General features: G+C 50.0%; 2 protein-coding genes and 2 pseudogenes across 6 annotated transcripts in view; 2 read left to right on the top strand and 2 right to left on the bottom strand.

Annotated features, from left to right (window-relative positions):
* LOC311621769 (histone H3.3A-like) overlaps nt 1-291 on the top strand; it is a 398-nt pseudogene extending 107 nt beyond the window's left edge. The window contains exon 1 of the transcript in view: nt 1-291. This exon is cut by the window's left edge and continues 107 nt beyond it. The product of the transcript in view is annotated as a histone H3.3A-like (transcript).
* A 32,214-nt stretch (nt 292-32,505) lies between these two features.
* Nucleotides 32,506-45,111, bottom strand: FBRS (fibrosin). The gene is made up of 18 exons (XM_084883016.1): nt 43,558-45,111; nt 43,075-43,254; nt 42,353-42,388; nt 42,204-42,233; nt 40,620-40,668; nt 40,239-40,530; nt 38,617-38,918; nt 38,226-38,413; nt 38,068-38,112; nt 37,773-37,868; nt 37,479-37,547; nt 36,673-36,702; nt 36,217-36,288; nt 35,833-35,953; nt 35,652-35,732; nt 34,688-34,771; nt 34,356-34,563; nt 32,506-34,259 (listed from the first exon to the last, which is right to left on the bottom strand). The coding sequence occupies exons 1-18, from the start codon at nt 44,002-44,004 to the stop codon at nt 33,674-33,676; spliced, it is 2,916 nt and encodes a 971-aa protein (XP_084739142.1). The 5' UTR covers nt 44,005-45,111; the 3' UTR covers nt 32,506-33,673.
* A 1,156-nt stretch (nt 45,112-46,267) lies between these two features.
* On the bottom strand, nt 46,268-51,731 carry PRR14 (proline rich 14). 3 transcript variants are annotated; one of them, XM_084883031.1, is made up of 12 exons: nt 51,498-51,729; nt 50,649-50,720; nt 50,356-50,524; nt 49,208-49,329; nt 48,949-49,135; nt 48,641-48,684; nt 48,333-48,442; nt 47,481-48,069; nt 47,283-47,352; nt 47,111-47,202; nt 46,789-46,860; nt 46,268-46,699 (listed from the first exon to the last, which is right to left on the bottom strand). In XM_084883031.1, the coding sequence occupies exons 2-12, from the start codon at nt 50,669-50,671 to the stop codon at nt 46,441-46,443; spliced, it is 1,737 nt and encodes a 578-aa protein (XP_084739157.1). In that variant the 5' UTR covers nt 50,672-50,720; nt 51,498-51,729; the 3' UTR covers nt 46,268-46,440. The 3 variants fall into 3 exon arrangements, with proteins under 3 accessions (XP_084739157.1, XP_084739158.1, XP_084739159.1); XM_084883032.1 differs by lacking the exon at nt 49,208-49,329 and having other exon boundaries at nt 51,498-51,731; XM_084883033.1 differs by lacking the exons at nt 49,208-49,329; nt 50,649-50,720 and having other exon boundaries at nt 51,498-51,731.
* A 4,007-nt stretch (nt 51,732-55,738) lies between these two features.
* LOC311621717 (TM2 domain-containing protein 3-like) lies at nt 55,739-57,626 on the top strand (annotated as a pseudogene). The gene has a single exon. The product of its transcript is annotated as a TM2 domain-containing protein 3-like (transcript).
* Nucleotides 57,627-62,456: the final 4,830 nt, after the last annotated feature.

Raw genomic sequence — 62,456 nt, 5'->3', positions numbered from 1 at the left:
GAAGAAACCTCATTGTCACAGGCCTGGTGCAGGCCACTTCGTGACATTAGGTGTTCTCAGAAGTCCACCGAACTGATTCGCAAACTTCCCTTCCAGCGTCTGGTGGGAGAAGTTGCTCTGGAGTTCAAAACGGATCTGCGCTTCCAGTGTGCAGCTATCAGTGCTTTGCAGGAGGCCAGTGAGGCATATCTGGGTGGCCTTTTTGAAGACACCAACCTGTGAGCTATCCATGCCAAACATGTAACAATTATGCCAAAAGACATCCAGCTAGCACGCCAACTGAGCCATTAGCCAGGGCTCAGGTCTTTAAGACTTTAATCCATTTTGAGTTTATTCTTGTACTAGAGGCCTGATGCATGAATTCATGCACCAGTGGGGTCCCTCAGCTGGCCTGCAGGATCAGGCCAAACCAGCTCTCCGACATCCCTTGAGGGGTCCCAGATTGCAAAAGGGTGCAAACCAGGCCGAGAGACCCCACCCGTGCATAAATGGAGAACATGCTTAAGAATACACTATGATGGAAAACATTTCATTCTTTAAAAAAAATTTTTTTCTCTTCTTACCATTATTAGTAGTTCTGAACATTAGGTTCCCCCCCACCCCCAATGGGGTCAAAAGGCACCTAATTATATGATTGGAAGTTGAAAATAGGGGACAGCCGAAACTGGTTTGGCTCAGTGGATAGAGCATCAGACTGAAAGGTCCCAAGTTCGATTCCAGTCAAGGGCATGTACCTAGGTTGTGGGCACATCCCCAGTAGGGGGTGTGCAGGAGGCAGCTGATCGATGATTCTCTATCATCGATGTTTCTAACTCTCTATCTCTCTTCCTCTCTGTAAAAAATGAATAAAATATATTTTTTTAAAAAGAAAATAGGGGACAGAAATTAGATATCGGCAGTTTTTCCATTTTCATTTGTGTGTGAATTTTTAAAATTTAAATGCAGGGACATAAAGCATTAATGTAAGTCAAATGTTTAAGTGAAGAAGTTTCAGCAGTTTCAACTTTATAACAATATAAATAAACCTGTTAAATTTTTCTGGACAATGCCAGCATTTGGATTTTCTTAAAACAAGTAAATTTCTTATTGATGGCAACTAAATGGTGTTTGTAGCATTTTCATCACACAGTGCATTCCATCCATTCACTATACTTTTCTAACTTAGTTATCCTACATGCAAGTACATGAGTTTTTAAAAAATATTTTTTATTGATTTTTTTTGTAGAGAGGAAGGGAGAAGAATAGAGAGTCAGAAATATTGACGAGAGAGAAATTTCAATCAGCCGCCTCCTGCACACCTCCTACTGGGGATGTGCAAGCAACCAAGGTACATGTCCTTGACAGGAATCGAACCTGGGACCTTTCAGTCCACAGGCCGACACTCTATCCACTGAGCCAAACCAGTTAGGGCCAAGTACATGTTTTTAATGTTGTCTATCTTCTGTGCTGTTCCTGTAAGTTTGGTATTAAAATACATTAAACTATTTTTTAAAAGAAAAAATTGAAGATACAATAAATGGAAAGTTATGCTGTGATCACGAATAGGAAGAATTAACATTGTTAAAATGTTTATACTACCCAAAGCAACCTACAGATTCACTATAATTCCAAACTATACTACAAGGTTATTGTAATCAAAACGGCATGGTACTGCCTGGCCACTGTTTTTCAATGGTTGAGCATTGATCTATAAACAAGGAGTACATGGTTTCATTCCTAGTCAGGGCACATACCCCAGTTGTGGGTAAATCTCCAGAAGGGGGCATGCAGGAGGCAACTGATCCCATGTTTTTCTCTCATTCTCTCATGGATGTTTCTATCTCTCTATCCCTTTCCTTTCCTCTCTCTAAAAATCAATAAAATATATATATTTTTTAAAAAAACAGCATGGTACTGGCATAAAAACATACATAGGTTATGGAACAAAACAGAGAGCCCAGAAATAAATTCACACCTATATGATCAATTAATCTCTTCAAATGAGGCAAGAATATATAATGGAGCAAAGACAGTCTCTTCAATAAATGGTGTTGGGGAAATTGGACAGATATATGAAAAAAAAAACTAAACTAGAGCACTTTCTTACACCATATCCTATATAATAAAAGGCTAATATGCAAAGTGTACAGTCCAATGGTCAACCATCCAACCAATCAAAGCATAATATGCTAATGACATGCTAAGGCCTCTCAACCGCTCACTATGATGTGCACTGACCACCAGAGGGCAGATGCTCCAACTGGTAGGTTAGCTTGCTGCTGGGGTCCGGCCCATCAGGACTGAGTGAGACAGGCCAGACACACCCTGGAGCCCTCCCTCAGTCCCTCCCTGGCTTGCCAACCTCCTGCATCTCTCCCTGGCCCCGATCATCCACTGGCTTATGGCCTTTTGCAATCTGGGACTCCTCAGGAGATGTCAGAGAGCAGGTTTGGCCTGATCCTGCAGGCCAGGCTAAAGGACCCCACTGGTGCACAAATTCATGCACCAGGCCTTTAGTATAAGTATAAACTTAAAATGGATTAAAGTCTTAAAGACCTGAGCCCTGGCCAGTGACTCAGTTGGCTGGAGCATTATCCCATACACCAAAAGGTTGTGGGTTTGGTCCCCAGTCGGGGTGCATATGGAAGGCAACCTCTCTCTAAAATTAATTTTAAAATATCCTCAGGTGAGGATTATAGAAAAATAAAAAAAATACTTAAAGACCTGAAACCATAAAACCCCGAGAAGAAAATATATGCAGTAAACTCTGTGAAATTGCTCTGAACAATATATATTTTTTTGATATGTCTCCTCAGGTATGGGTTACAAATGAAAAAATAAATATATAGGACTACACTAAACTAAAAGATTTTTGCACAACAAAGCAAGCCATCAACAAAATGAAAAGAACTGAAACCGGTTTGGTTCAGTGGATAGAGCGTCAGCTGTGGACTGAAAGGTCCCGGGTTCAATTCCGGTCAAGGGCATGTACTTTGGTTGAGGACACATCCCCAGTAGGGGGTGTGCAGGAGGCAGCTGATCGATGATTCTCTCTCATTGATGTTTCTAACTCTATTCCTCTCTCTTCCTCTCTGTGAAAAAAATCAATAAAATGTACATAAAAAAAAAAAAAAAAAAAAAAAAAAAACAAGATGAAAAGACAACCTACTGAATGGGAGAACATATTTGCCATTGATACATTGGCTAAGGGGTTAATATCCAAAATATGTAAAAAACAAACAAACAAACAAACAAAAAAACCCTCTACAATTTAACATAAAAGAACGCCCCCAATCTGATTTAAAAACAGGGAGAGGACCTGAATAGATCTTTCTCTAAAGAGTATATGCAAATGGCTAACATGTATGAAAAGATGCTCATTAATCATCAGAGAAATACAAATTAAAACCACAATGAGGCCCTCCCGGTTTGGCTCAGTAGATAGAGTGTCTGCCTGTGGACCAAAGAGTCCCAGGTTCAATTCTGGTCAAGGGCACTTACTTCAGTTGCAGGCTCCTCCCTGGCCTGGTACCTGGTTAGGGAGCGTGCAGGAGGCAACAAATCGATTTGTTTCTCTCACATTGATGTTTCTCTCTGTCTTTCCCTCTCTGTTTCACTCTCTCTAAAATCAATGGAAAAATATCCTCAGGTGGGGATTAAACAAAACAAAACAAACACAATAAGCCCTGGCCAGTGCGGCTCAGTAGATAGAGCATTAGCTTGTGCACTGAAGGGTCTCAGGTTTGATTCCTGGTCAATGGCACATACTTGGGTTGCAGGTTTGACCCCAGTTGGGGCACGTGAGGGAGGCAACCAATCGATATGTCTTTCTCACATGGATGTTTATCTATCAGGGGTCTTCAAACTACGGCCCGCGGGCCACATGCGGCCCGCAGAGGAGTCTGATCCCGCCCGCCAGGTTTTTTGGGCAGTGAGCGCAGCCGAGGTGTTACAGTAGGAATTAGTAGTTCATATAGTCCAGCCCTCCAGCTCTCTGAGGGACCGTGATCTGGCCCCCACTTTAAAAAGTTTGAGGACCCCTGAATCTATTTCTTTTTTTTTTTCTTTCTTTCTTTTTTTTTTTTTTTTTTCATGTTTGGGGCTTAATGTCACAGGAAAGTCATGGTATCCTGCCACCTGTAAAGAATAGGCCCAAGTTGCTATTGGTGTGTTATTCACAGAGGAGCCATTCTTCAGGCGCTCTGCTCTCTTCACACCCATATCTATCTATTTCTATCTCACCCTCTCCCTTTCTTTCTTCCACCCTCTCTAAAAGTCAATGGGGAAAAAATATCCTCAGGTGAGGATTAACCAAAAAAACAAAACAAACCAAAAGACCCCACAATCCACAATGAGATATGACTTCACACCAGTCAGGATGCCTATCTTCAATAAATCAACAAAAAGCGAGTGTTGTCGAGGATGTGGAGAAAAGGGAATTCTTGTGCACAGTTGATATGATTGCAAATTGGTGCAGCCACTATGGAAAACAGTGTGGATTTTTCTCAAAAAATTTTTTTAAAAAACCAGAACTACAATATGACCCAGCAATTCTACTTCTGGGTATTTATCCAAAGAAATCCAAACCTATGCATCTCTGTATTTATTGCAGCATTATTTACAATAGCCAAGATATGAAGCAACCAAAGTGTCCATTGATAGATAAATGGTTAAAGAGATGTGGTACATATATAATAGAATATTGTTCAGCCATAAAAAAAAGAATGAAATTTTATCATTATTACCAAAAATATTTTTAGCCCAATAGGTGTGCCACAGTGGTTGAGCATTGACCTATGAACTAGGAGGTCAGGGTTCGATTCCCAGTCAGGGCACAGGCTTGGTGCAGGCTCAATCCCTAGCAGGAGGAGTGTAGGCAGCAACTGATCAATGCTGCTCTCTCATCATTGATGTTTCTATCTCTCTCTCCCTCTCCCTTCCTCTCTGAAATCAATAAAAATAAAATAAAAAATACTAGAATGTATCAATACTATAGAGCAACCAAAAGCTGTATGTGGAAAAGGCTTCACCATGAAGTTTGATCACACTGTACATCAGCAAACTCACTCTAGAGAAATAGTATAGGTGCAATGAATGTGGGAAAGCCTTCTCCAGAAAGTTCATGTTCACTGAACACCAGAGAACACACACAAAGGAGAAATCTTATGAATGCTCTGAATGTGATAAAGCCTTTTTCAAGAAATCATGGTTCAATATACATCAGGAAACACACACAGAAGTAAAAACCCTTTATATGCATTGACAGTGGGAAGGCTCCATCCAAAGGGGTAGTCTCATTGTACATTGGCAGATTCACACAGTCAAGAAACCTTATACATGCAAAGAATGTGGAAAAGGCTTAGTCTGAAAGACCTATCTTATAGCACTTCTGATAGTTCACACATGGAAGACACCTTTTGTGTGCAGCAAGTGTGGAAAATCCCGTTCCCAGAATCCAGGTCTCATTAAACATCAGAGAATTCACACAGGAGAGAGACCCTGTACCTGCAATGAGTGTGGGAAAGCTTTTGCCCATATGGTTTGCCTTGTGAAATGTTAAGAGTATTCACACAAGAGTGAAATGTGATGCGACCAAGGTGGAAAATCCTGTCACAGAGTCCCAGATTATCACAAAACAGTGCTGTTCTGCAGGAGAAAAGCCTTGTTAACATGGTGATTGTGCAAGTGCCTTCTGTGGCCATTCAGAAAACATTAAGACATTAAACATAACAAATTTCTGAGGAAAAATTTCCAGCTCAGGTTATGGTTTAAAAGTGTATTTTGCCTGGCTGGCATGGCTCAGTGGTTGAGCATTGACATATGAACCAGGAGGTCACAGTTCTATTCCTGGTCAGGGCACTTGCCCAGATTTCAGGCTGGTTCCCCAATAGGGGGTATACAGGAAGCAGCCGATCAATGATTCTCTCTCATCATTGATGTTTCTCTCTCTCTCCCTCTCCGTTCCTCTCTGAAATCAATAAAATAATAAATAAATAAATAAATAAATAAATAAATAAATAAAACATCATAGCTATAGAGAGCACTGGTGATTTCCAGAGTGGAGGGTTGGGAAGGGGGAATTGGAGGAAGGGGATCAAAAGTCACAAACTCCCAACTATAAGATAAATAAGTGCTAGGAATGTAATATACAACATAACTATATTTAGCACTGCTGTATGGTATATAGGAGAGTTGTTAGGAGAGTAAATCCATGAGTTCTCTTCACAAGGAGAACAATGTTTTCTTTTTATTGTATCTATATGAAATGGTGGATGTCAGCTGACTGATTGTAATCAATGCATAATATACGTAAATCAGACCATCATGCTGTAGCTTAAACTTATACAGTGCTGTGTGTCCATTTTTTCTCAACAAACCTGCAAAACATAAGCTGAGGTACATCTGGACAACAGAATATTATTCAGCGCTAAAAAAATAATCTATAGCCGAAACTGGTTTGGCTCAGTGGTAGAGCGTCGGTCTGTGGACTGAAGGGTCCCGGGTTCGATTCCCACAAGGGCATGTACATTGATTGCGGGCACATCCCCGGTAGGGGGTGTGCAAGAGGCAGCTGGTCGATATTTCTCTCTCATCAATGTTTCTAGCTCTCTATCTCTTTCTCCCTTCCTCTCTGTAAAAAATCAATAAAATATATCAAAAAAATAATAATCTATAAAACCATGAAAAGACACGAAGGAACCTTAAATGCATTTTACTAAGTGAAAGAAGCCAATCTGAAAAGGCTATGTCAGTATAATTCTAAACTATATGACATTCTGAAAGAGGCAAAAGTATGGAGAAAATAAAAAGGTCAGTGGTTTCCAGGGAGGTTGGGGAGGGGATGAATAGGTGAAGCACAGGGTGTTTTTAGGGCAGAAAACACTTTTTTTTAAACATTTTTTTTCTAAAAATATATTTTATTGATATTTAGAGAGGAAAAGAGAGGGATAGAGAGTCAGAAACATCGATGAGAGAGAAACATCGATCAGCTGCCTCCTGCACATTCCCCACCGGGGATGTGCCCGACACCAAGGTACATGCCCTTGCTTGGAATCAAACCTGGGACCTTTCAGTCCACAGACCGACGCTCTATCCACTGAGCCAAACCAGTTTCAACAGAAAACACTTTGTTTGATACTAAAATGCCTATATTTTGTCCAAACCCAACATACACCATCAAGAGTGAACTCGAGCCGAAACTAGTTTGGCTCAGTGGTAGAGCGTCGGTCTGCAGACAGAAAGGTCCCATGTTCGATTCCGGTCAGGGGCATGTACATTGGTTGCCGGCACATCCCCAATAGGGGGTGTGCAAGAGGCAGCTGGTCGATGTTTCTCTCTCATTGACGTTTCTATTGTAGCTCTCTATCTCTCTCCCTTCCTCCTCTCTGTAAAAAATCAATAAAAAATATATATTTTTTTAAAAAGAGTGAACTCGAATGAAAACTGGACTGTGGGTGATTAAGATGTGTCAATGGAGGCTCACCAATGCACAAATGTCCCACTCACTCTCGTGGGGGATAAGGATAATGGGGAGACTGTTGCATGTGTGGGGGCAGGGGCTATACAGGAAACCTCTGCACTGCCTTTCCTTCAATGCTGTGAGCTTCAAACTGTTCTAAACATGTCTTCATTTTAATAAAACTTAAAAATCCTCATTGAAAGATATGTTGTTTTTTTAGAGATAGGAAGGAAAGGAGAGAGAGAGAGAGAGACACCCGGATGTGACAGAGAAACATGGATTGGCTACCTCTCATACTGGCCCCAACCTAGGCATGTGCCCTGACCAGAAGCTGAGCCTGCTCCCTTTCAGTGAATGGGACATTGCTCCAGCTCCAAACAGCTGAGCCACCAGCCAGGGTAAATCTTCAATCTTCATTTTTTTTAAAATGAGTGCTGCTCATCCCTTGGACTCTCCGCCCATCGCCCTCGGAAGGCAGGCCAGACCGGACTCTGAATACTATTTCCTTGCTGTGACGATGAGCCAGCCATTCACGTCACTTTTCTGAGCGCTGTTTCCTTTATTTTTTATTTTATTTTATTTTATTTTATTTTATTTTATTTTATTTTATTTTAAATAAGTTTTTATTTATCATTATATTACAAATGTTCCTTTTTTCCCCCCACCATTGCTCTCCTCCACCAGGTTCCCACCCCACCCTCTGCCCTTTCCCCTCTCCCCATTGTCCTCATCCATAGGTGCACAGTTTATGTTCAGTCTCTTCCCACGCCCCCCTCTCCCCTTTTCCCCAAGAATCGTCAGTTCACTCCCCTTCCATACCTCTGATTCTATTATATTCAACAGTTAATATTGTTCAACAGATTTTTTTAATTTCCTTGGTTTTTAGATTCACTTGTTGATAGTTACGTATTTGTTGTTCATAATTTTTATCTTTGTTTACTTTCTCTTCTGAAAGAACCCCCTTCAGCAATTCATATAATTCTGGTTTGGTGGTGATGAACTCCTTTAGCTTTTTTTTATTAGTGAAGCTCTTTATCTGGCCTTCGATTCTTAGTGATAGCTTTGCTGGGTAGATTATTTTTGGCTGTAGGTTCTTGCTATTCATCACCTTGAATATTTCTTGCCATTCCCATCTGGCCTTCATGGGTTCTGTTGAGAAGTCAGCTGACAATCGTATAGGTGCTCCTTTATAAGTCACTGCCTTCTTTGCTCTTGCTTCTTTTAATATTCTCTCTTTGTTTTTTGCTCTTGGAATTTTAATAATGATGTGTCTCGGTGTGGTCCTCTTTGGATTCCTTTTGTTTGGAGTTCTGTGCGCTTCCTGGACTTGTAAGTCTAATTCTTTCACCAGGTGGGGGAAGTTTTCTGTCACTATTTCTTTCAGTATGTTTTCGATATCTTGCTCTCTCTCATCTTCTGGGACCCCCATAATTCTGATGTTGGTTCGCTTGAAGTTGTCCCAGAGGTTTCTTACATTATCTTCAATTTTCTGGATTCTCTTGCCTTCTAGCTTCTGTGGAGGAGTGTCTTCTGGCTCTTTATGTTCCAAATCTTTGACTTGATTCTTGCGATCTTCCCTTCTGTTTTTAGGACTCTGTAAAATATTTTTTATTTCAGACAATGTATTCTTTATTTCTTGTTGATCCCTTATCATTTCTTGTTGACTCCTTATTAATTCTAGTTGATCTCTTTTCATATCCTCATAGGCCTTATCCATCTTTTCTAGGAAATTCTTGAAAAACCTTATAAGCGTAGATTTGAACTCTATATCCAGACGCTTTTTGTCCTCCATTTCTTTCGTTTGTGATCTATTTTGTTGTCGCATTTCGCCGCTGTTTCCTTTAAAGCGGTGATAGAGTTGCTGATGTAAACTTGCTTTGAAAGCTCGAAGGAACCACCTAAGCCCAAAGGAGTATTGCACTTGGCAATGTCACACATCTGTCTTGGCCGTGTGGGCCCTGAAGCCAGTTGGTTTGTGGCCTATTATTCCTACACTACTGGTAGTGGGTACGCTCTCCTGACCGCTCTCCGGAGTGGCAGCCCCTGTGCTGGGTGAAGTGGGAGATACAGGGGGGGGGTGGGAAATGACATAGTCTCTGCTCTCAAGAAGATAGTCTCTTTGGGGTGAACCATAAGATTGGTAAAAATAATGGCAGTGTTTTGATGCCATGAGAGAAGGTGGTGAAGGGTGAGGTCAGATCAGGGAGGGCTTTCTTGAGGAGGTGTCATTGGAGACTGGCCTTGAAAAATGTATGCATGAGGGCAGACACCTCAGCAAGAGGACCCAGCCTGGGCAAGGACAGGGATAGAGCAGTTCATCTCTTCTGCGAAGGAGGCGATTGAAATAGGTCCCTTGGAGGCAAATGTGCAGAGGCCCAGGGTGCCGGGCTAGGTAGAGGAGCATTCATTCGGATGTGACAGGGAGCTATTGAACGTTTCTGAGCAGGATTAGCATGGTCCAGGCCCCACTTTCCAAAGAATGATCTGGCAGGATGCATGGGATGGCTGCAAGGAGGGCAGTAAGGAAGCAGATAGGACAGTAGTAAAGGGGGCTACTGCAATGACCCCATTGTAATGGGGGCTCCTGGACAGGAGGTGGCAGTGGAGATTGAGGGAGAGACTGTAGGGGAAGAAGTAGCTGAAGTTGGCAATTGATGGCTAGACAGCCTACTTCTTGCTTTCTCTGAAGGGCCTGTCTCCCTGAAGGGCCTGTCTGTCTCCCTGAAGGGCCTGTCTCCCTGAAGGGCCTGTCTGTCTCCCTGAAGGGCCTGTCTCCCTGAAGGGCCTGTCTCCCTGAAGGGCCTGTCTGTCTCCCTGAAGGGCCTGTCTGTCTCCCTGAAGGGCCTGTCTGTCTCCCTGAAGGGCCTGTCTCCCTGAAGGGCCTGTCTCCCTGAAGGGCCTGTCTGTCTCCCTGAAGGGCCTGTCTCCCTGAAGGGCCTGTCTGTCTCCCTGAAGGGCCTGTCTCCCTGAAGGGCCTGTCTGTCTCCCTGAAGGGCCTGTCTCCCTGAAGGGCCTGTCTGTCTCCCTGAAGGGCCTGTCTCCCTGAAGGGCCTGTCTGTCTCCCTGAAGGGCCTGTCTCCCTGAAGGGCCTGTCTGTCTCCCTGAAGGGCCTGTCTCCCTGAAGGGCCTGTCTCCCTGAAGGGCCTGTCTGTCTCCCTGAAGGGCCTGTCTCCCTGAAGGGCCTGTCTGTCTCCCTGAAGGGCCTGTCTCCCTGAAGGGCCTGTCTCCCTGAAGGGCCTGTCTCCCTGAAGGGCCTGTCTCCCTGAAGGGCCTGTCTGTCTCCCTGAAGGGCCTGTCTCCCTGAAGGGCCTGTCTCCCTGAAGGGCCTGTCTCCCTGAAGGGCCTGTCTGTCTCCCTGAAGGGCCTGTCTCCCTGAAGGGCCTGTCTGTCTCCCTGAAGGGCCTGTCTGTCTCCCTGAAGGGCCTGTCTCCCTGAAGGGCCTGTCTGTCTCCCTGAAGGGCCTGTCTCCCTGAAGGGCCTGTCTCCCTGAAGGGCCTGTCTCCCTGAAGGGCCTGTCTGTCTCCCTGAAGGGCCTGTCTCCCTGAAGGGCCTGTCTCCCTGAAGGGCCTGTCTCCCTGAAGGGCCTGTCTGTCTCCCTGAAGGGCCTGTCTCCCTGAAGGGCCTGTCTGTCTCCCTGAAGGGCCTGTCTGTCTCCCTGAAGGGCCTGTCTGTCTCCCTGAAGGGCCTGTCTGTCTCCCTGAAGGGCCTGTCTCCCTGAAGGGCCTGTCTCCCTGAAGGGCCTGTCTCCCTGAAGGGCCTGTCTCCCTGAAGGGCCTGTCTGTCTCCCTGAAGGGCCTGTCTCCCTGAAGGGCCTGTCTCCCTGAAGGGCCTGTCTCCCTGAAGGGCCTGTCTGTCTCCCTGAAGGGCCTGTCTCCCTGAAGGGCCTGTCTGTCTCCCTGAAGGGCCTGTCTGTCTCCCTGAAGGGCCTGTCTCCCTGAAGGGCCTGTCTGTCTCCCTGAAGGGCCTGTCTCCCTGAAGGGCCTGTCTCCCTGAAGGGCCTGTCTGTCTCCCTGAAGGGCCTGTCTCCCTGAAGGGCCTGTCTCCCTGAAGGGCCTGTCTCCCTGAAGGGCCTGTCTCCCTGAAGGGCCTGTCGTCTCCCTGAAGGGCCTGTCTCCCTGAAGGGCCTGTCTGTCTCCCTGAAGGGCCTGTCTGTCTCCCTGAAGGGCCTGTCTCCCTGAAGGGCCTGTCTGTCTCCCTGAAGGGCCTGTCTCCCTGAAGGGCCTGTCTCCCTGAAGGGCCTGTCTCCCTGAAGGGCCTGTCTCCCTGAAGGGCCTGTCGTCTCCCTGAAGGGCCTGTCTCCCTGAAGGGCCTGTCTGTCTCCCTGAAGGGCCTGTCTCCCTGAAGGGCCTGTCTCCCTGGGCCCCTCAGTTGTAGGGTTTCCTCAGCATCCTCCCTGAGTCACCTTGTCTCATCCAACATCTTGCCAAGGGCAGAGGCAGATCCTGAAGTCAATGAAGCTTAAATTTCAGGACACCTCCAGTACAGGGGCCCGTCATGGCTAGAAGTATCTGGGGTTAAGGAACAGCCTAGCTGAGGAAGGGAAGCCAGGTTGCAACCAGAGAGCGTTTGCACTAAGCTATCTCCGGTAATTTGCCTAAAGAGATTTCAGGAAGAAAAGACATTAACCCCCATAATTTGTCACGATTTCATTGTGCATTCTGTCAACACAAGAAATGTCTGAACCTGCAGAGAGTCTGTATGAGTTTATTTGAGCCTAACTGATGACATTGCTGAGAAGCAGGATCTCAGATGCTTCGGAGAACACACCGTTTTGCAGTTTCTCTTCCATGTGTGGAATGAAGGAGAACGTTAAGGACGGAGGTGGGGAAAAGCAAGGGTAGTTAGCAGAGTAGTTGCTCCCTGGAGGTTGGTTACAGCTTTGGGGGATTGGAAAAGAGGACTGTGCTTGGCATTTCAAAATAAGCCAGATGCACAATAACACAGGGTTCCATTGCAGTGGGGGTCAGCAGGGAACAAGCATGAGAAGGTGCAATATGTCAGGCACTGAGGAGGCCCAGGCCTCTCACCAAGGCGGAGCGGGGCAGAGGCGAGGGGCAGGGAAGATGCCATTTTAGACGAGGTCTTTGATGAGGTGGCAGGTGAACAGAGACAAGGTTTTTCCTCACAGCAGCCAGGAAAACCTTTTCCGATGTATGGCTAACTGATGGGGTCACTCTGCAAGTCCTTCATGGTGCCCTGCGCGGGGGCACCCGCCAAGTTCTCCAGCCCCATGGCTCCCTCAGACACTGGCCTTCCCACTGGTGGCTCCTCATCCGTGCTGGGCCGTCTCAGATATGGTGTCTCTCTTTTTTCTTTTTCTTCTTCTTTTTTTTTTTTAAATATATTTTATTGATTTTTTTACAGGGAGGAAGAGAGAAGGATAGAGAGCTAGAAACATCGATGAGAGAGAAACATTGATCAGCTACCTCCTGCACACACACACACACACACACACACACACACACACACACACACTCACACACACACACACACACCGGGGATGTGCCGGCAACCAAGGAACATGCCCTTGACCAAAATCGAACCTGGGACCTTTCAGTCTGCAGACCGACGCTCTATCCACTGAGCGAAACCGGCTTCGGCTCCTCTCAGCACTAAAACACTAGGAACAACTTCCTGGAATTCCTGGAGGCTCCTGGGAGGAGAGGGGTCACATCTGTCTTGTGCATGTGTCTGTACCCTTGTGTGGGGCAGTGCCTGGCACATACTAAACATTAATCCACAGGATTGGTTGATGTCTGCATGCATTCACGATAGAAATTACTCATGTGTTAAATTCACTCAAAAATTATAGTAAGGCCCGGCCAGTGTGGCCCGGTGGTTGAGTGTCAACCTTTGAACCATGAGCTCACAGTTCAATTCCCAGCCAGGGCACATGCAGGCTCAGTCCTTGTAGGGGGTGTACAGGAGGCAGCCGATCAATGATTCTCTCTCATCATTGATGTTTCTCTCTCTCCCTCTCCCTTCCTCTCTCTCTAAAAAAAGTCAATAAAAACATTTAAAAAAAATTATAATAGGGCCCTAACTGATTTGGCTCAGTGGATAGAGCATCAGCCTGCAGACTGAAGGGTCCCAGGTTCGATTCTAGTCTAAGGCATGTACCTTGGTTGCCCAGGGATGTGCAGGAGGCAGCTGATCAATGTTTCTATCTCATTGATGTTTCTAACTCTTCATCCCTCACCCTTCCTCTTTGTATAAATAAAATATATTTTAAAAATATATTTTAAAATCAATAAAATGTATTTTAAAAATATAACAGGGACAAACACCAAGTACCAAACTATGTTTTTACATTAATTAATTGACTTAATTTTCAAAGTAACCCTATTAAATAGGCTGTCAATGCTGAAACCAGTTTGGCTCAGTGGATAGAGCATCGGCCTTCGGATTGAAAGGTCCCAGGTTCAATTCTGGTCAAGGGCATGTACCTTGCTTGCGGGCACTTTCCCAGTGGGGGGTGTGCAGGAGGCAGCTCATCGATGATTCTCTCTCATGGATGTTTCTAGCTCTCTATCCCTCTACCTTCCTCTCTGTAAAAAATCAATAAAATATATTAAAAATAAACAAATAGGCTGTTAATCCCATCTTAAAGGCAATAAAGAGATGGTTGATACAATGAGAAAGCAGCAGAGCAGGGACTTGAACCCAGAAGTTGACTCGTGTGTACGCCCTTAATGTTGTGCGGGACAGTCTATCAAATCCAAGTGTACGAAGTGCCAGGCATCATTCTTGGTACCAGGGGGATAATATTGGAAAACCAAAGAAGTAAAACAAGCTAACAAACTTCCAGTTTTTATCAAGCTTCCACTCCTGGTAGAGGAAAACAAAGAAAAAACATAAAAACAAGTAAGAGGCAGTTCCTGGCAGGGGGGTATAAAAAAATATAGAAGAATAATGAGTAATGTGATATGAAAAAAACAAAATGGGGCTGGGGAGAGGGAATGAGGGGCACAGTGGTACTGCTTTATTTATTTTATTTTTAATGCTCACCCAAGGATATTTTTTCCTTTTTGTTTTTACAGAGAGAGTGAAAAGAGAGAGAGAGAGAGAGAGAGAGAGAGAGAGAGAGAGAGAGAGAGAGGTGAGAGAGACACCTCGATTGGTTGCCTTTTGCACATGTCCTAATGGAGGCTGGGAATGGAATCTGCAACCCAGGTATGTGCCTTTGACTGGGAATTGAACCCTCGACCCTAACCTCTAACCACTTAGCTGCACTGGCCAGAGAAGGGAGGTATAATTTTATTTTTATTTAAAAAAATTTTTCTTATGTCACTTATTCTCTAAAGTTTAAGGGTAACTTTGTTATATATATTTTCTCTCATCATTGACGTTTCTATCTATCTCTCCCTCTCTGAAATCAATACAAATGTATTTTAAAAATAACAAAAAAACAAAAAACAAAAATAGGTTTAAAAAAACTGAGCAAGACCAAGGGATTGCTTGATTAAATAATTGTGTAGCTGTATAATGGCATATTGTGCAATTATTAGGAGAATGTACTAACATGGAGTATATTGAAAAGAGCAGGGTACACAGCAGTGATGATTCTAATAATAAATCGAGAGGATGTTTGGATAGGCAGAGAGAAATATGAACGAGTGTTCACCAGGCCCTGGCTGGGGGCTCAGGTGGTTGGAGTGTTGTCCCATGCACCAAAACATGGCAGATTCAAGGCCAGGCCAGGGTACATACCTAGGTTGCAGGTTTGATCCCCAGATGGGGCATGTGCAGGAGGCCTCTATCTCTCTCCTCCTCCTCTCTCTCTTTAAAAAAAAAAAAAAAATCAATAAAATCACCTGGCTAGTGTGGCTCGGTGGTTGAACACGACCTATGAAGCAGAAGGTCAATTCCTCCCAGTGTACCAACAGCAATCAAGGCTTAGCTACACCAAGACTTTGCACTCAGCCCACAAAGGGGTGCACCAAGAGTGTCCCCCTCAGGTGATTTGGAAGGCTGAGTTACCACACAAAGCCACTCTGTCAACACAGGGAGGCAACCAAAATGTGGAGACACAGAAGCATGTCACAAATGGGAGAGATGGAAGAAAGTAAACTACTGGGGGGGGTAGGGATTGGTAAGATATGTACACATATAATACCGTAATAAAAAATTAAAAGAAAGAAAGAAAGACAACACAGAGTTCAGAATCACATTTATAAGGTTACTCAAGAATCTTCTAAAAACCACTGAGAAACTTGAAGAGACCTTCAAGGACCTTAATGAGAATGCCAAAAAAAAAAAAAAAAAAAAAAAAAAAAAAAAAAAAAAAGGAAAAGGACCAGTCAGAAATTAAGCATACACTGTCTGAAATAAAGAATATACAGAAACTCAACTGTAGATCAACATACCCCAAGAGTCAAACCAAAGATCTGGAATATGAGGATACAAAAAACACCCAACCAGAGAGGCAGAAAGAAAGAAGAATCCAAAAGTGTGAGGATAGTGTAAGGAGCCTCTGGGACGGCTTTAGGTGTACCAACATCCGGATTTTTGGGGTGCCAGAAGAAGAGAGAGTAGGATATTGAAGGCCTATTGAAAGAAATAATGACAGAAAACTTTCCCTACCCGGTGAAAGAAATAGGCTTAGAAATTCAGGAAGCACACAGAACCCCAAAGAGGACCACACCAAGACACATCATAATTAAAATGCCAAGGGCAAAAGACAGAGAGAGAATCTTACAAGCAGCAAGAGAAAAACAGTTAGTTACCTACAAGGGAGTACTCATACGACTATCAGCTGATTTCTCAACAGAAACTATGCAGACCAGAAGGGAGTGGCAAAAAATATTCAAAGTGATGAATAGCAAGAACCTACAGCCAAGATTACTCTACTCAGCAAAGCTATCATTCAGAATTGAAGGCCGGATAAAGTGCTTCACAGACAAGAAAAAGCTAAAGAAGGTCATCACCACCAAACTAGGATTTACATGAAATGCTGAAGGGTGTTTTTTAAGAAGAGTAAGGGGAAAAAAGAGAGAGAGAGAGAAAGAAGAAGAAGAAGGAGGAGGAGGAGGAAGAGGAGGAGGAGAAGAAGGAGGAGGAGGGGGAGGAGGAGGAGGAGGAGGAGGGGGAGGTAAAGGTAAAAACTATGAAGAAAAAGACATCAAATACTACCAACAAATGAATCTAAAAATCAAGTGAATAAAAAAATCTGAAGAACATAATGAACTGGTGAATATAATAGAATCAGGGACATAGAAAGGGAATGGACTGACAATTCTCAGGGGGAGGGGGTCTGAGGGATGTGGGAAGAGATTGGACAAAAATCTTATATCTGTGGATGAAGACAGTGGCAGGGGGTAAGGGCATGGGGTGGGATGGGAAATCAGGTGGAAGGAAGCTATGGAGCGGGGAAAAGAGGAACACCTGTAATAATCTGAACAATAAAGATTTATTATAATAATAATAATAAATTTTAAAGATCTGAACATTGGGATCTACCTCATATTTTTAAAAATATTTTAATTTATTTGACATATAGGTAATTTAGAACTGTTTTTTTGTTTTGTTTTTGTTTTTTTTTTACAAAGAGAAAGGGAGAAAAATAGAGAGTCAGAAATACTGATGAAAGAGAAACATCGACCAGCTGCCTCCTGCACACCTCCGACTGGGTATGTGCTCGCAACCAAGGTATATGCCCTTGACTGGAATCGAACCTGGGACCCTTCAGTCCGTAGGCCGAAGCTCTATCCACTGAGCCAAACCAGTTAGGGTTACCTCGTATTTTTATTTATTTATTTATTTTACCTCATATTTTTAAAGGCCCCGGTATTCCACTGTGTGAATGTCAAATCCCTATTTTGGACACTTGAATTGTTCCTGTTCTCTAGCTCAAAAACAATACTTCGGTGGCTACACACAGTGTATATGAAAAATAGTGGGTTTTTTAAAAATATTTTTTATTGATTTTTTTTACAGAAAGGAAGAGAGAGGGATAGAAAGCCAGAAACATCGATGAGAGAGAAACATCAACCAGCTGCCTCCTTCATATCCCCCTCTGGGGATGTGTCCGCAACCAAGATACATGCCCCGGACAGGAACTTTCAGTCTGCAGGCTGATGCTCTATTCCACTGAGCCAAACCGGTTTTGGCTAGTTGGGTGTTTTTTTGTTTGTTTGTTTGTTTGTTTGTTTGTTTGTGTTCTTTTTTGGGGGTGTGTGTGTGTGTGTGTGTTTTAAGATTTTTCTTAATTTTATTGATCTTGAGAGAGAGAAACATCAATTTGTTGTTCCACTTATTTATGCATTCATTGCTTGATTCTTGTATGTGCCCTAACCAGGGATCGAACCCACAACATTAGCTTATCAGCATATTGGTACAACACTCTAACCAACTGAGCTCCTGGGCCAGGGCCAGCTTTATTGTTTTGTTCTTGTTGTTTTTCCAAACAATCTCTCTAAGGCTCACTTACCTAGCGGGTTCCACACCCAGTACCTCGGCCTCAGGCCTGGGCCTCTGTGTTCCTCGTCCTCCCCACTGGTCTCCCCAGGAGCGGCCGGAGCCCTGTGACACCCACGGCGGGGTCAGGAGCTCCTAGGGCGTCTACAGCAGCTTCTCTTGAAGTCGGAGTGGAGAGAGGTTTGCACTAGAATAAACGGATTGCCTTAGATAAGAAAAAAATGGCTTTGTTTCTAAGGGAGCCAAGCTCTTTATAAACATTTCCTCAAAGCCGCCCCCAGCCCTCAGGGGTGAGTTAGCATCTTTACTGACCACCATCCCCACTTCAGCTGGAGACCGCGAGGCCCCAGCTCACACAGCCTCTTAGAGACCTCGCCTGGATTCCAAGCCGGGTTGCCCCGGCGGCTAGAGGCAATGTTTATTGTTAAGGAGAGTGGGGTGTGAAGATCAACAAACACTTGTTAACCGATTTTTCTCCTTTCAAAGTTCTAAACGGGCTCATTGTTTTGTTAACGAAAGTCAACATTCATTTGCATCGCGAGGGCCGCCTCTCCTCTGCCCCGGCGGCGAGGGCAGAGGCTGGGACTGGGGAGCGAGGGAGGTGGCCAGGCGACTGGAAAACCTGCCGCTGGTCCTCGGCTCTCCGTGCCTAACGAAGGGTCTGACACCTCGTTCTGTAAATGTTATTGTCTTCACTGCAATGACCCTCACCGGTGCTGTTTCCTGGTCATCTACCGAGGCCTTCTTCCTTTGCAGCGGCTTTTCATCCCCGAAGCCCAGGGAAGTCCACGGCCTGTCGGAGGTGTGACCAATGCTCAGCCTCACACAGGCAACGCGCCCCAAATCACAACGCAGCTCGCTGGCAACGCAGGATTCAAGCCCCTATTTGTCTGACCCTTCACTCTGCCCATCTTGAACTTTTCACTAAGTTCGAATGAGCCCTGCTATCTTTGTGCCTGGGTTTGCTTATGGAGAAGATGGAGACGGTCCTACCAGTTTCTCCTGTATCGCAGTATAATTTTGAGTGTTATGTTTTCCTTAGTAGTGCTGAAGGCAAACTAATATTAATAATAATTCTAACCATTTTTAGAACACTAATAATTCTCATAATAACTCCATTGAGATAAGTTTTGTTTTTATGCTCATTTTGCAGATGAGGAAAGTGAGGTTCAGAAAAGCGAAGTCACTGCCCAAGGTTCACTGCCTGCTCTGGATTTGGTAGGTCCACGTACTCAGCCGGGAGTGGGCGAAGGGCCGGAGAGGACTCCCTGCAAGACTCAGGGCGGGGCCTCCCGCCTCCAGGAGGAGTTGAAGGCACTTAGCGCTTTGGGTCAGCCTTACCCACCCGTGTCCACCAGCCCCCACCCCCCGAGCCTACAAAACGCCTGTAGGCTCTCTTCATAGCGATTCCCCACGCAGCAGCCAGCAACAGCCACACGGATCTCCGGTCCTGGCTGGTCCCCAGCTCGCCCAGCGCTGCTGCTCTTCTGCCTAAAGCATCCCTTCTCCGATTTTTTTTTTTTGGCATTTTTAATTTTCGTTGTGATAATTTATTTTTTTAAATATATTTTGTTGATTTTTTACAGACAGGAAGGGAGAGGGATAGAAAGTCAGAAACATCGATGAGAGAGAAACATCGGTCAGCTGCCTCCTGCACACCCTCCACTGGGGATGTGCCCGCAACCAAGGTACATGCCCTTGACCAGAATTGAACCTGGGACCCTTCAGTCCGCAGGCCGACACTCTATCCACTGAGCCAAACCGGTTTCGGCTGTTGTGATCATTTAAAATTATGTTTTAATAAAAATTATGCATATATTTGTATTTTAAATCTATGTCCACTCCATAGAAGTTCCTGTTAAGAAAATTTCAGATATATTTCTAGACATATTCTCTGTGCATGTATATATCCCTTCAGTACCATGGTGGCACACTGTACACACAGCATCGCAGAGCTTCTGTCCCCACATCTGCAAATGCAGGCGGACCTCCTTCTTAATGCTGCGTGTGTTAGGCATTGATGATTGTACAAAGTTTATTTAATAGATCCCTGTGGGTTTTCCCCTGTTTTGTGCTATGACAAACAGGGTTTCTGGAGACATTATTAATGTTACTGTTATTATTAATTTGTTTTAAAAAATATATTTATTGATTTCAGAGAGGAAGAGAGAAGGAAAGAGAGAGAAACATCAATAATGACAGAGAATCATTGATCGGCTGCCTCCTGCACACCCCCTACTGGGGATGAAGCCCGCAACCCAGGCATGTGCCCTTGGCCAGAATCGAACCCGGGACCCTTCAGTCTACAGGCCGATGCTCTATCCACTGAGCCAAACTGGCTTCAGCTATTATTGATTTATGATTAATGTTCCATAAATTCACACTTCTAAAGGATATAATTCAGGGCGTTGAAGTGTATTCACAAAGTTGTACAACTATTTACCACTATCTAATTCTGGGAACATTCTTTTTAAATATATGTGTGTGTGTGTATATATATATACACACACACACACACACACACACACACACACACACACATATATATTTAATTGATTTTAGAGAGGAAGGGAGAGGGAGAGATAGAAACATCAATGCATCAGTGATGAGAATCATTGTTTGGTTGCCTCCTGCATGCCTCCCACTGGGGATTGAGTCCACAATCTGGCATGGGCCCCCAACCGAAATTAAACCCAGGACCTTCAGTCTGCAGGCTGACGCTCTACCCATTGAACCAACCGGCTAGGGCCTGGGAACATTCTTGAACACCCATTTTCTGGCCTCGTATGACTTTGGCAAGAGGTGGCACTTCCAGAGGTGTGATGGATAAGCTTTGGGAGATGATTCTTTCCGTCACCCACAGTCAAAAGCCCTGGGCCTAGGGGCTTGGAGTCACCACATTTCTCATGGTCACAAGCACATGCCCTGGCAATGACTGTCCATCAGAGGAAATCAGATCCATCTGTATTTTCACACATTTAGATTTGCTTAAGTCGGGCCAGGCCCCTAAATATTCCAATTAGAACATGCTAACAGTGGGAAATGCCCCAACAACATGTGTACTGTATGTCTCCATTCACAGAGGGTGCTGCTGTATGGTCCTTGAAGAAACCAAATCAAGGAATGTCATTCCTCTGCTCCAAAACGCTCCAAAATAAATAAAGTCCACAATGGCCAGCATCTCGCTCACAGTAGAAGCCAAAGTCCTTCCAAAGGCCCGCAGGGCCCTGTCTGAGCTGGTCCCTGCTCACCTCTCCTCCCCATCTCCCATCCCTCTCCCTCGCCCTCTATGCCAGCCACGTGGCCCCTGGCTGGTCCTCCAGCCCCCAGCGAGCTCCCACCTCAGCACTGCACACTGCTCTCCCTCTGCCTGAAGCGTTCCCTTTCCGCTCCTCATCCCATTCCCATCTCTGCTCCCTCTCATCCATCGGAGAACCTTCTTTAATGCCCCTATATAAAATAGCACCTGGAACTCTCTAGCCCACACCCTATTTCTTCAAACGATGTATATTTATTTCTTCACTTTCCGTCTGAATTTTAATCTCTAGAGAAAAATACCATTGTCCTTTCTGTTCACTGACATGTTGTTAAACAGTCTGGTACACAGGTGATCAATAATATTTGTGAATGGAATAAACAAATAAATAACTTTCATTGAGGTATAAAAGTTATTAATAAATCCAAAGACTGGGGGAAGGGTGAGTGGACAAAGGGTCTGAATAGACAATTCACAGAAAATGAAACACGCACAAATGATTTGTAAGATCAGGCAAGATGTCCAGCATCACTCATTGTAATAGAAGACGTACGAATGAGAACTCCTATGAGTAACCGTCTCTCACCCATCGCACTGGCAAACATCCCGAAACATCTCCATGTTCGCAAGGCCGTGGAGAAACAGGTCCTCCCCTGCAATGCTGGTGGGAGTGAACATGGGGAAAGGTTTGCCGAAGACAATTAAACAGCACCTAAATTTTATTTTATTTTTTTAAAGAATAGTTTATTGATTTATTGGAGAGTGAGAAGATATAAACATTGATGTGAGAGCGCAACATCAACCAGCTGCCTCCTGCATGCCCCCCACCGGAGATGGAGCCCAAAACCCTAGCAAGTGCCCTGAAGTCAAATCGAACCAACCGAGCCACATTCAAGGGCTAGCACCTAAATTTTAAAAGTATACTCTTTGGCTCAGCAATTCCGTGTGTATAAATTTATCCTGCAGGTGTATTTGCTCAGGCATACAAATATGTGGGTACTCACTGCACACTCCTTGTTCTAGTGAAAGACAGGAAAGGCTGTGAATACCCCCGAGGAAGGTTGGCTAAATATATGATAGTATAACATTACAGTGGAACAGTATGCAGAGGCTAGGAAGGAAGTATATCTCTCCTACTAAAATGGAATTACCCACGCCCTTGCCGGTTTGGCTCAGGGGACACACAGTCAGCCTGCAGACTGAAAGGGGCACAGGCCTGGGTTGCAGGTTCCATCCCCAGTAGGAGGCGTGCAGGAGGCAGCCCATCAATGATTCTCTGTCATCATTGATGTTTCTGTCTCTCCCTCACCCTTCCTCTCTGCAATCAATAAAAATATATTAAAAAATAAAATGCTATTGCCCACAAGAGATAGTGACATGAAAAAGCAATACACAGAACAGTGTGCATCATATGTAAACATTTGTTTAAAAGAAGGAAAAGAGAGGGACATCCAAGATGGCTGCTCGGGTAGGCAACTAGCCGCACCTGCACACAACAATTTCAATAAAATACAACTAAAATATAAAATGGACATTACCCAGAACTACAGGAAAGTCGACTGACTGGAAATCCTACAACAAGAAGCAAGGAGAAAACCAGAAGGAAGCGCGGAGGAGCTGTAAAAGCCCAAGGTACGGAGACACGCGGTGCTCGCGGAGAGGACAGAGCCGGAGAGGACTGAGGCCGAGTGCCTGGCTGGCGTTCCCAAGCGGGAAGCAGAGAAAAGCTCTGATTGTGCTGGGCCCAGCTCCAACTGCTCTGAACCCCAATTCTAGGCCAGACCCTGGGGACCCAGGCTCACCCATAGGGAGCTGGGCTGTAAGGCGGAACTCAAGGGAACGGCGAGAGGAGGTCCCGGAGGCGGAGGAGCGCACAGTGCGCGCAGAGAAGGGCCGGCCGGCTGTGCCGCGGGATTGCCCTGATGGGAAGGAGACAGGGGCTCCAGACTGCTCTGAATGCCACCTCCAACTCCACTTCCAACTGAACTGAACCCCAATACCGGACTCATTGGGGGAGAGCATAGACAGCTTGGCAGCAGGCGAAAATCGAGGGCACCTTTCTCTCAGAGGCGCTTGCAACAAGTACTGAAGGACCCTGAGTCTCAGGAGTCGCATAGGGCGGGGCTGACGGAAGCCAAGGCTGTAGGCTCCACCCTGAAACTCCGCCCCATCAGGAAAGCTGCCTGCGAAAATGCCTAAACCAAATATATAGATCACAAACGAAAGAAATGGAGGACAAAAAGCGACTGGATATAGAGTTCAAAACCACACTTATAAGGTTTTTCAAGAGTCTCCTAGAAAAGGCCGATAAAATAAATGAGACCTATGAGGATATGAAAAGGGATCAACAAGAAATGATAAGGGATCAACAAGAAATAAAGAATACATTGTCTGAAATAAAAAATATTTTACAGAGTCCTAAAAACAGAATAGAAGATCGCAAGAATCAAGTCAAAGATTTGGAACATAAAGAGCCAGAAGACACTCCTCTGCAGAAGCTAGAAGGCAAGAGAATCCAGAAAATTGAAGATGATTTAAGAAACCTCTGGGACAACTTCAAACGATCCAACATCAGAATTATGGGGGTCCCAGAAGATGAAAGAGAGCAAGATATCAAAAACATACTGAAAGAAATAGTGACAGAAAACTTCCCCCACCTGGTGAAAGAATTGGACTTACAAGTCCAGGAAGCACACAGAACTCCAAATAAAAGGAATCCAAAGAGGACCACACCAAGACAAATCATAATTAAGATTCCAAGAGCAAAAGACAAAGAGAGAATATTAAAAGCAGCAAGAGCTAAGCAGGTAGTTACCTATAAAGGAGCACCTATACGATTGTCAGCTGATTTCTCAACAGAAACCATGCATGCCGGACGGGAATGGCAAGAAATATTCAAGGTGATGAATAGTAAGAACTTACAGCCAAAGATAATCTACCCAGCAAAGCTATCACTCAGATTCGAAGGTCAGATAAAGAGCTTCACTAATAAAAAAAAGCTAAAGGAGTTCATCACCACCAAACCAGAATTATATGAATTGCTGAAGGGGGTTCTTTCAGAAGAGAAAGTAAACAAAGATAAAAATTATGAACAACAAATACGTAACTATCAACAAGTGAATCTAAAAACCAAGGAAACTAAAAAAAAAAAAATCTGAGGAACAATATTAACTGTTGAATATAATAGAATCAGAGGTATGGAAGGGGAATGAACTGATGATTTTTGGGGAAAAGGGGAGAGGGAGATGTGGGAAGAGACTGAACATAAATTGTGCACCTATGGATGAGGACAATGGGGGGTGGGGAAAGGACAGAGGGTGGGGTGAGAAGGGGGGGAAAGGAACATTTGTAATAATATGAACAATAAAAATTTATTAAAAATAAATAAATAAATAAATAAATAAATAAAAGAAGAAAAAGAGGGAATTTCTCTGGAGAAACAAACAAGAAATGAGTATGGTCTCTGGGAAGGGGGAATGCAACAGGGGAGGCGTGATCCGAGAAAAGAAGGAGACTTTACCTTTCTTACAAGCTGGGAGCTTTTATATTTTCATTGATTTCAGAGAGGAGGGGAGAGGGAGAGACAAAAACATCAATGATGACAGAGAACCAGAGAAACATTCATCAGTTGCCTCCTTCACACCCCACACTGGGGATTGTGTCCACCACTCAGGCATGTGCCCTCATGGGGAATCGAACTGTGACCTATTGGTTCCATAGGCTGACACTCAACCACTAAGCCACACCAGCCAGACAAACTAGGAACTTTTACTGTTACTAGTAATTACATTAGCTGCTGCTTTTAACTTTTAAAAACAGCACATAAGAAAAAACCCCCAGGAAGGAGAATCCAAGATGGCTGCTCGGGTAGACACCTAACCGCAGCAGCACACAACAATTTCAATGGAATACAACTAAAATGTAGAGTGGACATCGCCCAGAGCTACAGGTAGTTGACTGACTGAAAATTCTACAAGAAGGAAAGAGAAAACCAGAAGGAAAATCAGAGGAGCTGAAAAAAGCCTAAGGTACGGAGACATGCTGCGCGCTTGCACACACGAGCGCGGAGAGGTCGCAGCCGGAGAGGAGAAGAGGGCTGGGTGCTGCCCGGCGTTCCCTAGCAGGAAGGAAATAAAACCCCCAGCCTGGGCTGAACCCCCGAACCAGCAACGCTGAGCCCCAAGTTATGGGCCAGACCCTGGGGACCCAGGCTCCGGCAGGGGGAGACGGGGCTGTGAGACGGAATCCCAGGCGAGCAGTGAAAAGCAGGGCCCCCGGAGTCGCGCGCACATTGCGCGCAGAGGACTGAATGTTGACTCGGATGCTGGATTACCCTAGCCGGAAGGAACAGGGCCTCCGGCGGCACTGAGCCTCAGCCCGGACTGCTCTGAACCCCAGTTCTGGGCCAATCCCTGGGGACCCAGGCTCAAGTAGAGGGAGACGGGGCTGTGAGGTGGAGTCCTGGGAGAGCGGCGAAAGGACGAGCCCCTGGAGTCGAGCACATTGCTTGCAAGGGAAGGAATGTTGACTCTGATGCGGGATTGCCCTGGAGGGAAGGAAATGGGAGCCCCGGCCATGTTGGGCCCCAGTTTCGACTGCTCTGAACCCCAGTCCTGGACCAGACCCTGGGGTCCCAGGCTCGAGCAGGGGGAGACGGGGCTGTGAGGTGGAATCCCAGGGGAGTGGCGAAAAGCGAAGCCCCCAGAGTCGCACGCACTGCGTGCAGAGGACAGTCTGTTGACTCTGATCCTAGACTCCCCTAGTGGGAAAGAGAAAAAAAAAAGCTCCAGACTGGAGGAATGCGACAGGGAGCAGGAGCCCCTGCAGGACACCGGCCAGGCGGGCGCCGGCAGGGAGCTGGGCGACGGGGCCCCCGGGGGGGGGGTGCCCCTGAGCCTTCGACCACTGAGCGCGGGCAACAGAGCCAAGGCCGTGGGCTGCTTCCTGGGTGGCGCCGACCCTGGCAACAGGCTGGAGCAGCGCGGGAGCCCGCGGAGAACATAGGGGTGCCACAGGCCAACCTGCTGAGCTCCCAGGACAAGGAGGAAGAAACCAAAGAAGTTCTCAATGTGAAGAAATCAAGTGAGAGCAAAAGATAGTAAAATTACTTAAGAAAGAATACAAAGAAGATCTTGAAAAATCAAAGACTAAGTCAGAACTCAACTCACCAGCCAACATTGCAACATATATGCGTTTAAAAAAAAAGAAAAAAAGAAAAGGACGGAATGTTGGAACAGCGGCGGCCAGGCCTAGAGTGCCCAGGCACAAGGCAGTGGCAGCCGGGCCCAGAGCAGCAACGGCCAGGCCCCAGAGCAGCAGCAGCCAGAACCAGAGCAACAACAGCCAGCACTGGATCAGCCAGACCTGGGGCGGTGGCAGCCAGGCCTGAGGCGGAGGCGACCAAGCCCAGGGTGGCCAGTCCAGGAACACCCAGACCCGGAGTGGCCGGGCCCGGAGAAGCCGCGTCCAGAGCAGCCAGGTTGGGAGCAGCCAGGCCCAGAACAGCAGTAGCCAAGCCCGGAGCATCCAGGCTGGGAGCGGCCAGACTCGGAGCGGCCGGGCCCGGGGCAGCCGGGCCCAGAACAGCCAGGTTGGGTGCGGCCAGGCCCGGAGCAGCAGCTGCCAGGCTGGGAGTGGCCAGGCCCGGAGCAGCGGCTGCCAGGCTGGGAGCGGCCAGGCCCGGAGCAGCCGGGTCTGGTGCGGCCAGGCCCGGAGCAGCGGCTGCCAGGCTGGGAGCGGCCAGGCCCGGAGCGGCCGGGTCTGGTGTGGCTAGGCCCGGAGCAGCGGCTGCCAGGCTGGGAGCGGCCAGGCCCGGAGCAGCGGCTGTCAGGCTGGGAGCGACAAGGCCCGGAGCGGCCGGGCCCGGAGCAGCCGGGCCCAGAGCAGCCGGGTCGGGTGCGGCCAAGCCCGGAGCAGCAGCAGCCAAGTCCAGAGCAACTAGGTCGAGAGCGGCAGTGACCAGACCCGGAGCAGCTGGTTGTGGAATGAACCAGAGCAACAGAGGCCAGGCCCGGAGCAGCCAGGCCCAGAACGGCTCGCTCCTCGCCTGCCCCTGCCCCACGGCTGCCTCTCAGACATGGCTGGAAACTTTTGTGGGAACTTGAGGGTCTGCTGAATCAAGTGATGAAGGCTTAGATCTGGATGTGTTGAGTTAGTATAGCGCTGGGGTGTTGATCTGTGAGTGCCTTGGGTGGGGCCTGGATGAGGCTGGTTGACCTATTTGAAAATGTCTTTTGTGTGAAGTGTATCATTGGGCATGTGGAGGTATTATTGATATGAGAAAATGCTAAGTAACTGATTTACTATCTGAAAAGGGATTTACTATCGGGGAAAGGGAGGGAGGAAGAGACTGAACATAAACTGTGCACCTATGGATGAGGATAATGGGGGATGGGGATGGGGCGGAGGGTGGGGTGGGAACCTGGTGGAGGGGGGAAGAAATGAGGAACCTTTGTAATAATATGAACAATAAAGATTTATTAAAAATAAAAAAAATTAAAAAAAAGAAATGAGGAACCTTTGTTCCTTGAATAAAGATTGATTTAAAAAAAAAAAAAAAAAGAACCCCCCCCCCCAGAGATATCCTATATAATAAAAGCCTAATATGCAAATTGTCCCCCTCCACTGGGAGTTCAACCATTTGCTATGATGTGTGCTGACCACCAGAGGGCAGTGCATAACATTTCGGGCATCAGCTACACGGCACTGGCAGCAAGCGGCAGTGGAGGTGCTGCCAGCCCAGATGGGGCCAATGAGAGTGGGACCATGGCAGGATGGTGGAGCAGGTGATCAGGCAGTGCCAGGCCAAGGCGGGTACGAGTGGAGCCCAATTGCCCCACTGATTGCCCAGTGGTGGCAGTGGGGGACAGGGCTGCCACCCGGCTCCCAGGGGCTGAGGGAGCCGGGGGAAGCCCGATGACTCAGGTGGAGGGGGGTGCTCAGGGGCCTGGGCCCAGGTGCTGCCCAGCTGGGACCTGCCCTTCCACACCAGACTCTGAAGCTTTGATCACCAGCCAGGCCGAGGGACCCACCCATGCACGAATTTCATACGCTGGGCCTCTAGTAAAAGGATAAGCAGCAAAAAGTCTCTGCTAAAAAAAAGAAAAAAACCCTAATCCACAATGATGGGGTATGTCAAAGGGACACAGGAGCTACCTGAAAACCAGAGAGTAATAAAGTAGTACTAAAGGTTAACCTAAAGTGTAAAATAAGTATCCATGAATAGTCATAACATAAAAAAGTGACTGAATAGCCGAAACCGGTTTGGCTCAGTGGACAGAGCGTCGCTCTGCGGACTGAAAGGTCCAGGGTTCGATTCCAGTCAAGGTCATATACATTGGTTGCGGTGTGCAAGAAGCAGCTGGTCGATGTTTCTCATCAATGTTTCTAGCTCTCTATCCCTCTCCCTTCCTCTCTGTAAAAAATCAATAAAATATATTTTTTAAAAAGTGACTGAATAAATAAACAAATGGAGAAGAGACAGATTTCTCATGCAGAAGAATTCCAAATAATGTATGCAGATACTCCACTCTCAACGAGGTGGAGCATAATTTCCCAGCTCCTGTAGAGTGGGCTGTGCATGGAGACTGCCTTCCCCAGCACAGGGTGTGGAAAGAGGGGGGAGGAGTAATTCTGCGGTGGAATCTGACAAGCACCACCTCAGCCAGGTGACTGAGGTCAACGCCAACAGTGACAAACCGTCTTGAAGGACGTACCCTTGACTTGATGGAATGAAAATGGCACTTCCCCTTTGCTTCCTCCCCAAACCCATAATTTGTCTAACCCTAAGGAAAACATACAAATCCTAATTAAAGGACATTTTATAAAATATTTGACCAGAAAACAGAAAGAGATTTTGCTTGGGGTGATGGCACACAGTGCAGTGACAGATGATGTCTTATTGAGCTGTACACTTGAAACCTGTATAGTTTTGTGAACCAATGTCACCCCCAATAAATTCAATAAAAAAATATTTGACCAGTACTCCTCCAAACTGGCAAGATAATAAGGAACAAAGGAGTCTGGAAGTTAAAAGGAGCCTAAAGAGACAGGATGAGGAAATGTAAGGTGGTGTCCTTGCAGGTCCTGGAACAAAGGACATTAGGTAAGAACTATAGGAAATTAAGATGAAGTATGGACTTCAATGAATAACAATGCATCGATACTGACTCACTAATTGTAACGTGTGCAAGATGTTGATAGAAAAAAGCCGAGTGTGGGGCATATAGGAAATCTTATCATATCCTTGTAATTTCTCTGGAAATCTAAAACTGTTCTAAATAATAAAAGCTTATTTTTAACTTCCTCCCCAACTGTCTCCTTTATTCTCCTGATTCTGTCAGTCACTTAACTTCTCTGAATTCCAATGTGCCTATTTTGGAAAAATAGGGGGATTATTTCTAATCTTTGCAACCACAATCAATAACAACACTCCAAGTTAGTGAACTTTCACTGGGTCCTGAATTCTGTGCTGAGCACCCTTTGCATGCATCACCCCATGAAACCACCACAATGACCCTATGGGCTGGGACTGTCCTCTTCCCTGTTTGCCCACCATGGAAACGGGCTGCCACAAGTCACAGAGCTGGTTAGTGAAGGTAAAATCCGAACTCTGGCCTGTCTGATGCAAAAGGCTCTAAACCTCTGTCTTTCACCGGCTCCTCCTTCCTTCTTCTCTGCCCATGGGCAGATGCTGCCCACCTCAAAGTCTGTTTTGAAAGATCCCCACCGCCACCCCCCGCAACTGCTTGTAAGCAAGCATTCTCCCTAATCGAGCTCTTAAGATCTGCTTGTTCGGCTTTCTGAGGAGGAAGGCATCACCAGTAATGACAGCAATAATTCCATGAGCACTTAGTCTGGGCAAGGCAATGTTCTAAGAACTGGGTGCTTATTAACTTAGTGAATTCATACAGTAATACTAGGAGAAATCATTAAAACTCCATCTTCATACATTTTGGAGGGAAAGCAGCCACTTTGGAAATAAGTTTGGCAGCTCCTCAAAATGTTAAACATATGACCCAGCAATTCCATTCCAAGGTACATACCTAAGAGAATTAAGAACATGCATTTGTACAAAAAATTAGTCACAGTAGTATTATTCTTTTTTTTAATTTTAAAAACACACATATCTTATTGATTCTTCACAGAGAGGAAGAGAGATGGATAGAGTGTCAGAAACATCGATCAGCTGCCTTCTGCACACCCCCCACTGGGGATGTGCCTGCAACCAAGGCACATGCCCCTGACCGGAATCGAGCCCAGGACCTTTCAGTCCGCAGGCCGACGCTCTATCCAGTGAGCCAAACCGGTTTCGGGAGTAGTATTATTTTTAATAGTTGAAACAACTCAGTGTCCATCAACTGAAGAATGGGTAAACACAATGTGGTCTTATCCATACAATGGAATATTTAGCAATAAAAATAAATTAAGTACCACCCCGGCGGGTGCTGCTAAGTGGTTAGAGCATTGGCCCTCACACTAAGGGTCGAGGGCTCGATTTCTGATCAAGGACATGTACCTGGGTTGCAGGTTCAATCCCTGGCCCCGGTCATGGAGAGTGCCAGAGGCAACTCATGTGTCTCTCACATCAATGTTTTGGTCTCTCACACCCTCCCACTCTCTAAAAATCAATGCAAAAATATCCTCAGGTGAGGATTAACGAACAAAAATAAAACAAATAAACAACAAAAAAACTAAGTGATACAAGCTACAAATGGATGAACCCTGAAACAAATAAATGTAAGTGAAAGAAGCCAGTCAGAAAAGATTGGATGAATTGTATGATATATGAATGATCTCAATAAAGTTGTTCTTTAAAAACCCATTTTACAAATAAACCATGGTGCAGAAATAAGCACATTGCTTAGGATTACATAGCTACTCTGCCGAGCTCATTCAAAGCAAAGACACATTTCCAAATGGCAGCCTCTCGACGGTGAATGATTTGGGTTTGGGTTTGTTTTCCCCAGGATGGAAGTCATTTCCAGACTTTTCTTTGACCTCTGCCTGAGGAGCTGCCTGCATTAAGACCAGAACACGTGGAGAAGAACCAATGGAACATACTGGCTACAAGGACAGGCCCTCGGAAGGCAGCCCCTGGAATTATTTCCTTCTCCCTCTCTCTTTTACTTCTCACAATATGTCTTTGTTGCTCTCCTCACAGTAGCTTGTAGGCTCCAGGAAAGCTGGAATTTTGTTTACCTCTGTATCCCAGCCACTAGTTTAGTTCCTGGCGCGATGAAGTGAACAATGGTTGAAATAATAAAGGGCAGTTCAGCCAGTGAATCGGGTGAGTTAATAGGGAGGTTTCTGACTTGGGTGCTGGTAACACTTGCAGCGATGAAGGGGGGTGGGGGGCACAGTACCAGGTCTAGGGGATATCTGAGGACACGGGAGATCTAGGAGGGTGGGTACACACAGGCAGATGTTTCTCCGAGTGCTTGTAGGGACCAGGGTAGCGCCCTGAATAGGGACAATGGCCCATTCCTAAACAATAGAGTGGATGGGACAGTGGCAGGCAATCTGGAGAGACCATCCCCCATTTCAAGGGACAGAGGGGAAGCAGGCAAACTGATTTTTCAAAAACTGAACACAGGGTTGCCATGTGAAACCTTGTCTGAAGGCCAAGGTTCTCCTGGCCACCTGTTTCTGGTTTCTGTTGGAACAATCAAGGCTCGAGTCGGCCCTAGGAGGCCTGGGTATGTGCGGTGGATCAGAAAATGTTGCACAGATTCATCTTTTCCAGGAGAGGAGCTCACGTGGGGACTGTGCTGGGTGGCCGGAATGGAGCCAGCTTCTCAGCTCAGTTTAGAGTCACTTGTTTTAATGATTACATCAAAGAATGATGTTAAGAAGGCAGCTGCAGGATTCCATTTTAAGCAAATATTAGAGAACTATGTTGGAGGGATATGCCCAATTAACAGAGGTATCTGAGGGTGGGGCTATGAGGCCCTTTCCCTCAGTACTATGTATTTCTGGGTTTGAATTAATAATGATCATATATACATTTTTTTAATATAGGTATTTTCTAACATAACCATGTACCCATATGTATGTGCAGGTAAACACATAGTATAGGTACCTAAAGAACATACACCATACGGTTGACAGTGGTTACCGCTGGATGTGTGGGGCTTGTGCAGGTTGGAAGATACACAGGAAATTGTTTTCTCTCTTTCTGTAGTGTTTAAATCTTATTTAACATGCACTCATGGGTTGCAAAAAAACACAAATAAAATGAAAAACTCCAGTGCCCAACGCCCCAATCCATCCACCCAACAGAACTCTCCCAGATGGGAGGGAGGGGAAAACCGGTCAGGACACAGTATTACCTTCACACGCACGCACCCCACCCCAAACCCAGGTGACACACACACCGAAAGAGGAGCCACGGGGCCTCATTGTAACACTCATTTTTATATAAATATCCGCAAGTCATGTTACAGAATAAGCCCCACCTGGGAAAAAAGTCAACATTATGTTTTTGTTAAACGGACCCCTGCCTTCCAGGCCGGCCCCAGCTGCTTTGGGAAGGCCGAGCTGCTGCCCAGAGGCCGCTCAAGCTGCCTGTGGCCACCCCGCGGACCCCCTTCTTTGGTGTGTGGTACACGGTGACCTCCTCCGGCCTCCGCAGCCTGGGCAGGGCTCTGGGAACGGGCTCCAGAGAGCAGGGCCCAGGAGTCCTGGGGGCACTTGGAAACGGAGTAGGGGGCTGAGCCACTAAGAGAGAAGTAGACTCTGAAGCTTACAGGTTGAGCCTTTGGGGCTGGGCACAGAGGTAACAGGAACAAGTGGGGGAACCGGGGCTGTCAGCCACGCAGGAAGCATTTGCACTTCTTTCCAGCCCAGGTATCCGGGTCCCTTCCCCCATTGGTCCACTTCCTGCTGGATCCCAGATTCCTAGGATAAACCTTGGGCCTGCCTGTGGCCTTCCAGCTCTTCCCCTGCAGTCCCCTCCCCCCAGAGAGGCCAGAGGCTAGGAACACAGCACCAGTCTGAGGATTTAATTAACCAGGAGGGGGTTATGGGAGGGGCACCCCTGTAAAAATGTACAAAAGGTCGGGGGCTATGTGGAAGGGGAGATAAATATGTACATGGAACTCCCCTTCCTGCAGCCCCTCCTCCCCCAACCCTGAGAGGGCATGAGGACTTGGGTGGTAGGTGAAGGGGAGGGGGGCACTTTGGCCTCTGGCTTAGTGAGCCCTTGGGGAGGCAGGCCAAGGGCCTAAGGGCCCTCGGGGGGCGATGGTGCACCTCAGGAGATCTATAAGCTATGACCTCTGAAATGACCCCCACTCTCTGTATGTGTACAGACACACACACACACACACACACACACACACACCCTTCTCTAGAGGTTTGTGACCTCTGCCCTCCCAATGACCCCAAGGTTCATCTGATGCTTGATCTCATGGGGGTTGGGGCTCTGTTCTCAGGTTCCATGACCTCAGAGATGGCTGGTGAGGTCACGACCTTTGCCCTCCAGCCCTGGCTTAAAACCTCAGCTCTAGGATCTTATCAAAAGGAAAGGGGAATGGAGCTTTGCCCCTGCCCCTCCCCTCCCCTCACCTGTCAGCCCGGGCTGGGCCAGGGGCTCTGGGTGGGGAACTAGGCCGGGGGGCGGGCACAAGTGGAGGTGGTGCCCCCAAAAGTGCTCCCGGTGGGGTCTTGCTGAGAAGGTGAGGGGTTCCTGGGGCCGCAGTGGGCGGTGGCGGAGGAGCCAAGCGGCTGTATAGCAGGGGATGGGCAGGCTCTAGACCATACAGGCGGGCAGCAGCCACTGCCCCTGGTCCAGTCAGCTCCTCTCCCGCCTCATAGAAGCGGGGTGGTCTTGCAAGGCGAGGGGGCCCTGCCAACCAGGCTGGCTCCAGAAAGCCAGCACAGCGCTCTGGAGGAGCAGGGCCCAGAAAGGGGGGTGGCCGGGGCCTCTCAAACAGCAGGTGAAGGCCCTGAGGGCCGGTGGCGGTGGCCGCGGCAGCGGCGGCGGCAGCAGCAGCAGCGGCAGCAGCAGCAGCGGCAGCAGCGGCCTCCTCTTTCCGCTCCTCCTTTACCCGCACCGACTCCTTGGCTGGCCTGGCCCCTTCCTCACCAGCCCGGGCCTTGGGAGTAGCAGGAGACACTCGGGGCTGGGGCCGTGAGAAGGGGCGGTCCCTGGGGGCAGGTGTGGGGAGAGAGTAGAGGTTCTCCAGAGGTCAGGTGCAGGCTGAGGGGGAGGCGGGGGCGGGGGGCAGTTCGCGGAAAGCATACCTGTCTTTCTCCTCCTTGGTGATGGAAGTCTCCCTCCGCTCCACAGGCCGCTCCTTGTCTGAGCCTGGTGTCCGGGCGGCCTCAGGGGGCCGGACCCAGGCAGGAAAGGCCAGAGGACTGCGATGCAGGCGCCCCCACGGGTCTGGGGGGGAGACGAAGGCTGGTGGGGCCCCTGGGCTTTCTTTCTGGGCAAAGACGGCGCCGGAGTCTAGACAGAGGGCAAAGTAGAGAGTGGCAGGAGCCAGGCGCGGGAGGCCCAATCAGCACCCCCCTCCTGCTTGAGCACATTAATCCGCTGCCACAGCCTCTTACCCACCCCGCCCAGGACTCACTGAATGTGGGGCTGCCCAGGCCTCCAAAGGCCCCGTTGGAGAGGGCAGCCAAGGAGGCGAAGCTTGTGGGACGCCCAAAGGGATCTGTGGGAGAAAAGGGAAGGTCAGAGCATTGGGCCGCTCTCCGAGAAGTCACCAAGAACTAACAGGGAAGAGGCAGATGGGCAAGCAGGCCCCAAAGCCCTCGGCTGCTTTGTCTTAGCCCCAACCACCGGGTGCTCAGCGCTTCCTTGGGCCAGGCTGGGCGATGCGCTCTGACTTGCATGGCGCTGTTCACCCTCACGAGCCCATTAGGCACACAGGATCATTCCCACCCACAGATGGCGGGACCAGCTCTGAGAGGTGAAGTGACTGACTCCAGAGGTCAAGCGTTTACCCCGCACTCCCCCCACCGCCACCCATACGAGCTCTGCAGCTGGCCAGCTGCTGAAAACCTCTGCTGGCTTCCTCCCCCTGACATGCAGAGCCCTTCCCAGCGTGACCCTAATTCCCTGCGCATGTCCCACGGCCAATCAGAACCACTAACCTATCCACTCTGGACCTCACCATTTCCTGCCAGGAGCACCTTGCCCTTTGCCAGCGGGCTCAATCCTCCTTGCCCACCCAAGTCCAGGTTAATCTCCCCCAACAGCCGGCCCGAGACGCTAGGAACCAGTGACCATGCGCTGTGCAGCCTTCCCCCGCCTTCCTCTCCCACGTAGCACAATACCCTTCCACCGGCTGTTCTTTCAGAGACTATCTGGGCTGGCAGAGATTAGCAATCACTATGCCCTTTCCTATCCCATTTTACAGGCAATGAAATCAAGGCTCAGAGAGGGTAGAGTAATTTGCCCAAGGTCACAGAGCAAGTGGAACCAGATCTACCCCCATTTCAGCTGCCTTTAGGTCTAACTTCCATCCCAGCTTGAGAACTCCTGGCAGTCACAGACAAGGCCTGAGTGCCCACCATGCCCTCGGCTCTTACCAATGTGGGTGCCTGGGCTCAGAAAGGGTCCATGGGCCCCGGGGGCTGCCGTGAAGGGGTTGGCTGCAGCGTGGACGGCACCTGGGGCAGAGAGGTGGGAGATTCTGATGAGGCTGAGTGGGCGTGAGGTGGGTCTTGGGGATATATGGGAACCTTAGGCCCAGAGGCTGGCCAGACTCACCGGTTGCAGTGAAGAGGGAGGCAGCCGGGTGGGAGAGCTCCTGGCCAGTGGGCAGGGCCCCATAGGGCCCCGGAAGGCAGGGCAGGAGGTCGTTCCGAAAGTCAAGCTTGTGGGAGTCGCCCTGCGTGGGACAGGGAGGGGCGGTGAGTGAGGAGCCAGATGTGTCCTTTGCTCTCCTACCCCTGCACCCCCTCCAAGGGCTGCCTGGGTGCCTTCTCTGAGCACCCTCTGGTTCGCCAGAGAACCTAGTGCTGGTTTGGGAATTGCTAAGGCAGTGACCAGAGATAGGATGGGATGTGTCTGGCCAAGATTCTGCCAAGCTCTACAGAAGGTAGACCCCCGAGTTCAGGCAGCCCGCTCTCCCCAGCCCTCCGGCCCCAGTACCTTCATCTTTTCCTGGTGTCTCAGGATCATGTAAGCCACGCGCACGTGCATAGCACACCACTTCCCTGGTTTCTGCCGCCCCAGAAGGATGACCAAAGGGAAAGGGAAGGAAAGAATGTTCACTCGTCACCCACTCCGGGCTTGGCCCTGGGCCAGACTTGCCACACAACATCTCCTTTTACCATCCCTACAAGTGAGGGATGAGCAAGTCCATGTCACAGCCTAGGAAACTGAGGCTCAGAGAGATGAGCTGTCTTGCCCAACGTCCCATGACCAGTCACATCTGAACCCAGGTCTCTGGCTTACAGCCCTTTCTCTTTCTGCTGTTCCACATCCGGCTGCCTCCAAGCTTTGGATTTCTCACTCCTTCTCAAGCATGACCTCCCCCACCCCTCAGCCAAACACCCTGACACCAGCCCCCAGCCTCATGCAGCCTGAGGTCCTCACCACACTCACCCTCAAAGGTGGCCGGAAATGGTCAGGGATCTGGGGATGGCAAAGCAGATTGGTGGCGATTCAGACCTGTTTACTGACCCGGGCACCTCATGTCCGCAGCCCCCAATCCGCCCCCAAACATCTCCTTGAGACCGTATGTGGCATCCTCAATCCTTTCCTGCTTTCCCTACCTCTCCCACTCTGAGCCTCTCCCGTCCGGCACCCAGTCCCTGAACCAGGCTCCAAGCAGCTTGCTCGGAAGACTGGGAGTGGTTGTGGGCAGGCAGAACCATTTCTCAACAGAAGCAGCTGTCCTATGGTAGCTTTGTGAGGGTCTGTGTAAGCTGTCTTTAGAGAAAAGCCTTTATTACTGCTAAGAGGGTTGGAAAACCTCTGGTCTAATCTCTCCTTTAGGAAATACATCCTGTGTTTCTCACACTGTCCCGGCCTCGGCTGAGTGGGAGGGAAGGCTTGGTCTCCTTGTACCACTTCACAAAGGGACAACTTATCTCCTCACTGTTTTATAGACAGGACTTCCTGGTATGATGTCATTATGGGGAGAAAAAGTTTTGTAACTAAAAAAAAAATATATTGAAACCTTACAAAAACAACTGCCCCAGCCCCGAGTGTCATGGGTCTACTTCATGAAATCCCCATTCCTCATGCCTGGGAAACCCTGCCATTTACATGAACTCTCTCACACCGTGTTCTCAGGAACACCCCCAGCATGTGTCCACAGGAGGATCAGTCAATGATTCATTCTCAAGTCCACCCTGCTCTACTCAACAGACTTCCCATCCCAGTGGCACCTGCCTCGGCCCCCTCACCTGTGTCCCCTTTTGGGGAAGCCCGCTTGGCATTGGCCCCAGGCGTGGTGGCAGCTCGGGGTTCATGCTCTGGGAAAGGGAGTGGAGGGAACAGTCAGGAGAGCTGGCACTGGGCAGAAAAGGGTCTATCACCACGCTGGGGCCTGGGACAGGGAGGAACTATGGCTTTAAATCTGGGGCCACAGGGGAGGGCAGAACGGGCATGGTTTGGAGAATGGGAAGGAGGTATGTGGACCTGGAGGCGTTTGGGTGTTAAGGGGCGGGAGGCGGTGAGTGTCTAGATTGGGAGCTCACCTTGGGCTGGAAGGCCCCCTGCAGGGAGCCAAAGGAGACAGCCGGCGGGAGGCCCGGAGGGAGGCCGGGCACTGCGGGAGGGAAGGCCGTGTACGGCTGTGGAGAGAATGGGACTAGTCCAATCTGGGGGTGGAGGTGCAGCCCACATCTGGTCTGCCATCAGTCCTCTGGCCTCCACCCTAAGCCCCCCAGGGAGTCCAAGGCTCTTGCTTGTGAAGCTGAAGATCGGACCCCCAATAGTTAGGGTCACACGCACTAATGCATCTATGCCCACACACCACACACATGCACTCACATTATGCCGGAAAAGGCCTTCCATCTTTCCTGGGTATTTCTCAAACTAGGGAAGAGAAGGGAAGAGTAAGCTGCTAGCCAGAGACCCGGGCCTTCCCCTGAAGCCAGACCCTCCCCCCAAGCCTCTGAGCCTCATCACTGGCTCAATGAGGAGCTCACCATGTGGGGGCCGTGGGGTGGCAGCAGGCCTGGGGGGTAAGGGGTGAAGTGCTGGTGGGTGTGCTGGTGGGTGTGCTGGTGCTGGTGGTTGTGCTGGTGGAACTGGAAGGCCAGGGGCCGGGCTGAGCCCCCTGCCCCCACCACCTCAGGGTAGCGAGAGTTCAGGTCCTGGCCGATCAGGTCCTGCTCTGTGGGAGGGGAGGGGGAGAAGGCTTTAATATCTGTCGCCACCTGTCAGCCTCCTTGGGCCCGGATGACTGGCCTTCCCTCTGGCCTTGAGCCACTCCCTCCTCAAGCCCTGCAGTCTGCTACGGTCCAGATGCCCCAAAGCTGACCGGGCCCAAGCCCAGGGTCACTGCCCCCCACCCCCCGGCCAGGACCCCAAACTCACCAGAAAGGGCGTTAGCAGCTGAGGCCCCAGGGTGCCCTGGCACCTGCAGCAGGGGTGGGGGTGGGGGCAGGGTGGGGCCAGGGGAGAACAAGGAGGGGTGGTGGGGCGGTGGGGGGGGCCGCAGCCCAGGGGGAGGAAAGCTGTGGTTGGACAAAGGCAGGGGCAGTGAGGGCGTCGGGGGCCGGTGGGTGAGCTGCGCGGACGAGGAGGAGGCAGATGAGGAGGAAGAGGACGAAGAGGATGATGAGGGGGGAGGCTGAGCCACGGGAGGGGCCGGGGCCTTGGGGGGCGGCCGTGAAGAGCTGGGGAGAGAAGTGGGGAAATGAGTGAAGGGTTGGGAGGTGCCAGCTCTGACAGGAGTGGGTCAGAAGCCTGGGCGATACCTTGACCCTGGTTCTCCAACATGGAAGGTGGTAGAACCTGGCCCCCAGGGTCTCCACCCCCCCAAGGAACCCGTCCTCAGACTAAGGTACCTCCCACAACCAGCACCCCCTCTCCCCTCGCTAGGTCTCATCTTCCACACAGCTGCCTCTGCTGTTTCTGGCCATGTGACTTTCCCTTTTCTGATTCAACCGCAACACAAAACGTATCATTCACTTTGACACTTAATTACAACAGGCCACCTGGGTCCCTGCCCTCCTAAGACAGTGGAAGCAGCACCCTGCTGGCCTGACCTAGGAGTGCTAGGTCCAGCTTGCCATTAACATCCTGGGTGACCTTGAGCAAGTCACTGCCCCTCTCTGAGCCTTAGTTTTCTCAATAAGAAAAAAAATAACATTGATGGCAATAACAGAGATCGCATGAATAATACTAGTGTCAGTAACTCTTACCCTTTAGTGAGCACTTACTGTGGGCCAAGTGTTGTCACGTGTTTTATACGCTAATCCAAGACTCCAACATTTCATACCACTTCCCAATCACTGCCGCATCCATGTAACCACCTGTGCCTTTTACTTCTTTAACATAACTCAGCTTTCCTTTTGAACTTAGCTTCACCCAAGCCACAATGTGTGAAACCAAGGAGTGAGATACTAGTCATATTTCTCTAAAGCACAAAATGAAAAAAATGTGCTCACGTAACATCTGAAGTCACTTCACCCAGCACTAATGATGAGAGTGCACACTTTGGGAAACACTGCATTAACTCACAATTCTCACAACAGCTTTAGGATGAGGTCCTGTTATTATTCCATTTTACAGGAAGAGGAAATTGAGGCTCAGAGAGGTTAAGTGACTTCTCCAACATCACATAGCCAGTAAGCGGCAGAGCAAGAGTTCGAATCCAGGTCTGACACCAAAGCCAGCACTCTTAATCATGACAGCATTTCCCAAAGCATGTTCTAAGAATACTACTTCTAGCAGACGTGCCTTGCATAGAGGTCTCACCAGCAAATAATACTGAGAAAAGGCACAAACTGGATTCCCCTGCATGTGAGTGGATAAAGCGTTCTGATGAGTTCTGTAGTAATCTCTTTCAATTTGTTTCACCCAGTATCTTTCAAACTTTTCAGTCTCATCACCCTTTTTCAAATCATATTCCCAAGGTACTATCCCATGTCCCAGCCACAGGATGTAGGGGTTACTGCCAAAATGACCAGGCCTTTCCAGACCAGACCACTCACCTGCCAGTGCTGAGGTCCAGGCTGCTGTAGGGAGAAGTGCGGATGCCAAAGGGTGAGACCCGAAGCTGCAGCTGGGGTGGGGGTGGCAGACTGGGGGTGGCCGGCAGGGGTGCAGGGGGTGAGACAGGAGGCCGAGGGGCTGGTGGAGGTGGTGGTTCCTTCGGGGGGAAAGGCACTAGCAGCGGATCGGGCCCTGGGGGCTGTTCCTGGCTCCGCTCCAGGCCCGACACTTTAGGGACTATGGAGAGTTTTGCTTCACAGTTCCCATTGAAGGCGCCATGCGGGCCCGAGGCTGTGAAGGCAGGACAGAGAACATTCCATTAAGACCCACGCTTACCCTAATCTCCTCCCTTGTCTCCAGCCCCAGCCCTTGGAACCAACCTTTGCTGGTTGAAACAGTAAAGGATGGGTCGAGGTCATCATCGGAGACCTGGGGAAGAAAGGTAGGGACAGGGTCAGGTTCTGGTTAGGCCAAGCCCTTATCGAGGAAGGCCAACAACTTCTGAGCCTACTGGGAACTGGCAGTGGGGGCTGAAATCCACCAAAGACTATACTCAGGGCAGCGTTCGCCAATCTTTCAGACCACTCGGACTACCGGTTGGCGACCGCTGCTCTGGGGGCCTATGCTTGAGGAAAAAGGGTGGAGGCAGCTGAGCCTGAGAATCTGATTGACCAGGAGGCATAAATCGCAGCAGCACTTAAAATAGCAAAGAAGCAAGGAAATAAAACCAAACAGTATCACTAACTGCTGGCCAAGAGGCCTACCTGGTGTATTTGTCTGGTTCGTAAGTTTTAGCAAAAATTAGAAACTAGCCAAAACCGGTTTGGCTCAATGGATAGAGCGTCGGCTTGGGGACCGAAAGGTCCCAGGTTCGATTCCGGTCAAGGGCATGTACCTTGGTTGCGGGCATATCCCCAGTAGGGGGTGTGCAAGAGGTAGCTGATCGATGACTCTCTCATCGATGTTTCTAACTCTCTCTCTCCCTTCTCTCTGTACAAAATCAATGAAATATATTTTTTTTAAAAAATTAGAAACTAATTGCTGGTATTTAGATATCCAGATTCCTCATAAAATTCCGACTTGCATGGCAACAATGAGCTAGTATTAGAAGGTGGTTGCCTCCTTTATATGGACAAAAACTCTCTGGTTCATCACAGTCCCTCTCTAGCCAGCTTTAAAAATTAAAACAAGACACATCAGGCCGAAACCGGTTTGGCTCAGTGGTAGAGCGTCGGTCTGCGGACTGAAGGGTCCCGGGTTTGATTCCGGTCAAGGGCATGTACGTTGGTTGCGGGCACATCCCCGGTGGGGGATGTGCAAGAGGCAGCTGGTCGATGTTTCTCTCTCATCGACGTTTCTAGCTCTCTTATCTCTCTCCCTTCCTCTCTGTAAAAAATCAATAAAATATATTTAAATAAATAAATAAATAAATAAAAATAAAACAAGACACATCAGGAGTACAAATTATTTAGTGACAGAAGTAGAGTCCCAACTGTTAGGATCCACTATTTCATAATAAGCAAATTAGCCTTATTAGTAAACTGAAAAATACCTTTATAGTGTATGTCCTCACACTGACTACAATGGTTTAGTAGCCTCAATGCCATGACCACAGTCCCTGCCGAGACTCATCTGTTAAAGGCTGAGGAACGGCCAGGAGGAAGGACCGCCTGTTCCAGAGCTACTCTGAATGTCTGTGGAGAACCGCTGGCACCTCTAAGGTTTCAGCCTATGATGGCGCAAGGCAGGGGCCTTCTCTTCTTTGGTCAACTGGCTCTAGTGACCAAGGAAACGAAGTCATTCACACTCTCAATCCACCCCTCCTCCCAATCTAATCCTGGCTCCACTAACTCATACTTCCCACTCAAGAGGAGGCTCTGTCTGCTGCACACAGGAGCCTGTAAGCGGCAGTCCATTTTATAAGCTGTGCCACTGCCCACCCAGCGAATTCTAACCCAACTCACCCTCTCGTCCAGGTCGCTTTCGGCATCACACTGGGGAGAAAGACAAACAGAGGCGTCACAGAACGGAAGAGGATGGGCACAAAGTAAGTGTGGGCTTTCGGAGGGAGGACGGGGAGGGGCCGTACAGGCGGAGAGCAGAGCGCACTTACTATGTATCCGGCTTCCACCGAGTGCCGGGAGGAGACCTGAGAAAGACCAGAGTCCAGAGGTAAGGGAGGTTGACTGGGAGGCCTTTGGATCGTCTACACTCCCAGCAAGGCACCCAGGCTACCTCGTCACCTCTTTAGCTGCTTCTGCTGCTACTGCCCACACTGTTCCCAAAGCTCTGGCCACTGTCCAAACAAACCGGACTCTCCTATCTCTGTGCTTTTGTCCAAAACAACTTTGCCCGGTTTCTCCCCCGAGCAAACTTATGACTATTCTTCAAGGCCTGACTAAGATATCCTAGGGGGCTTTCCCTAACCACAGCCCCTCCCATCCCCCCAGGCAGAATGAGTGGCTTCCTCATGTGGGTTTCTAAGCACCTCTCCCAGGCTCAGCTCCTCTGGGCTTGGTATAGGTGTTTGCTCAGAGATTGTCTTTCCTACTAGACAGCTACCACCTCGAGGGGGACGGCAGAGACATACCTAATTCATTTAAGACTCAACTACGTCCCTTTGCTATGTTGAAGGTAGACCTGGCGCCAGGCAGGCAGGTCTGTGGACATATCTTTGTCAGACTTGGAGGGGGATAAGTTGGCTCTGCTTTTCATCTTTGCCTGGAGATTGCGATCACCGTTTATGTGGGTAGTGGCATTGTTAATGGAAAATGGGTCTACGTGAAAAGATGTTCTGGGTTTTAAAGGGCAGGGACCTAGGTAGGACAAACTCACCTCTTTCCTTCTCCGCTTATTGGGCCATTTTCGGGCACGATCTCCGGAGGGCCGGCCAGGCTCCCGGTCAGAGCTGTCCCCTGGCTCCCCAGTGGCCCCACTGGAGCCCCCCCTCTTCCGCTTCCCCGAGTGCTTCAGCCGGTGTTCCAGTCGCTCTGGGGGCTGGAGAGAGGCATCCTTCTGTGGAGGAGGAAGCGGGACTAAAGTAGACGGAGAAAGGAAAGCTCCCGACCTTCTAGGGGTGACCAGGCTACCGAGTGGCTCAGGCCAGGCCAACCTTTCGGACCGCACGGACCCCCAGCTGGTGCCCGGGGACTAGCTCTACCTCCTCCCACCCCAGGGCGGGGCAGAGGCCTGGCCAGAGGAGCCGGTTGCTCTGGTTTGGGGTGCCAACATTCCCCCCTCAACTCCACCCACTCCGGGCACCGTACCCTTCCCTCTGCCCCTTGAAGCCCCCAAGGTCCCCGGCCCCCGCAGGCCCACCTGCAAGGCCTCGAGGCTGGCGAAGCTGGCGATGGCGAAGCCATCGATCAAGTCCTCCTCCTCTTCCTCCTCCTCCTCCGGCTCTTCTTCGGCCTCCCCGTCGTCCGCACACCCCCCCTCCTCTTCCTCCTCTTCCCCGCGACTGCCGGAGCCCGCGGGGCGCTTCCGAGCTCGGGGTCGCGGTGGCCGAGGCCTGGGACGGGGCCGCCGCCGTCTCGGGCCTCCGGGCCGCTCTCCAGACGAGGCTGACGACCAGGGCCTGGCGGGCGGCGGCGGCGATGACGATGACGAGGAGCCGCGCGGGGCAGCCAACAGGGCCCGGGGCGCGTCGCCGCCGGGACCGCGGCGGCGCCGCTGCTCCCGGTCTCGGTCTCGGCGCGAGCAGCGCCGCCGCCGCCGCTCTCCCTCAGCGGCCCAGCCCGGGCCCGGAGCCGCGGCCGTCTCCATGGCGACCGCCTTCAGTGCCGCATCCGGAGGCGGCGGGGCCCGGAGCGGCCTGTCCGCAGGCCCAGGGTCGCAGGCGCGGCGTTGGCGGCTGCACGGGGACGAGAGGGCCACGGCTTCCTTTTCAAAGCAGGATCTGCTGGCCCTGAGCTTGCCCCAAGGCCAAGGCCTGGGGAGCCGGCGCCGCCCCCGGGGCGACAAGCCCGAGGGTCCCCACCCCCCCAGTGGGGCCGGCAGGGCCAAGACGGCGAAAACGGGGCGGCCGTCCCTTTAAGGCGAAATCTCAAGTTGTCCAGCCCCTGGCCCCTTTAAGACGACCCGACGGTGTCCGGCCGGCCTAGTGCGGTGGCCGCCCCTTGCCAGGGGGTCGAGACTAGTCTCCCCAAAGAGGAAGGGCCACCCCTTTAAAAGGGACAGAAAGCTCTCCCCGAAACGCAGACCTCCCCTTTAAAAGTGTCTCAGGTCCTCCGGCTAAAAGAGGCCACCCCTTTAAGGAGTCCTGGGTCCTCAAAACAGCAGGCCGCAGCTTGAAAGGCTCGAGAGTTTGTTTCCAGTCCTCCACAAGCGGCCACTTCCCTTTACGCTGAATTTAAAGGACTTTCTGAAGTGGGGAGGAAGAGGAGAGAAGAATCCTCACACGCTCCAATCTCCCAACAGCAGTTTTCAATTTGTCAGCTCCTGTTAGGCGGCTTCCCCTTTAAGGCTGGCGTTGTAGTCTGCCGAATTCAGTGGCCACCCCTTTAAGGAGATTTAAAGGGGCTTCCTCCAGTCCCAGCTCTTCCAGCCTCCGCCTCCAGTCGCCATGAAAGGCGCGAGGGGGGCGGGGCCGCGGGGGCCAGCCCTCCAAAGCCCCGGATGTGAGGCAACAGTGACGGGTAGAGCTTCTCTGTCTGCCGACATAAAAGTCTCTTCCTCCTTTCCTCGTCTCTGTGTGACTCGCTCCTTAAGGGATCCGAAACAGCCGTTGGTCAGCGGGGGAGCTTCAGCGCACCCTCATGCTGTCTCCTTTGGAGTCTTGGGCCTCTTCTCCGGCAGGACTTCCCTACCCCCTCCCGCTTCCTCAGCCTACGCCTCCTTCCTCTCTCTGCCTCCTCCCACTCTTCGCCCCCTTCCCCTCACCCCTCCACGGGTTTAATCGTTGATTGGTGGAAAAGTGTACGTCAGCGCGGGGGCGGAGCCAAACTCGGGGAGTGGGTGATTTGTAACCGCCCTCAAGTTCTGGATTGGACGTACGTCAGATTAGTTCCGTCCTCCAACGAGTCTCGTGACTCGACTGGCTAGGAGTAGGTGCTGGGGCGGTCCTGCAGGTGACTCCGCCTTCTCCCAGCCTCCGCTCATTGGCCCACTTCTGACGGCGTCCCGGCGTGGAGTCCAGGGGCGTGGGAGGCGGTTGGCCGCTGGGCGGCGCGCCGCTGCGGAAGCTCCCCGTCGGCAGCCAGTTACGTCGTCTCTTTCCGCCGCCGGGCTTGGCTCCACGCGCACGCGCTGCGGCGCTGACGTCTGGCGGCCGCCCGGCAGGATTAGCTCCGCGGCGGAGCGAGTGGCCGGAACTCGCGGCGCGCGGCGACCGCAGGACGCGCAGGGAGGAGGCCGCGTCGCCTTCTCTCGGTTCCGTGGGAACGTGCTGGCCTGTGCCTGCGCGCTAACAGAAGAAACGCCTTGCTCTTCCGGGCCCGGCACTTTCCCACATACTGACTCATTGGGGCGTAAGAATTTTTTCAGGAAGATACTCTCCTGAGCCCCATTTTACAGAGGGGTAGGGCACTGACGCACACACAGTTTCCGAACCAGGATTTGTGCTCAGGCCTCGCCCTCGTTCTAGAGTCTGTGCTCTTAGCCTCTGGTTGCCTCTGGTTGGCTGGTTATTCTTATGTAGACTCGGCACTGCTGCACTCACCGCACTTACCCTGTATGAAATGGTACAACGCCCCTCACTGCGTTCGGTGCACAGTGAGCACCGCTGACAGTTTGTTGTAGTTGATTTGGCTCTGGACCCCAGCAGCAGGTGCTGGCCTGCATGTTAAGAGGACTTTGGGGCCGTGATCCACTCTGGGACTTTCAGTCTCCTCTTTGCTGTAAGTGATTTGGAATAATCCTGACAAGGGTCCCAGGTCACAATATCTTCTGGAGCAGATTCAGAAGTATTCCTCCACGCATTGAGTATCTCCAATGACCATTCCCCACTCCCTCCCTGTGCCTAACCCTCATTGCCTTCCCTGACCCCTTTCCCGTTTCCCAGTCTGAGGGCCAAAGTAGACACATCAGCCAATAGTGCCAATCAATTTTAAATTCAACTAGGAACATACAAAAGCATCAGAAACATAACTGAAAACATAGAAATACCGAGGAAAAAAATAAAACGGTGTCAGAGGCTTCCTTCCCTCCAGGATGGATGTACAGATAAACAGATGGAGCTCCTAGGTCAGATGGGGCTGCTCCCTAATCCACTTCCTCCTCTTCCAGGAGCAAGGCATCCAGCTCCTCCAGCCGCTGCTGCAGCAGGGGTCCCACATCTGGGCTGGGGGCCAACTTGGGAGTAAGGGTCCTGCCAGCAGCAGCTCGGACCCCACGAGATGGCCGCCGGGATCGAGGAAGGCTGCTGTCCCGAAACTCCACAGCACGCCGCAGCTTCTTCGAGCTGGTCAAAATCAGAGTCCCATTGCGCACCCGGGGTTCCTCAAAGATGGTCTCAAATGTCCTGGACCAGGCAGGGAGAGGTGCTGGTTACCAGCAAGCCTCTGGTTCTAGCCTTCCCTCTATCACCCCCAAGCCTTTACCGTTTCTCACCTCCTGGTTGTAGGGGACTGATAATTCTTGTTGGTGTAAATTTCTTCCAAGCTGAACTCCTTCTTGTTCAACCTGGGAGCAAAGAGCAGAGGCCACTGAGAAACCTGGGCCAGGGGAGCCTGGAGAAGGGATAAGCAGGGCTGCTCTGTTTCAGTTGCTGGGACATGGCAGATCCAGGAGTGCTGCCTGAGGCAGACAGATAGTTCTAAGCACTAACCGCCAGACTGGACTGTGCTCCCTGAGAGGAGACAAAGCCACACTTAAGGGAACGTGAGTCAACATCTGTTTGGCCAAGGCAGCTCCATGTACAGTGAGCATTCACCTGATCGGTCGCGGCAGCCCCATTGGTGTGAGGTTTAGCTGAGGACGGGCTGGTGTCCTGCGTATTCTAAATCGAGAGACCTTTCCCATGGTCTGCAAAAATGGGCAGGGGGTCAGAGTGCAGTATGGGCACAGGCTCCCACTCTGCTCCTCCCCCGCATCTGTACCCCTACCTTGGTCTCAGGGTCTGAAAGCACTTGGTCCTCTGAGACCCGTGGCTCCTTGCCCTTGGTTGAGCCCAACCTACAGAGAAGATCAAGGCTCAGGGATAAAAAAATATTCATAGCAGTATCCCCATCTCCTGCCCTGACACGAGGGCAGGCCAGGCCCAGACTGTGGCCAGGGGCTTAAGGGTTTATTGAGAGCACTACCTGGGTTCTGCAGGTTCCGAGAAGGAGGAAGTAGATGCAGAGGACGAACAAGATGTGACGAGGGGAGGAGAGCCTCCCACTCCTCCAAGCGGGAAGACCTCTTTCCGGAGACAGGGTCGAGGGGGGGTTGGGGTTCCAGCTATCTCTCCGCCACCCACAGTGTGCCGTCGAGGCCGAGGCCGGCTTGGGTGGTGTGGAGCAGGAGGCCGGCTGCAGGTGTCTGAGCCAGGAGGCCCCAGGTCAGGGCAGGAGTGGCTTCGGCCCAGAGAGGGCTTAGGGGGAGATGCTGGGGGATTGTGGGCTTGGGCTCGCCACTGGCGGATCGGGGGGCGGGGACTGACAAGTGCAGTATCCTCAGCAGCCCTGGACTGCTCAGCCTCCGAGATGGCAATCTTCAACTCCAACTTCATGGGAGGTGATGGGGGTGGGGGCTGTGGGGCTTTGACCGGAGTGAGGAAGATGTCTGCAAAGCTCTCTAGCTTGGAGCGGACAGAACGGAAGAGAGGAGCCAAGCCCCAAGGACTGAGGCGAGGGCGTAAAAGGCTGGACAGCGGTGGGGTGGATGGGGCTTCCAGAACCGGATCTGGGGCTGAGGAAAGGAGAGAGTCATAGGTGGGCATTCCCCATCTTAGTAACTTCATCCCCTCCCCAAACACTAAACTGCACCCAGAGGAAGCCTATTCCTAAAAAAAAAACACCCTAAATTTGAGAGTGGGACATCAGGCCTCTGAAGTCAAAAATCCCTTCTTCACATCCCAAGTTCTGCCCTGGGAGGGGTGAAGCCCCTCTGACACTGACCAACTCAGCTGGGGCTTCCCATTGCCCATCTCATCCCTCTGTCTCTGTCCTTACTTGGTGATGGGTTCTCCAGAGGGTCTGCAGGCAGGGCAGATGGCCGGAATGGGGGTTCCAGGTCCCTGGATGGAGGCTTTGTCTGGTGAATCTTCATCATGGACTCAGCTCTGGGGCGAAGGGGCAAGGTAAAAGCTAGGGAAGCTTCCAGATCCAGATCCCACCCGAGCCAGCACCTCCCCTGTCCCTTAAGGCTAGTGAAGGTGCTACATGGAACTACTAAACAAGACAACCTAATACCCCTAGTTCTGGCTGCCTGTATGATGGTTGTCTGGATATCTTAATAATTCCTTCCCCGGCCCTCTCACCTTCTCGCTGGGACGATGAAGTTGGGAGTCTCGTCCGCCAAATCCTGGGTACAAACATGGGATGTTTGTGGGGAGGCAGGGAAGCCTCCTTAGCTCCCCACATCCCAACTCTCAGCCTCCAGATGCCTGCCGGGGTTAACACTAAAGGCTTTGCATTTGGTCTTTGCTCCAGCAGTATTGCCCACCTGAAACACTGTCCTCTTTTATCCGAGCAAAATCTACCCCCGACTCAACTCTCCTGTCTTCCACCCTCACTGGAGTGCCTGAGCCCAGCTGCACCCTGGCATCCTTCCCAGAAGTTCGCACACCTCAGCCGGGGGTCCGGGACTGCCGATGTCTTCTAGCATCACCACCAGAGTAGGCTGCGGTGCCTGGTCCACCTCTTCTGAAGGCTTTTCTGGGCCAGAGGTCGTCTTTGATCGACACCTCAGGGTGGGAGAAGGCCGGTTCATGCGGCTCAAAGGCTCTCGGCGTAAGTGCAGTGGATAGGGAGGCCTGGAAAGGGACCACAGAGATCAGAGGGGTTCAGCTATGTTTCCAGCTCACCCCCTATCCTGCCTTGCTCACCTGGCCTTCGATGACCACACAGCCTGTTGGGGTGGGGAGGCAGGCAGCTGGTGGTGAACAGAATCCCAATGGTTTCTGTGGTGTGGTGGGGTGGAGGTCTCCTCTTGGGGCACCAGGGGGACCTAAGAGAGGAGGTGTCAAGAGCAAGGTGATGGCCCCAGCCAGTGTGGCTCAGTGGATAGAGCATTGGCCCGAAGACCAACGGGTCTTGGGTTTGATTTTGGTCAAGGGCACCTACCTTGGTTGTACACTCCTCCCCAGCTCCGGCCCTGGTTGGGGCTTGTGCAGGAGGCAACCAATCAATGTGTTTCACATCAACATTTCTTTCTTTTTTTTTAATATATATTTTATTGATTTTCCACAGAGAGGAAGGGAGAGAGAAACATCGATCAGCTGCCTCTTGAACACCCCCCACCGGGGATGTGCCCGCAACCAATGTACATGCCCTTGACTGGAATCGAACCCGGGACCCTTCAGTCCGCAGACCGACGCTCTACCGCTGAGCCAAACCGGTTTCGGCTCACATCAATATTTCTGTCTTTCTCTCTCTCTTAAAAAAACAAAACAAACAAAAATGGAAAAATATCCTCAGGTGAGGATTAAAAAACTCAAAAAGAGCAAGGTGATGAAATTAGGTTGACTGTGCCCGGCCCCAAAGCTGACAGAGGTTATGACTGATATTCACTCAAGATCTCCAAAGAGGTGAGTTAAACAGAACGGGGCCCACATATCAGTGTCTGAGCTGCTGGTGTGGGATCTAGATCTCACCCAAGCTGTTTAAAGAAATGAAAGAGAGAGAGAGTGATCCTGGGTGAGTGACTGCCTATGTGGGACCTCAGGTTTCTGTGTAATGGAGCAAGCGGACTCAGTCTGCTTCCTAAGGCTTGCCTGGAAGCTGGGCGGGAAGAAGGCAGGAGAGTAGGGGTGTGGCTCCAGCCCCAGGGGGTTGGCTGTGTTGGGGAATGGGCACTAGAGACCCTGCCCGTTTGAGGTGGAGTTAGAGAGCCAAGCACTCTAGCATTAGGGAGGCTGCCTGAGCAATGAGTGAGAATGTGTTTGTACCTCGGTTATCCTCACCAGTGGTCTGGCCTGATGGGTACTGAGAAGGGACCTGGGGAAAAGGCAGCCTCTCCTTTCAAGGGGCTCACCATATGGGCAGCCATGACATCTTCCAGCACCACGGCCAGGACCCGCCGCGAGGCTTTTTCCAAGGGTGAAGGGACCACGGGGGTCTGTAGCCTCGGCCGTTTCGGGCTTCTGGCTCCCCATGATGCTCGAGTCAGGGGCTGGCGGCACAGACGTGGCTGGCCAGGGGGGCTGCAGGATGAGAGAAGCAGAGGACAGTCGCTTGAGCCTGACGTTGGCTTCGTGGTTTCCCCTGTACGGTCACCAGGTTCCCCGTTTCCCGAGCTCAAGGCACGCTGGCAGGGCACACTCTCACCTGGAGTCCCCGGGCAAGTCCATGGGGGAAGCGGCGGCTCCGGGGAGTCCCTGGGGGATCCCAGGCTGCAGCCTGGGGTGGGAGGTGGGGAGCGGGGGAATGGGGCGTGAGAGCCAGCCCTTTCCCTGGGGCTCCGCCCTTCATGGTAGTGAGCAGTTCTCGGTAACCGACGGGGCTGGAGACTTGGGGCGCGAAAAAGCGCCCCCAGTGGGCCGTCCGGAGGTGTCTTCCCGCCGCCGCCGCCGCCGCAAAGGGTCACTGCTTGGCACTTGCCACAAGAACCACAACTGTGGCGGCCCCAGGTCTCCCGCGGCCCGGGCCTCCCGGGGCCTTTGTCCCTGTAGAGTTCGCCCTGAGAATGCCCCACCCCCACCCCACCCGGGATCAGCTGGGATCCTGTCAGAGCAGCTCAGTTTCCGCCCTATCCCGCTGCGATCCACAGCCAGCGAGTGGCCGAGGGCTCCGAGCAACACCCACACCGCGGCGCCTCCCCTCCCGCCAGATCCCGCAGGCTGGATCCGAGCGGAAGGAATCCTACGGCGCGTTTCCTCCAATCAGACGCCGCGGGAGGACCCTCCGCTCCCCGCGAGCTTCGGCTCCGCAAAGCTCCACTCAGGGGCGGCCCGAGCGTGAGCATCGCAAACTCTGTCAGGATCCCCGGGGATCCCCTGTCCAGCAGGCACCCCTCCACTCCGATCCGGAGGTCCCGCCCACAGACCCCCTCCCTCTCTCCCCGGTCCCCGCCCCGCTCTCTCCCCAGCCCCGGACCAGAAGGTTCAGAAGTTTCCTTCCCTCCCTCCTCCCGCCCTTTCCCCAGCCGCTCCGCGCCCTCCCCCGCTCCCTGCTCACCGCCGCCTCCCGCCGAACCCGGGTCTTCGACGGCTCCCACCTGCGGCTCCTTTAAAACGAACCTTGCCCGGCGCTGCCCAATCGCCGGGCGCCTTCTTCCCGGGGCCTCGGGCGGTGCCCAATCGCCGGCCCGCGTCTTCCCGGGTGGCGAGAAGCTGGGTGAAGCCACCTGAGAGCCATCCTCCCCGGGAGGCACTCTGCCAGACGCGGGGCGCAGCTTCTGTGTTTGAGGGCGGACGTCGTCGTTCCCGAGGAACCAAAGGGAACGGTGGCGTCGCCTTCCGGTAGCCAGGCGGCGGCGGGAGCTGTGCCCAGTTTCCTGAGGCAGGGAGGCACCCGGGGCGAAGCTAGCCGCCGCCACGTTTTCTGAGGGCACCTTCCGGTCCTTTCGCTGGGAGGCCAATCAGTGGGAACTGCGTGCTAGCGATGTGTGAAGTGCCCAGCTTCCTAGAGAGGCTCGTCGAGGCCGGTTTCGGTACCGTCCTGGTGCCTCCACCGGGTTCCCACGCTGCAGGAAGCGTTTGGGAGTGGGGGGTGAGGGCCAGAGACGAGGACAGGTGCCCTTCTGGCTCCCTTGCTTGGCGGGCCCTGGAGAGACTGGGCTGAGCCAGAGTGGGGAGGAGACGGGGCGTTGAGCTTCATTTCACCGTGCACCTCTTCAGGAAAAGTGGGGTTTCTGCGGCCCGCGCAGAGGGCTCAGGACAGGGGCGTCATTGCAGGAGACCAGTAACCACTTGGGCGTGCGCTCCTTCCTCTCTGAAACAGGCTCCCATGAGCCCTCTTTCAAAAGGGGCCTGGCTGGTGAGGCGTGTGAATGGCTCTTAGTATTATAGTAAGAGATGAGGGATGTAATCCCGCTGCTTGGAAAGGCTGCATCACAGAACCTTTATCAGGACGGGCCTGGTGATAGGAGGAAACGGGTAAATCCTGGCCCTTGCATTGTGAAGGCGTTCTCACCGTCTAACCAAAGCCTGTGCCTCCACTAGTTCTCCTTCCCTAGGATTCTCATGTCTAAACCAGTACATTTTTTAAATTGACTTTTTAAGAGGGAGAGAAACATCTATTTTGTTGTTGTTGTTCCACTTGGTTTTGCATTCATTGGTTGTTTTTTTTTTTTAAAAAAAATATACTTTATTCATTTTTTACAGAGAGGAAGGGAAAGGGACAGGTAGTTAGAAATATCGGATGTGAGAGAAACGTCGATCAGCTGCCTCTTGCACACCTCCTACTGGGGATGTGCCTGCAACCAAGGTATATGCCCTTGACCAGAATCGAACCTGGGACCTTCAGTCTGCAGACCCATGCTCTATCCACTGAGCCAAACCGGTTAGGGTGTCATTGGTTGCTCCTTGTATGTGCCCTAACCAGAGATCAAACTGCAAGGGTGATGTATGGGGAGGAGGCCCTCAACAACTGAGCTACCTGATCTGATTTTCTTTATAGAAGAGAGCCTGAAGCCTAGAATTCTTGGCCTGAGGTGCCCCAGCTCAGCATGATTCTCTCATATGGGATTAAATGATAAAAGTAATTACACAGCACTAACCGGTTTGGCCCAGTGGATAGAGCATCAGCCTGCGGACTGAAGGGTCCCAGGTTCGATTCCGGTCAAGGGCATGTACCTTGGTTGCGGAGACATCCCCAGTAGGATGTGTGCAGGAGGCAGCTGATTGATGTCTCTCTCTCATCGGTGTTTCTAACTCTGTATACCTCTCCCTTCCTCTCTGTAAACAATAAAAAAAAAAAACCTTATCCAGCACGGGCAGGTTCAGTGAGCCTGAGGAGGGGCGGTGAAGGATTAAAGAAAAGACAGTCAAGAGAACACAGCTGGGGCTCGGTGGAACACTGCTTCTCTGATGGAGAGGCAGTCCTATGGCCTGCAAGCCAAGTCTTCATTTTAATAGAGAACACAAAGCAAAGTAAGGGTAGTGGTCAACATGTTTACAATGTTCTTGTGACTTTCACTTGTTTTGGCAGCACTGGCTGCACTTCCCACAGCCCGTTAGCTACCTAGGAAGGAGCAACAAGGAGTATAAGGTCAAGCTTAATTATGCTCAGAGGGTTCTGCCCTCCAAGCTGGGACTTGTTTGTGGCCCTGCCACAGGCCAGTCTGAGGCTTGACCCTATAGCCTCCCTACAAAAGATGATATAGAGAGCAGACTTAGTAAGAGTTGGTGTGGAAAGTGAAAGCTCTCCAACTCTATAAACAAGGACTCATCAATAGCTCTTCCAGGACTACAGCAGCGACTCTGTATTGGCCTGCTGGGCCTCTGGAGTTCCATTATAAGGCTTCTGGTAGCAGTAGCAGCTCTTTCAGCTAGAGGTGTTCTCTCCCCCTGGATCGGGACTGGCTGCATAGTACCTGAGGGTGTTCCTTGGCTGTCTGGTGAAGCTCTGAGATCCTTCTCTACCTTGGTGAGTTAAGAGACCTTCTGTAAGCTCTCACTTAATCGCTTAAACACAAAGGTACTTCCCAGGCCTTAAGGCAAGAGAAGTTGCCAGATCTGACTTTTAATTCTCTAGATCTCCTGAAGAACTCAATGCCAAGGGCAAAGGAGGTAGCAAAGGAGGTAATCTTAAAGAAAGGGCCTGGAACTGAGAAATCTGGTAGGTACAGCCCTAACTGGGGTGCTAGAGTTCATCAAGTTGAAGTCTAAAGTAGGCTCTGGTGTCTTGGCCCCCAGCTCAGGCAAGCAACTACCAACCAGCCTTCATAGCTTCAAGAACTTATTTGGGCCAAAACAGGTTTGGCTCAGAGGATAGAGCGTCGGCCTGCGGACTGAAAGGTCCCAGATTCGATTCCAGTCAAGGGCATGTACCTTGGTTGGGGGCACATCCCCAGTGGGGGGGGGGGGGTGCAGGAGGCAACTGGTTGATGTTTCTGACTCTCTATCCCTCCCTCTTCCTTCCTCTCTGTAAAAAAAAAAAAATATATATATATATATATATATATATACATATATACATATATATATATATATATATATATGTATATATATATATAAAGAACTTATTTGGGCCCTCTTTGTGACTACCATTTCAAAAACTCCTGTCTTACCCATCACCTGTGTACACACTACAGTGTGGCCGGAGGCCTCACAGTCTCCAGCAAGCCAGGCGATGTGGCTGAATATTGGCTGTTAGGGCTCTTCAGTGTATCTTCAGAAACTCTGGGCTCATTCCAGGGGTCCTCAAACTTTTTAAAGTGGGGGCCAGATCACGGTCCCTCAGAGAGCTGGAGGGCCAGACTATATGAACTACTAATTCCTACTGTAACACCTCGGCTGCGCTCACTGCCCAAAAAACCTGGTGGGCCGGATCAGACTCCTCTGCGGCCGCATGTGGCCCGCGGGCCGTAGTTTGAAGACCCCTGATAGACTCTGGTCTCCCACCTGCTTAACTGTTCCCTGGCTTCAATATAATGAGAACAACAAACCCTGCCAGGCCTTATCTCAAAATGGACTTGGAAGATCAAGATCAAGTGAGTAGACATCTGAATGTGCCTGATAAATAAGCCTCAGGCTACAGGTAAAAAGGATGTTAAAAACCGCCTATTCTTCCTCTCAGAGAGTCCTATGCCTTGTCCTTCCAAGTCAGCTGCTCTGCTAAGTGCTTTTCTCTGTAGAAGCCTAACCTGATCTCCAGATCAGCCAGGGTGGGTTGGTTAGGATGTGGCGTTAGGGTATTGAGGTGAGTTTGGGTTGCTGCTCTTGTTGGCATCAGCCACGCAACAAAACGTCAATGCCTCCGATAGGCTCTGTCGTGGGGACAGATAAATGCCTGTGATAACCAGAATGGTGAGCCAAGGCATTTTCCCCCAGGGTCGTGTCTCACCTCTCCCAAGAATGGAAGGGGAGAGGAGGGGAGCCCAATAACGGCTGCCTGTTAAAGCGTGTCTAGGGGTATATATTTGCTACAAGTCTGTTCTGTATCTACCCATGTCATCACCTGATTGATTCCCTCAGTTGTTCTTGCCCAGCAACGGACCTGAATTTTCCCTGTTCTTATAAATCAGTTCACCTTATTGTGAATCTAAGACTCTCCTCCCTAGATTCCTGTGCCTCCCACTTTGAGTCCAGAAAAGTTTTATTAGTTCTGCTTCGTTGGCTTTTGTGATCAGGCTTGCTCACACTGCTGTGTCTGCCCCTGAAGGAGCAACAAGGAGTATAAGGTCACCTGTGGGTTTCACCTGCCTTGTTTCCCACTCGACTCCTGCCCTGTGTGCCTGCATTTCAAGCTAACTTCTCTCACCTTTCCCGAGGAGTTTGGAGTTCATATTCCTGTATACAAAAGCGCCATTGTCTCTGCTGATTACCTCAGCTTCAGTCCTCTCCATCCTCAAGCACTCAGCCTAGCCAGGTATCAGCACATTCCTGCACAATTTAATTCTGCTGAGAAGCTTTTATTTTTTAAAATATATTTTTATTGATTTCAGAGATGAAGGGAGAGGGCCAAGAGATAGAAACATCAATGATGAGTGAATCACTGATCGGCTGCCTCCAGCACACTCCCTAACAGGGATGGAGCCTGCAACCCGGGCATGTGCCCTTGACCAGAATTGAACCTGGGACCCACAGGCTGATGCTGTATCCACTGAGCCAAACCAGCTATGGCCTGAGGAGCTCTTAAGGACCCACCTTTGGGGGCTCTTCCATTCTGGTCAGCTACTTGGAATTGTCAGCTACTTGGAATTGTCAGCTACTTGGAATTGTTAGGATTTGTCTGAGAAAGCTAGTACTACCCATGGCCTAACTCTCTTCCCCAGTCTAGGGAGCCCACCACCAGTTCCATCTTTTCCTTCATTTTTACTTTGAGGGGAACGGGGGTGGGGGGTAGGGGGGACGTGATAGGCCGGGGTCAAGTTTGGAGGAAATGGTAAAGTGGAGATGGAAGGGGAGAAGGTCTGAAGGATTGGAGAAAAAGTCAAGAAGGGTGAAGGGAGGTGCGTAGCGCCGGCAAGATGGCGGCTCCTGGGCCTCCTCTGCCGGGTGCTGCTCTTATATCTTGTCGGTGGTGGATCCTTAAATCTAGAGCTTTCTCAGCCGCTGGCGCGGACCATAAGGCTTTCACATGGTTCCCAGGGCAGCAGACAGCACCGATCTCCTGCCCCACGTGAGGAAGTGCCCGAGCAGCGGCTGGTGCAGCGGGCTCCCCGCCGACTGTGTGTGGTGCAGGGCGAACTTCTGTGTCTACGGGAGCCTGGCACGTTGGACTGCACAGTCAAGCCTTCTGTGACCTGTGTTGATCAGGACTTAGATCCCAAAAGCACCTCGTCATCAACATGACTAGCCGATTTCGCTGGCAGCTTCCGGGCACTGACTACAGAGCTCCAGCTCCACCAGCTGCGGGACGGCGGCCAGTCCCCGGCAGCGCTACCCGCCAACTGCCTGGTGCGGGGCGCGTGCGCTGCCTGGGCAACCGCCGTTTCCCATGATGCTCTATTGCAACTGGACCAGCGGCTGTAAGTGACCACGGCCCTGGCTCTGAGCATCGCCCTTGGTGGCTTCGGCGCAGACCGATTCTACCTGGGCCAGTGGAGAGAAGGCCTCGGCAAGCTCTTCAGTTTCGGCGGCCTGGGCATCTGGACGCTGATCCACATCCTGCTGATCTGGGTCACCGCTAGCGGGGCCCGCAGAGGGCTCTCTCTTCATTTAGCGGCGAGATCTGTGCTTCAGGGAGGAGTGGCCCTGGAAGGCCTTGGCCCGGAGGAAGGAGTGTCGTGAGTGACATATTGGTATGTTTTTAATGCACAGCATCTGTATTTGGCCTACCTTGATGAAGGTAAAATTAAAGAAGAAAACACTGGACCGTGCTTCTCTGGAATTCGGTTTCATTTGCCTGAAGTGTATTTTTTTCTGTGAAAAAACTGGGACTCGATTCAGCTGGAGGAACAAGCTGCAGTGATTGGAAATGGATTTCGTTCCCGCGGCTTCGTTTTCTGTCGCTCAAGTCCAAGTGTATCCTTCGGCTCTCGGCCTGGACGACTCGGCCTCAGGAGCCTTTCAGCTGTGACTCGGGAAGTGGGCCGGTTCATTCTTTAGCCCAATGAGTGACCACCCGCACTTCAGTGCTCCTGAGTTGTGCGATGTCCTATGTATGTCTGGTCTTTGTCTGCGACTGTTTAAAGTGACCTAGAGCCAAAACCGGTTTGGCTCAGTGGATAGAGCCTTGGCCTGCGGACTGAAAGGTTCCAGGTTCGATTCCAGTTGGGGGCATGTGCATTGGTTGTGGGCACATCCCCAGTGGGGGGTGTGCAGGAGGCAGCTGATTGGTGTTTCTCTCTCATGGATGTTTCTAACTTTCTGTCCCTCTCCCTTCCTCTCTGTAAAAAAATCAATAAAATATATTTTAAAATAAATAAATAAATAAATAAAAAATAAATAAAGTGACCTAGAGCTTCCAGATCTGGTGGATGTGGTCTGAACCTGATTAGTAATGTAAAAGGTTTGAGGGGACAGAAGAGTTAATAAAGTTATAACTGGCTTTAAGAAAAAAAAGAGAGAGAAAAAAAAGAAGGCTGAAGGGAGCTGCTTATTTGGAACAGTGATTTGTCACTGTGCTGGTTATCAATTTATTCAATTTATTATCCCTGAATTTGTTCTTTTTGCCTGCTCTGTGAAAAATACTTTTTTCTCTGCTAGCTGGAATCATTAAGTTCTTCAGGAAGAAAGGGTTTTGCTTCCTGGTTCCATTGAGCCCTGTTGGAGGGTCCTACAGTGCACTTGGGTTCCCCAGGCCCCCCCCCCCCCCACCCGCCCCGCTTCTGCAGTGCAGGCAGCTGCAGTACAGACTCCTGCAGGGCATAGTGGCCAACAGCACCCAGTGGCTAACAGCTCCCCCTGGCATACCCCTTGGGACACTTTTGTGGTGGGGTGCCTCTGGTGAGACCCCTTTCCATGAACAGTTTCCCTGACACCCTGGAGCAGAGGTGGAGAACATCCAGCCCATGGGCCGTGTATGCTCGGGAAATCATTTGGTCTGGCCCTGCCAAGACTTTAGGGGTGAGTTAAGTAAATGTTTGACCAAATAGAGCAGGCTCATTTTTATTTTATTTTTGCAGCAGGCTAATTTTTAAAATATATATATTTTATTAATTTTTTACAGAGAGGAAGGGAGAGAGAGAGCTAGAAAAGTCGATGAGAGAGAAACATCGACCAGCTGCCTCTTGCACACCCCCTACCGGGGATGTGCCTGCAACCAACGTACATGCCCTTGACCGGAATCGAACCTGGGACCTTTCAGTCTGCAGACAGACACTCTACCACTAAGCCAAACCGATTTCGGCAAGCAGCAGGCTAATTTTTAAAAAAGTATATTTTATTGATTTTTTTACAGAAAGAAAGGGAGAGGGATAGAAAGTTAGAAACATTGATGAGAAAGAAACATCGATCAGCTGCCTCCGGCACACGTCTTACTGGGGATGTGCCCACAACTAAGGTACATGCCCTTGACCAGAATCAAACTTGGCACCTTTCAATCCACAGGTCGATGCTCTATCCACTGAGCCAAATTGGTTAGGGTGGCAGGTTAATTTTTAAGTTGATAATTTTGTATGGCTTGAGAATAATGTTATAAATATCCAAATGGTCCTGGGGGGCAGGGGGGGGGGAGGTTCTCCAACCCTGCCCTAGAGGGAAGATTCCAGCAAGTTACACAGGAGTGGCATCTCCGTGATTTCTATCTTCTCTCCAAAAAGTTAAAATCTCAACTAAGGTAGCTTAGTTGGCTGGAGCATATCCTGTACACTAAAAAGTTGCAGGTTCGATTTCTGGTCAGGGCACATATCCAGGTTGTGGGTTCAATCCCAATCAGGTGTGTATGGGAGGCAACCAATTGATTTCTCTCTCTCTCTCTCTCTCTCTCTCTCTCTCTCTCTCTCTCTCTCCCTCCCTCCCTCCCTCCCTCCCTCCCTCCCTCCATCCCTCCCTCCCTCCTTCTCTCTGTCTCTCCCTCCCCTCCCTTCTTCCTCCTTCCTCTCTAAAAAGTAATAGAACAAAATAAAACATATCCTCTGGTGATGATTAAAAAAAAGTTCTGGATCTCAGCTCTTGGGAGGCCCAGGTAGAGGCTTTTTCTTGGGGGCTGTATCTCAGCATGAGGGGTAGTGGCTGCTCCTATATATTATATCACTGTGTTCTTTAGAATTCTCTTTACTTCTTACTATCTGTAGTGGGCAGAAATGTATCCCAAAAGATGTGTTCTAACCCCAGTTTCTGTGACTGTGACCTTATTTGTAAATAAAGCTGAACTTTTCAGATGTATTCTATGAGATCATACTGGTTTAGGGTGAGCCCTATTCCAGTGACTGGTGTTCTTATAAGAAGAAGAAAATTTGGTCACAGACTTGTAGAAAGTAGAATGCCATGTGAAGAGAAGCGGAGACATATGGAAAGGATGCCATGTGGCAACAGAAGCAGAGATTTGAGTGATGCATCTACAAACCAAGGACTGCCAGAGATTGCCAGCAACCAGCAGAAGTAGAAATAGGTAAGGGAGGATTCCAACCTGGATCTCAGAAGGACATGACCTGCTGATGCATCAATTTCAGATTTCTAGTCTCCAGAACAGCAAGCAAATAAATTTGTGTTGTCTTTTTAAAATATATATATTTTATTGATTTTTTTACAGAGAGGAAGGGAGAGGGACAGAGAATCAGAAACATCAATGAGAGAGAAACATGGATTGGCTGCATCCTGCACACTCCCCATTGCTTTTCAAAGTGAGTGGGAGGGAGGAGAGAGAGAGGGAGAGAGAAACATCAATGTGAGAGAGACACATTGACTGGTTTCCTCCTGTACATGCTTGGCGAAAGGTAGGAATCAAGCCAGTGACCCTTTGTTGCACAGGCCAACACTAACCACTGACCCACACTAACCAAGGCTATCCTTAGATTTAAAACAATATTTTACCCTGCCAGTGTGGCTTAGTGGTTGAGTATCTACCTATGAACTGGGAGGTCATGGTTTGATTCCAGGTCAGGACATGTGCCCAGGTTGCGGGCCCAGGGGGGGCATGCAGGAGGCAGCTGATCAATGATTCTCTTTCATCATTGTTGTTTCTTTTCCTTTTTAATATATATTTTTATTGATTTTAGAGAGGAAGAGAAAGAGATAGAAACATCAATTATGAGAGAGAATCATTGATTAGTTTCTTTCTGCATTCTCCCCACTGGGGATGGAGCCCACAAGCAGGGCATGGGCCCTTGGCCAGAATTGAACCCAGGACCCTTCAATCCACAAGCTGACGCTCTATTCACTGAGCAAAACCAGCTAGGGCATCATTGATATTTCTTTTATTTTGTGTGTGTATGTGTGAGAATTGTCATTTGTATTTTATTGTACTTTTATTTTTTAATTACAATAGATATTCAATATTATTTGATATTAGTTTCAGGTGTATAGCATAATAGTTAGACCTTTTGTAATTTATGTAATTTATGTAATTTACAAAGTAATTTACAAAGTCATTCCCTGATAAGTCTAGAATTCAATGGACACCATACATAGTTATTACAATATCATTGACTATATTCCATAGGCTGTACTTTACTTATGATTATTTTGTAACTACCAATTTGTACTTCATTTTAAAAAATATATATTTTATTGATTTTTTACAGAGAGAAAGGGAGAGTGATAGAGAGTTAGAAACATCGATGAGAGAGAGACATTGATCAGCTGCCTCCCTACACACCTCCTACGAGGGATGTGCCCGCGATCAAGGTACATGCCCTTGACCAGAATCATACCCGGGACCTTTCAGTCTGCAGGCCGATGCTCTATCCACTGAGCCAAACCGGTTTCTGCTTGTGGGTTTGTTTGTTTTTAGTATGTTTATTGATTTCAGAAAGATCACCTTTGGTTGTGTCATTTGTGGAGCTAAGTGGGTGGTGCTCTGTTATGGTCTGAAGCTAGCAGGTATGTTGTTTCTGGGGCTCATTGGGAGAGACTCCAGTGCAGGCCAAGGGCAGCTGTTGCTTATGCCCACCCGGGGCCACCTGGTAGGAGCTACAAAGGCATCCACAGGCAGTGACTGCCTGTGTTGGGCCCGGAAGTGCGTGGGAGAGGCCATGGTGCAAACTGAGGCCAGCTGCCTGTGAGGATCTGCTGCTGAGAGAGCCTCGGACAGTGCATGAGTTGGGTGGAGTTGGGGTCTCAGGGAGACCAGGGTGGGATAAGTGACATTTACCATATAAATGCAGATTCAGACTTGGTGCTCACCTGCACAAGCAAGCTGTGTGGGAGGAGGACTCAACGTAGGAACAGCAGCAGCTGCGCCTTCCGGCCTAGCTCTGAAGCCGCAGGATTCCATTGCTCCCCCTATGTCCCTCGCACCTTTCAAGCTGCTGAGGGACAGTTTTTCATTGAATAGGATTGTCTGATACTGTGTAAGATAGCTGATACTCCTGGACCTATTCACTAAATGTCAGTAGGTCTTCCATCACTGTAATCAAAGAAATGCTCCCACAAAAATCACAAACTTTTAGCTGTTGAGAGCCATAGGGCATAGACTTAGGGCATGAAGTTCAGTTTAGCAACTGGGAAGTGATCATCAAAGAAATGGGAGCCCTCGCTGCTTTGGCTCAGTGGATAGAGAGTCGCCCTGCAGACTAAAGAGTCCCAGGTTTGATTCCGGTCAAGGGCACATGCCCAGGTTGCAGGCTTAACCCCCTGTAGGGGGTGTGTAGGATGCAGCCAATCAATGATTCTCATCATTGATAATTCTATCCCTCTCTCCCCTCTCCCTCTCTGAATCAATAAAAAATTAAAAAAAAAAAAAAAAAAAAAAGGGAGATCGCCGAAACCGGTTTGGTTCAATGGATACAGCGTCGGCTTGAGGACTGAAGGGTCCCGGGTTCGATTCCGGTCAAGGGCATGTACCTTGGTTGCGGGCACATCCCCGGTGGGGGGTGTGCAAGAGGCAGCTGATCGATGACTCTCTCTCATCGATGTTTCTAACTCT

The sequence above is a fragment of the Pipistrellus hanaki genome, assembly GCF_964339955.1.
Source record: "Pipistrellus hanaki genome assembly, chromosome: 4".
In the NCBI taxonomy this organism is placed as follows: domain Eukaryota; kingdom Metazoa; phylum Chordata; class Mammalia; order Chiroptera; family Vespertilionidae; genus Pipistrellus; species Pipistrellus hanaki.
The sequence above is the reverse complement of the archived record's forward strand: the minus strand, read 5'-3'. Positions and strand labels throughout refer to the sequence as shown.

Bases quoted from the DNA above. Each gene is read 5' to 3' on its own strand.
- FBRS (XM_084883016.1), bottom strand. From the start codon at position 44,004: ATGGAGACGGCCGCGGCTCCGGGCCCGGGCTGGGCCGCTGAGGGAGAG. The intron at 43,255-43,557 runs GTGGGCCTGCGG...CCTCCTCCACAG, and splicing joins CCAGCCTCGAGGCCTTGCAG to AAGGATGCCTCTCTCCAGCC. The intron at 38,414-38,616 runs GTGAGTTTGGGG...CCCCTCCCACAG, and splicing joins AGCTGCTAACGCCCTTTCTG to AGCAGGACCTGATCGGCCAG.
- PRR14 (XM_084883031.1), bottom strand. From the start codon at position 50,671: ATGGACTTGCCCGGGGACTCCAG. The intron at 50,525-50,648 runs GTGAGAGTGTGC...CTCATCCTGCAG, and splicing joins GACTTGCCCGGGGACTCCAG to CCCCCCTGGCCAGCCACGTC. The intron at 49,136-49,207 runs GTGAGCAAGGCA...GTCCCTTTCCAG, and splicing joins GTGTGGTCATCGAAGGCCAG to GCCTCCCTATCCACTGCACT.